This window comes from Cucurbita maxima, unplaced genomic scaffold (genome assembly GCF_002738345.1).
Source record: "Cucurbita maxima cultivar Rimu unplaced genomic scaffold, Cmax_1.0 Cma_Scf00039, whole genome shotgun sequence".
NCBI classification, from domain to species: domain Eukaryota; kingdom Viridiplantae; phylum Streptophyta; class Magnoliopsida; order Cucurbitales; family Cucurbitaceae; genus Cucurbita; species Cucurbita maxima.
Window position 1 is genome coordinate 623,638 of NW_019272055.1, and position 72,089 is coordinate 695,726.

General features: G+C 34.2%; 3 protein-coding genes, 1 long non-coding RNA gene and 3 other non-coding genes across 12 annotated transcripts; 4 read left to right on the forward strand and 3 right to left on the reverse strand.

Annotated features, from left to right (window-relative positions):
* Positions 1 to 3,418: 3,418 nt before the first annotated feature.
* Positions 3,419 to 14,151, forward strand: LOC111469298 (DNA repair protein RAD5A). The gene is made up of 20 exons (XM_023114519.1): positions 3,419 to 4,259; positions 4,449 to 4,582; positions 4,805 to 4,940; positions 5,114 to 5,167; positions 5,249 to 5,389; positions 5,471 to 5,622; positions 5,709 to 5,793; positions 5,899 to 6,156; positions 6,291 to 6,437; positions 6,533 to 6,685; positions 7,177 to 7,244; positions 7,380 to 7,502; positions 7,577 to 7,676; positions 7,760 to 7,872; positions 10,491 to 10,769; positions 10,877 to 11,077; positions 11,651 to 11,744; positions 11,821 to 11,892; positions 12,884 to 12,982; positions 13,732 to 14,151. Exons 1-20 carry the CDS (start codon positions 3,678 to 3,680, stop codon positions 13,852 to 13,854), a joined length of 3,114 nt encoding a protein of 1,037 aa, XP_022970287.1. The 5' UTR covers positions 3,419 to 3,677; the 3' UTR covers positions 13,855 to 14,151.
* Positions 14,152 to 20,442: 6,291 nt separating this feature from the next.
* Positions 20,443 to 24,235, forward strand: LOC111469344. Of its 4 annotated transcripts, none has more exons than XM_023114586.1 (4): positions 20,443 to 20,568; positions 21,108 to 21,294; positions 21,669 to 21,787; positions 23,796 to 24,235. In XM_023114586.1, the coding sequence occupies exons 2-4, from the start codon at positions 21,189 to 21,191 to the stop codon at positions 23,907 to 23,909; spliced, it is 339 nt and encodes a 112-aa protein (XP_022970354.1). In that variant the 5' UTR covers positions 20,443 to 20,568; positions 21,108 to 21,188; the 3' UTR covers positions 23,910 to 24,235. The 4 variants fall into 4 exon arrangements, with proteins under 4 accessions (XP_022970354.1, XP_022970353.1, XP_022970355.1 ...); XM_023114585.1 differs by having other exon boundaries at positions 20,446 to 20,568; positions 21,161 to 21,294; XM_023114587.1 differs by having other exon boundaries at positions 20,475 to 20,568; positions 21,165 to 21,294.
* A 1,938-nt stretch (positions 24,236 to 26,173) lies between these two features.
* Positions 26,174 to 29,276, forward strand: LOC111469321 (splicing factor U2af small subunit B-like). 3 transcript variants are annotated; one of them, XM_023114558.1, is made up of 6 exons: positions 26,174 to 26,606; positions 27,018 to 27,104; positions 27,207 to 27,288; positions 27,444 to 27,570; positions 27,662 to 28,138; positions 28,921 to 29,276. In XM_023114558.1, exons 1-5 carry the CDS (start codon positions 26,370 to 26,372, stop codon positions 28,116 to 28,118), a joined length of 990 nt encoding a protein of 329 aa, XP_022970326.1. In that variant the 5' UTR covers positions 26,174 to 26,369; the 3' UTR covers positions 28,119 to 28,138; positions 28,921 to 29,276. The 3 variants fall into 3 exon arrangements, with proteins under 3 accessions (XP_022970326.1, XP_022970325.1, XP_022970323.1); XM_023114557.1 differs by lacking the exon at positions 28,921 to 29,276 and adding an exon at positions 28,721 to 28,828; XM_023114555.1 differs by lacking the exon at positions 28,921 to 29,276 and having other exon boundaries at positions 27,662 to 28,828.
* Positions 28,178 to 55,572, reverse strand: LOC111469351. The gene is made up of 5 exons (XR_002714855.1): positions 55,547 to 55,572; positions 46,038 to 46,046; positions 42,675 to 42,683; positions 40,592 to 40,597; positions 28,178 to 28,303 (listed from the first exon to the last, which is right to left on the reverse strand). It is a non-coding gene; the product is annotated as an uncharacterized LOC111469351 (long non-coding RNA).
* Positions 49,792 to 49,872, reverse strand: TRNAL-AAG. The gene has a single exon. It is a non-coding gene; the product is annotated as a tRNA-Leu (tRNA).
* Positions 50,601 to 50,681, forward strand: TRNAL-AAG. The gene has a single exon. It is a non-coding gene; the product is annotated as a tRNA-Leu (tRNA).
* On the reverse strand, positions 51,409 to 51,489 carry TRNAL-AAG. The gene has a single exon. It is a non-coding gene; the product is annotated as a tRNA-Leu (tRNA).
* Positions 55,573 to 72,089: the final 16,517 nt, after the last annotated feature.

The window sequence follows — 72,089 nt, forward strand, 5'->3', positions numbered from 1 at the left end:
TCGAAAAGCATTGGAGTTTTGAGCAGCTCTCTTACATGTCACCGACCCCGTCAATTCTTGGAAGCCATTCACTAGGTTCTAGTGCATCGGATCTTTCGAACGACATATTTCATCATAAGGTGAACCAACCTTCTATTCTCATACTTAATAAGCTTTCATAACTATTGCAGTAAACAACCGATTTTCGTGCAACCTAATCAAATATGATTGGACCATATGACATCATTTGTGTAAGGTTAGTTGGCAACCCTTAACATAGGACCATAACATCACTGAATTTGGGGGAGCAACTCTACATGTGTCAACAAACTACTAAGTTTAGCCGTCTGGTCTCAAGATGGAGTTATGGCCGCATGACCTTGTTGAAAAGGTTTTGGGTTGTTTCCACACTCACTTGGGGCTACCTGTGTAGTCCTAAGTCCCCTCTAGACCTTTATCGTTGTTTGTCAAGTATAGAATGCTCGATCTACTAGAAATAGACTCACTTAGGTCACGTGAAAACCACTCTAGCTCTAGCGCCCTAATCTTAACTTAGTACATTCATGCATGCTTAATAGGGAGATAATGCTATCGATCACCGGAGGCATGGAAGAACATTATTGAAACATTCGTGCAAGCTCAACAAGGAGATAACTTTCATTAATCACTTCGAGCACATATCACAACATACATTCGTCCATTCTAGCACACGGAAAAGCATTAAAATTGACGTGCATCATAAATTCTCTTCCTATGGGCATTTTTGTAATTGTGCATAACATTTATTGTACACTTGTCCAAAGATGTCCATTTAGAATTCTATTCATGCATATTCTAATCACCTTAGGTAAGATATGCTAGCATGTCTTAGCGATACCTACAAGCATTACTTGAGAAAAGCCCTTTTGGCTACTTATTTGAGTGACTCGTGCCTTTCTAGCTTGTTTCTGCATATTAAAAGTTTCAAATTTTCAAAAAGTTCTCTAGTAGATTATAATTCAAGTCAAAATAAGTTCAGTATTGAAATTGTAGTAAAAAAATAGATTAATGAGAGTCGAATTGGGTGAAAGTACCTAGCTCACGTGCCTCATGCACCACCACGCGCGTTGAATGACTATCCAACCCTCACGACGCGTGTTCAATCCTTGGTTGCATATGAATTTTTTGTAATTGACCTCATGGTGTTATGTGGCGTCTTTCTATGCCGACGCGCACCTTGTCCTTTTGCTTGACGTGTGTCCTGTTTAGTGTGTGACACGTGTGCTCTCAGTGCTTGATGCATGTCTTTCCTTTGCATCGATGTTTCTTTTCCTTTTTTTTTCTTCGATGGTATCTTTTTCTACCTAACTCTATTCAACTCGACTTTCCAACAAAAGAAAATAAAACTCTAGGAGAGAAATAACTAGGCTTGAATTTGGAAAACTTACCGTTTTTTAGGATAATCAAAATTCTGACCTTTATTATGATTCAACTTCGACTTCCTTCACGGAAGTTGTGTGAAATCCTTCCTAGAGCAACATATTAAAATCTCATAACCTATTTCGAAATAAACCACTCGGATCTGAAGGACAACTGAAAACAAAAGTTTGAAACTTTTCCCTCTCAATTTTCCTCGTTTCTTGACGGATTTAAATGATCCAAATGTCTAGGTTGAATTTTCTTGACCTTCTGAACATCTTTTGTGAAGGAAGTTTGGCCAAAATCGAATTCTAGGTGGTAAAAAATATCTTTAAACTTCCGAAAGTGTTCAAAAGTTTCATTAACCCACTAAACTTTTTAAGAAAAATCCAAAAGCACTCTTCAATTAATATTTTCAAGAGATTCATTAATACCCCATCGAGGTGCACATTTACTTTGAGCATAAGTGCTCGTTACTTGTTTTTTATTTCTTAAAAGATCTCGTACCAATGGAGATAGTGTCACTCACTTATATATCTACCATCTTCTCCATAGTTAGATAACGTGAGACTCTAATAGTTTTCAACAATCCTCCCCTCGAACAAAGTACATCATGGAGCCATGAAACAAAACACATCATTTATTCGACACTTGATATTGAGTTTTATGTCCTAACACTTATAGTTTGTAAACAAAAACATATTCTATTTTCAATAAAGTTATTATTGATATTTATTTAGTAAAGATTGTTTTTGAATAAAGTGAATTTTACGATTATTAATCTAAATCCAATAAACTAAGAACACTCTGACTACAGTATGATTCCTTGAACTATATGTAGAGACATAAAAGTGGATCAAGTTCAAGTATATAGTCAAAATGATCATAGTACAGGGATAAATTTGAATACCATATCTTGGGGACACTATGATACAACCCACTTTTTTATGTGATATAAACAATGTGAACACTAAATTGTACATGCGGAGACATGTGAGTGGGGGCGTCCTATGCAATAAGTATTGCATAAGATCGGACCATGAAGAAAATCACTATCGTTTTATAATGTCGTTTACTGTTGAGACTGATTTTTTCATTCGATGACTTAGGTAATTCGATTTTAATCCTGAGCTAACCATGAACTCCTGTTTATTCGGAATTATCCTTAAATTTGCATGGGTGAGAGTAGCTCGAGTTTGCCGACTCAATAGGCTTCCCATTTCAGAGGTAAGACTGGGTGAATGGCTGGGGACACGTGGTGCCGATGGAATTCACTCTTATCCACTTCTAGGGATAGTAGAGAGGTAGTTCTCTTACATACTAACTCCAGATCTTGAACAAGGGGCCCCACCCTCTCATTGGCCGGAGAGGATTCGGTTTACTAGTTGGACCACAAACCAATTGTTCATTAGAGGATAAGTGGAACATAAGGAACAAGAAGTAGCTTCAGAGGTAAAACAATAAATTGACCAAACTCTAGTTATGAACAACCTGTGAAGGATCGACTTACTAATCATGGTTATATCAAATGGACAAATATATATTTATAGTGAGGGGAGTGCAACTACTAGGCTATAGTGGAGTATCCTAGTAATTAACGAATGTTGATTAACGAGGTTAATGAGATTTAGATATTGTAATCGATATTGGTTGGAATGGATTGAGATTGACATTTGAATTAAGGTTAAATATTAATTTTAAATTGTTTAATTAATCCTTTAATATTACTTTAATTTAAAATTAATGGTTGAATTAAAATGGAGAAAGTCAACCTTGTTGGAGTTAGTGAGATATTAGATGTCAAATATATAGTTTTACCAAAATTGAATGTTTTCCAAATAAACTCCACAAATTTGAATGAAATTTTGGTAATCTCACATTTGCACGAACATGCAAATATGCATATATAAATAGAATGAACAAGTTACATGGATGAAAAATTGAGAAAGACCCTCACAAATTCTCGCTGCATATACTAAATCCCTTCTAAGTCGAGTCACTCACCGGATTTTTTCACACATTGGCCACGGTGCCACAAAAGTTTGGACCATCATATTGGCGGGAAACGGCACGGCCAAAGATCGTCTCACGCGCCTTTTTCACTGCTCGTCTTGCCTCTGTTCATAGTGTTCTCCCCGCCATTTCCATACACCTTCGATTTCCATTTTTTCACATTCTCCTCGCCGTAATTATTAAAGAAATCAGTAGACCTTCATAAGTTCTTCAGTTCTACGCCCATCTTCTTCTCGCCGTGTATTTTCTTGACATCAGGGTTTAGGGTTTCGACCTTCAATTCTCAAATGGGGAACAAGATCAACGACGAACTTGTATCCACAGTACGGTCCATCGTTGGTCCCGACTTCTCCTATATGGATGTTATCAGAGCTCTCCACTTGGCCAAAAACGACGTCACCGCCGCCATTAATATAATCTATGATACCCCTAGTTTTGGAACGAGGTATAAATCGCATGTTCATGAGAATTGTGATGATGTTCATGTTAGTTGCGTCTCGAGTTCTGAGAGCAAGGCTGTTGCCTCTACGCCGAAGCGGGTTTGTGATGAAGGCGCAGATTTCCCGTCGTATGAGGAGGAAAGTTCTACTCGGAGTCCGTGTAATGTTGGGGTCAAGAACGCCGTTATGGAAACCTCCAGTCCGTGTTCGAGTTCGATTGGGAGTGAGTGGTGGCTCGTTGGCTGGGCTGAAGTGGCTGGGCTGTCTACGTCTAAGGGAAGGAAGGTGAAGTCTGGTGACGAAGTGGTGTTCACATTTCCTTCAAGAAATGGGTGTAAAACGCCTTCATCGGCTAAGGTTTCCGGGAAGGGAAAGCTCATGGCCAATTGTTCGGAGATCGTGAGGTTTTCTACAAAAGATTCAGGGGAGGTAATTAACAAAAGATTGTGTTTCTTTAAATATATGGGATTTTCTTCAAGTGGTCTACAATTAGAAGGCTTTTTTTTTAGCTTTTCCTTGGCTTAGACAGATGTGTTGTTGTCATTCAGTGCCTTTTCCTCACTTTGTTAATGATATTATCCTGTTCTTATCGTATAAAAAATTATGGGATTTTGGCAGATTGGTCGAATACCCAATGACTGGGCTCGATGCCTTCTTCCATTAGTGAGTGATAAAAAGGTAAGGATAGAGGGTTGGTGTAAATCTGCTCCAGAAGTGCTGGCCTTAATGGATACAATTCTTTTATCTGTAAGGTAAGCTTACTAACATCATCAGTATAATACGCATGTGTCGATACCAATATGAGCTCTAATTCATATGTTGTCTTGATTTTATTGTTAATTTACTTTGTCTGATTGACCATTAGTATAACAATTGGCATAAAAACACGTTTCTTGTTTCCTATGAGGTAAAACTTCTTGTTTATGATGTGGAGCTTTGATTAGCTTATGAAACTATATGTCCTTGGAATGCAGTGTATACATTAACAGTTCTTTGCTTCGTAAGCACCAGCAAACCTCTCTCAAGGCAGCTAGCAGTGCAGCTGCAGAGTCAGTTATTCATCCTCTCCCAACTTTGTTTCGGCTTCTTGGTTTAACATCTTTCAAGAAGGTGAGATCTCTTGTTCGCTGCAACAATCACTTTTTTAGATTCATATGTTTTTCTGTGATTTTAAGAGCAAAGTTGATGTGGTAGTGGATAGACTTGTTTGTGTAATGTGGATGTGTTAAATTATATAAATCTATACATGACACTTTTAAATAATGTAATGTGAATGAAATCAGGCTGAGTTTACTCCAGAGGACTTGAGTGGAAGAAAACAACTGTTGGATTCAAAGGTCTGAGCAGAATAACTTTGTCATATGACTCATAGCTGATTATATAAGATAGGTTTGTACTCAAGACATTTTAAACGGCAGGTTAGTTATAGTCTGCCATCCTCACTAGTGCGTACCTTGAAGAATTGTTCTCAAAATGATAATGGGACTGAAAATGAAGAGTCTATCTCAGATATCGATCTTGAGAATATTGTTGGCGCTGGGAACACTTCAGAGCTGGAGGTAGCAATACTTTTGTTAGAATATTGTGAATTAGTGGAGTGCAGTTCAGACTAGTAATTTTTTGAAATATGTTGTCCATAGGAAATGGATCCACCTAGTGCTCTGCTATGTGAACTTTGGCCCTACCAAAAGCAGGCTCTTCATTGGATGATCCATCTGGAGAAAGGAAAGTGCATGGATGAGGCTGCAACAACCCTTCATCCATGTTGGGAAGCTTATCGTCTATTAGACGAGTATGCTGGATTTTTTTTTTTTTTAGTTTCATGAGCTGTAGTTCTCGTTAATTGTGTATGTCCTGACTGTGTACTCTCTTTTAAAGGAGGGAGCTTGTCATCTATTTAAATGTTTTTTCTGGTGAAGCAACGACAGAGTTCCCAAGCACTCTTCAAATTGCCAGAGGAGGGGTACGCTCTTAAATACTTAGCCTTTGCTGTAGTTACATTCGTGCTTGTGTTATTGGTTCTATTTTTGTTCTTACTGACACATAGGTTTATAATTACTTATGAAAGATTCTGGCTGATGCCATGGGCCTTGGGAAGACCATCATGACCATATCCCTTCTTCTTGCCCATTCAGAAAGAGGTGGAGTATCCAATAGTCAGCTGACATGTTCCTCAGTTGAAGGAGATGATGGAAGTATGGACCAATCTTTGAATCCTTTGAAGAAGGCTAAAATTACAGGTTTTGAGAAGTTGCAGAAGAGGAACACCTTAACAAGCGGCGGCAATCTGATTATTTGTTCCATGTCCCTTCTAGGACAATGGAAGGTATTTGTTCCTCTCTATCATTCGGCTGACACAAATTGTTTAAACTCCATAACATCAATTTGTTTCATGTATCATGTTTAGTAAGATGGTTAATTGTATTTGAGAATTCCTTTCAATGGTTCTTTGTTTTTTAGGCAGAGATTGAAGCTCATGTGCGACCTGGATCTCTGTCTCTGTATGTTCATTATGGGCAAACTAGATCCAAGGATGCTAGAGGGTTGGCACAAAATGATGTTGTAATCACTACCTATGGGGTTTTAGCCTCGGAATTTTCTGCACAGGTAGTTGCAAACTTTGTTATAAGTTGGTAATTTCTGAACTCACATTTACTGGGTTGTGTTTTTATTTATTTATTTATTTTTATATCTGCTTGTAGAATGCTGAAGAAGGTGGACTTTATTCAGTTAGGTGGTTCAGAGTGGTTCTTGACGAGGCTCACACTATTAAGTCCTCTAAAAGCCAAGTATCCCTTGCTGCTACTGCATTAGCTGCTGACCGTCGCTGGTGTCTTACTGGTACTCCTATCCAGGTAACATTTATGTGAAGTTCTTTGCCGTTTGATCTCTGGAACAGTTCCTTTTGTTCTATTTTACTTTTTTGCTTTTCGTGTGTACTGGGGGGGTGGGGATAATTTTGAAACAAAATGTCTCTCTTTGGAATTTCTGTTTTAAGAGCATACTGTAAGAAACCTATGGAAATTATGAATTATTTTCTATCTTGTCTTTTAGGTCAAAGTTAGAACCATATTTATTAAAGTAATATTAATATTGCATGCTGTAAAAAGTATTTATTTCTAGCAGTGGAATCAACAACTAAAGCTTCTCATAGAGCTTACTTGATAGCTTGCATTTAACTGTCAACTTTGTACTGTTTGTTCTTGTCTAATACCTAGTATATTGGAGTCTTGGGCTCAACTGCCTTCAAGACAGTGCTATGTTTTCATTCTGGGTAACTTCTTGTTGTGAATTATCAATGCTAATGTCACTTATGGTTGCCTTCCATTAAATATAATTGTCACAGAACAACCTGGAGGATATCTTCAGTCTTCTTCGATTTTTGCGGATTGAACCTTGGGGAAATTGGGCATGGTCAGTTACTATTGCATGTTTTGTGCATTTCAAATATTTCCACTTGATTATGCTGTATTGAATTATTTTTTCAGCATGCTTTCATGTAGCATGTCTTTTTTTTTTTGAATCATTCGAATTTCCTTTCTGATCCAGGTGGAATAAAATCATTCAAAAACCATTTGAGGAAGGTGATGAGAGAGTGCTAAAATTGGTCCAATCCATCTTAAAGCCTATCATGCTGAGGAGGACTAAATATAGTAAGGATCGAGAAGGCAGGTTTGTGGCTGACTGATACTTGTCATTTGATTTATGCAAATGTACATTTTGTTCATAAGTTGTGGGTGTTGCAGGCCAATTTTAGTTCTTCCTCCAGCTGATGTTCAGGTGATGTACTGTGAACTTACAGATGCTGAAAAAGATTTCTATGAGGCACTCTTCAAGAGATCCAAGGTAACTTATGGGTGCTTGCGCACAGACTTCATGCTTGTTTTGTTTTAGTTATTGCCGTGCGTAATATGTTATCCAAATTATAGGTGAAATTTGACCAATTTGTTGAGCAAGGACGTGTCCTTCACAATTATGCATCGATATTGGAGTTACTCTTACGTCTTCGCCAATGTTGTGATCATCCCTTTCTTGTGATGAGGTGCTTTCCCTTCCTCTCTCTGTTCTATATCATTTTTCTTTTCCATTCCTGCACTTGTGTTGTGATTGCAATGATGCTGAAGCGTCTGGAAGCTGAGAATTTTGTAGGCCACTTGAACAAACATTTTGTAAGTTGTTTCAATATATACGTACAATCAACTGAATTTCATTAAGATAAGAAATATAAAAACATCCACGGAGTAAAAAGGGATTTCCAGTTGGTCAACAAAACCCAAAGATATTACACAAGTACTTAAATTTGAGAACCCAAAAGTACAAGAAAATAAAAACATCTTTGTCCATGTTAGACTCTTGTATTCCTCTCTACCATATGGTCAACAAAAGAGTCGTTCAAGCGTTAATCCTGAACACCTATGTGTGCTGGCTTAACTTCTGACTCTTGATGACCTCTAAAGCACAAGAGTCGGCTAAACTACATTGTACCCAATCCCGCTTAAATGGATCTGAGTCCTTTTAGGAAGTCTTTTCAAATGGATAGACATGCATGTCATGATTGGTTCAAGTGTAAACTATCTAAAAATTTAATTTTAACCTTAAAATTTCCATGAACTTCAATATTCACAAACAATGCAAACATGGTAAAAGCATAATTAAAAATAAGGTTTAGAAACTCTCATAGTGGAGTCCAAAAGCTACAACACGACCGTACTATCCTGTGGTTAGAATATACTAAAATGTGGAAAACTATCTATCAATGACTTTATTTCCATGACCTCCTTAGCAGACATTGTCAATCGTGCATGGGCCCTTTACCTTTACTTAGAGAAGTGTTAAATATAGGACTTAGTAAGTGACTCCACTGTTGAGGTTGAAAAATGCATTCACATGGATGTGTCATGACTGGTGAGATCTAATTTTTATGATTGTTCCTTGGACTCTATTTTCTTTTTCGGACCTTATACATAGTACTTCTTTATACATGGTTTACGCATGAACCCACTAGGCAGACTCATTAACGTACCCCTTAGACCTGATTATAGGTTGGTGCACTCTCATGCTAGCGAAAACCAAATGAAACAAAAGGAAAGGAACACAAATAATATTATGGTGTACATGTTCGTACATAACATGTCGGAGAAGTAATCCATGATCATATGACATACATGCATGAGACTCCATATTAAAAATCATGATTCAATGAGATAGTGTACATAATACTTCTATGTTTATCATGACATAAATCTCTTATAAGACATACATACATATTCATTGTATGAATTATCATACATAGTGCATCATGGTGTCTCACTAGTTCATTCATATATCATAACATAAGCAATAAACGTTATTAGGGCCACATGGTACGTGTTATTCATATATCAAACAATTTCAGGTGCTCCCAATCGTAAATTTACTTCTAGTTTTAGATTCAACTTGGTGCTTCTAAGTACATTCTAGTGGATTGTCCTAGGTTCAGTTTAACTGGTATTTAGTTTCACCTATGATATTTCTTTCATTTAGAAAATTGAGTTTAGAGTCCATTCGTGGAGCCAACCTAACTTGACTATCCTAAAAGCAGTTCTAAATAGTGTTGCATATTATTAATTGTTCAAAACAGTATCTATATTGATCTTTTCTAGCCTTAATTGTGTTAGAAACGATGGAACAATCCAAAATAGTTTAAACAAGTCAACCAAGCTAATTGAAGCCAAATTGAGCCATTAAAATCGTCGGGAGATTTTTTTTTTTTCTTTTTTTCAATTTGACTACTCATTGACATGGCTTCCCAACGTTGAAGGAGTCTTGGCTGCAAATTTTTTGATGATGGACATGGGGGAAAAAATAGAAGCAATAATCCAACGCTAGGAAAGTCAATATGGAAAGGAAATCACCCTAAAATTGTGAAGTTTTTCCTATGGAAAATAGTGCATAAACCATTAGCGAAAATTTTCAAAGAAATGCCTACATGACTCTATTTCCAAATTGGTACTCATTATGCAAGAAAGACAACAAATCACAAAGCCACTTATACGATGCACATTCGATCGAAATTTTTGGACAATGATTCTCAATATCTTCAGATCATCTCACTTTTCTTAGGGAGGTAATAGATTTATGGGATATAGGCTTAATTTACCACCTGTTCACGAATGCAAAGGTCCTACTATGTATTCACGAATGCAAAAGTCCTACTATGGAAAAATCTCATCATGGCTTTCTATTGGAATCGGTGAAAAGAAAGAGATTAAAGAGTATTCATGGGAAAGACATTGACTTATACAAAACTCTTTGACAATCCTGTTTATCACACTATATCTTGGTGTTAATTGTCTAATATTTTTTTCTTCCTATAGTCATACCTAATTGGAAAGGTCTTTTGTAAACATCATGGATAATACATCCCTTTTGTAAATTTTAAACATCAACAAAATTCTCTAGTTAAAAACACAAAACTATAATAGACTTTTTCACTGCTGTTTAGTGAATAACATAATCACGAGCATCGTTTGAATGCAAATATATGCAGGGTTCAAGTGGTGAAAAATTAAATGGCTCTTTCTGAGAAAGTTGTAAACTGGTTCCTGGCCATGGCATACTTTCTAGTTGCCTATCATTTGAGAGAATGCTAATTGGTGGTTTTGGTTTTGGTTTGTGCAGTCGAGGTGATACCCAAGAATATTCTGATCTAAATAAGCTAGCAAAGCGTTTTCTTAAAGGCACTCCAAACACACAGGTAGGAGAAGGTAGAGATCTGCCTTCTCATGCTTATGTCCAAAAAGTTATGGAAGAGCTTCGCAGCGGTGAACATGGAGAATGTCCAATATGTCTTGAAGTATTTGAAGATGCAGTATTGACACCATGTGCTCACCGTATGTGCCGGGAGTGCCTTTTGACAAGTTGGAGAAGCTCTTGTTCTGGTTTATGTCCAGTTTGTAGGTACGTATTTTATTTTAGTGTATATGCATTTATTTTTATTTTGGTTTTCTTTTGACTTGCATGTCTCCACTTCATACTCAAGTGTTAACCCTATGATTTCTCAACAGGAAAACCATCAATAGACAGGATCTTGTAACCGCTCCAACTGAGAATCGTTTTCAGATTGATATTGAGAAAAATTGGGTGGAATCATCCAAAGTTGTGGCTCTGATGAATGAACTTGAAACTATTCGTTTGTCAGGGTCAAAGAGTATTTTATTCAGCCAGTGGACTGCCTTTCTTGATCTTTTACAAGTTCCTCTCTCACGGTATGTCATCTTAAAGTTTCATTTATGATGAGCTGACACATGGCTGTAATTGTATTGCTTTTGATTGGTACATATTGAAAACACTACCAACAAAGAGTGTTAGATGGTGGAGCATCCTCTTTGTAAAGGATTACAAAATGGAATACCAATTACAATAAAAGGAGGAAATGGCTAAGATTTCTTGTTATTTCTACTTCAGTTTATCTGCTATTAACTCCATGCAAGTGTAAGCTTTCTGATATGTAATGAAAGAACTGTCTAACATAGCTCGTAACAACACATCCATACATTGCCATTGGATGTAAAAAGATGTGAATAATGACAGAATTAATGATTACTGCATAATATTATGATCATTTTCTTTTGTTTTGAAGTAGTTAGGTGTGGTTATGCGGGAGTCTGAACCTTAATTATGCTAATACTCTTGGAATGAGTTGTACTAATCACGGATCAAAGTCATCATCCAGTCATTACTTGTTTATCACATTTCTTTATCACATTCTATGGTTTCTTGTATCATTCTTTAATTTCCTGCCTGTAAGGTTTTTGTAATTACATTTCTTTTCATCATAGGAGTAATATTCCTTTTCTCCGTTTGGATGGGACTTTAAGTCAACAGCAGAGAGAAAAAGTACTAAAAGAGTTTTCAGAGGATAATGGAATTCTGGTATGCGATTTTATTTTCTGCAGTTTAGTGTGGGAAGCTGTTTAATGAATTTTTTCGGGATTGGTTATGACTTTAGGTGTTGTTGATGTCACTTAAGGCTGGTGGAGTTGGAATAAATTTGACAGCTGCTTCAAATGCCTTCGTATTGGTATGTCTAATGGATCAAACCATATAAGCCGATTGCTTCTTGATAGATGTTTTATAATACAAGTGCTTCTTGGTTACAGTTTTATGAGCAAGCCAAAGGTTCTATGGACCTTATGTGCTAGTTGTCATTAACTGATCTAGTTTGCCTGAATGCTTTTGGAAGTTATTAACGTTTCTTCCTGTTTGATTCAAAACAATTGGGGAGCCTGCTTGTTATTTTGATTGAGGATTCTTACAACTCTTCATTTTTGGATTGGATTACCCACCCTCTTCGACTCATTCTTTTGTTGCTTCAATGCACTGTTTCTTATTTTAAAAGGAACACCAAATCTCTTTTCTTGTTCCGAAGCTTTAGGAAAAATCAGCACAAATGTCTGCATAGTTCTCAATTTTTGAAGATGTGTAATATGCGATTAATTATTTAGGGAAAAATATTGATCATCTCTTCGTGCATTGCCCTTCTGTAAGAACTTTTTAAGGAACTTATTAGAGAATATTACTGCTATTGGGTGTTCCCCAAAAGCCATTCATAGTTTTTGTCTATTATCTAGCGGCCAAAAACTCAAATCGGATTTAGTTTTTCTTGAATCCATCCTTTAGCCTTCCTTTTGGAAACATGGAAAGATTGAAAGATATTTGGACTATGACTGTTGGTATTGATTCATATTTATTTTGTAGTTTCAATGGACTTCCACTATTTAAAGCTTTTCTAAAATTAATCTGTTCTTTATTTGCCCCCTCGTGGACGACTAACAGCAACGTGAGAAAGAAATTTGCTATATGTGCATTATTTGCATCCATCATTATTTTCTAATTGTAATGCCATTTTGTTGAGCGTTTTAATACTTGCTGCTTAATGACATTACCTCTCTTTATCTAATCATGAAGTACCTGCTTGGTCAATTCATTCTTTACGAATTCAAAGAGAGCTTTGTAATTTGTTTAACAGTAATGGCAACATAATTGGTCTATGGTTTAAACAATGATTGTAGGACCCATGGTGGAATCCAGCAGTTGAAGAACAAGCAGTTATGCGCATTCATCGCATCGGGCAAACTAAGAGTGTGAAGATAAGACGTTTTATTGTGAAGGTGCAATCTCTTTTCGAACTTCAAGGAAACAATTTATTGAGTGTGATGCCTGCTCATAGACATTTAAACTTGAAAAGGATCTTAGCCCGTTAATATTTGTCAGTTAATATCCCACCTCGGTTGGGGAGGAGAATGAAACACCCTTGCTCATAGACATTTAAACTTGAAAAGGATCTTAGCCCGTTAATATTTGTCAGTTAATATCCCACCTCGGTTGGGGAGGAGAATGAAACACCCTTTATAAGGGTGTGGAAACCTCTCCCTAACATATGCGTTTTAATAACGGTGTAAGGAGTAGAGTAGTGTGTGATCTAAACATTGGTTTTAGTTAGAATTAATTGTAGTATGAGATGAGTGGAGTCTCTTTTAAAAAGTATTAATAGAGAGTTGATATGCTTAGTGGAAGTAGTAGTTGTGGATTGTGAGTAGTCTTCAGAAAGGTATGATTTTAAGGGGAAGGGGAAGTGGAAGGGTGACAAAGTTTTCTGTTTGTCTTTTAAGGGGAAGGGTGACAAAGTTTTGTGTTTGTCTTTTAAGGGGAAGGGTGACAAAGTTTTGTGTTTGTCTTTAAATAGGGGACTGTATCTGTATGCTACTTTTTTGAGGGGAAGCCTGAAAGGAAAAACCCAAAGAGGATAATATCTGCTAACGGTGGGCTTGGGTCGTTACAAATGGTGAACGTGTCAACTAAGTTTGGCAGTTGCATTTAAACGTGACAATGTTGTTTGAAATGCAACTTTGCTTCTCAGGGTACTGTGGAAGAAAGAATGGAGGCAGTGCAAGCAAGAAAACAGCGATTAATTTCCGGTGCCTTAACAGATCAAGAAGTTCGAAGTGCAAGAATTGAAGAATTGAAGATGCTTTTTACTTGAGGCGGTTAATGAATCACAGATTTTCTTTACTTGAGTTTTTAGAGTAAAGGTAGACAGTTTGCTGTAAATTAATTGATTGTGTACAGTATTGGGAGTTTAGAGATGGGAATATTAATGGGTTAGAACACATAAGAATGATGTGTTTGGTGGGTTGTATATTTAGGAATTTTGCAGACGGGAAGGGAAACAAGTGCAATTATGTGCTACAAATTATTTGGTCATATATCAATTTGTACCCAAACTTGGAGGTTGTAGTAATTAAAATTTCAAACTATACTTGTTTCCCTTGGGATATAATCCCCTTTGTGACCCATCAGGATAAATAATAATATAAGGTGAAATTCTATAGACAAATGATACCTCAGGATAATCCCCTTTGTAACACATCTCTTGAATGTTTTTTGATCTATGGTTGGTGAAAAAAGAAAAAGAAAGGTAGAAAATAATGAATATAAAAATACTTAGTAAACGTCTACTTGTAGTTTGTCATCACATCTAATTTCTAGTATGTTATCATCGATTTCTCTAGACTTTAGGAAGTTTGGTCTTAATTGTATAGCTATCTGAACTTCTAGAAATGCCTCAAAGTTTCAAGCGATCTCATCTCCATTAGATCTCCATCACAAACTCACTTTGTGTCTAGAGGTGATTCACCCATTTTTTTTGGTGATGGGGATCTACTAGACGACATATGTTAGCTTGGGGCGAACTAATTTTATTGTTCTTTTGACTTTGTCAGCTTGCATAGCAACAACAGTAAATGACTAGTATCTTGGGTGGAGGCACTACCTCATAAAATCTGTTAGGATAATCTTGGATGGCGTCACTACCTCATAAAATTTTTAGGACAATTAGCTGGTCTGACCATCATCTATGGAAGGTTAATTGACACTTTTCCACGGGGCCATAGAATCACTTTGAGTGTGGTGGTGTGACCTCTTAAGCTTGCAAGCTACTATGTTACATGCATGGTCCCACACCCCCACTCTCGACAGGTTAATAGGCAAAAGCCCTGTTCAAGAGACCCCTAGTCATTTTCACTAGTTAAGACACTTGGTCGCCTCGACATGCTACACTATCCTACCTAATCTTGGTTTGACGATACTCCTTCTATACTCCAATCGTTTGGCAGGGCGTTGCTAGTGTTAAGAGCGCGCTAGAGGTGATTGGAGGTGGAGACTTTGGTAAAACCTTTCATATCATTACTAGGTCTATTAAGCTCACTTCGTCGTCATCCTTGTCGTGAAGGTTTACTAGGTTCTTATGGCATTTAGGCAATTTAAATCTCATCTCACATTTCTAGGACAATTGAGACTAGCTTCGTGTAGCAAATATAATTTACAAGAGCACAATGGTCTTGACTTCTGATTGTCATTCACAATCCTAGGGTGCTCGATGTCACAACTTCACTGAGAGAAAGTAGGTTGTGACCCCTACATGCAAAACAGACAAAGGGCGACCATCAAATGGTGCCCATTGAGCCAACATTGAGAAGTGTCATGATGCGACCGAGGAGGACAGTGCATCATCCAATGCACAAAGAGTGTGCATTCAAGCTAAGTTGAGGCATACACAAGGTTTGAAAGACCGAGACGACATGAGTGTCGAAGACAAGTTTGAAGAGGGCCAGATAAGGCCCCGGGCTATAACCTCAGAAGTTGGAGTTTTAATATGAGTTCTGCCATGCGACTCTAGAGTTAAGTTTATCTGTATCAAAGATAAAAGCTCACTAAATTTGGTTCATTCGGATACTTGACAGATGATGCATAGGGTCATATGTCCACTCACCAAAATGACGTCTAATCAAGACAGATTGAAAATGCCTAAAAATGTACTATAAGGGGAGACATGATGTCAGCTCTCCACCACCCCTAGGCCCTGTGGCTTAAGCGAGTTACCCTATGGCACATATGTCTGCCACAGTGAGGGCGAATATTGCGAGACGAGTGTCTTAGAGGACTTCCTTTGAAATGAATTTTTCAAGAGAATTAGCATTTGGCACGGGTGTGCTGGTATCTCGCCCCAGCCCATGTGTCGGAAGTTGGATCATGTACCCACTATTCGGTACAAAGTCTGTGAATAACATGACATGGGGACGGGAGGGCCAATTCCTCGATTGAATCTAGATGGATGAATGTTCAGGATGTCCTAATATTATGAACAACATGTGGGCCGATTCGTGATTACATGACCGAGTGAGCTGTGATGGTCGATAACATCCCTTGACTTGTGATGGCGTCAAGACATGTGGGTCATGTTAATTAGGAACCAAGATAATGTAGGATGCAACATTGTATTGAGAGACCTTGACCCCCAGTAGAGGCAAGGTCGAGTCGAGTGACTTGGCCTAGTGTAGAGGCAAGTAGATTGTGTCGCAAATAATTGAACATGTATGCGCAGGCAGCATGTGACCGAACAAGCTTGGATTCCACACAAGTGATGTCCGGTGGGTGAAGACAGACCTCGTCTATGGTCCTATGAAGCCACAGAGTCAGGGTGAAAAATGCATATGGAGCTTGAGTTCTCCTCAAGGCTAGTCATGAGCATGTCAAGATCACGACGCTTACGGTTGAAAAAGTAGACTATGAGACTCGACCTACTAAAAATGTATTGACCTAGGTCAATGTAAAACCACTCTAACCCTAGTGTTCTAATCTGAACTTAATTCTTTTAGGCATGTTTTGTTTAGACAATACTCCTATGGGTCATCCAAAACACAAAATTTATTATCTAAACATTCATGCAAGCTCAATGGGGGAGATAACCTCCATCCATCATCAAGAGCACAAATCACAATATTTTATCCTCCTTTCTAACACAACTAAAAAAAAATAGCATATATCTCAAAATCTCATCTTAGGGGCATTTTCATATTTTTTTCATAACATACACTGCATTCTATGGGGCTTGAGTTTACCTCAAGATAGTTGTGAACATGTCAAGATCACGACGCTGCATGGTAGAAAATGTATGATTGTGACACTCGACCTACTGAAAATGTATTGACCTAGTAGCCACTCTAGCCCTAGTGCTCTAATCTTAACTTAGTTCTCTCACACATGCGTTGTTAGAGAGATACTCCTATCGATCACTCAAAGCACGAAATTCATTATCTAAACATTCATGCAAGCTAAATGAGGAGATAATGCCCATCAATCATCGGGAGCACAAATCACAATATTCTATCATTCTTTCTAACACAACAGAAAGAATTAAAAATAGCATGCGGAAGCAATTTGGATCTCAGGTACTCTAAGTACATCAATTATAGTAAATTAGCTAGCATGTTTATAAGCATAAAAACTCAAGGAGTTTGAGTAATAATGTTTTGTAGTTCAAATTCCTTTTTTCTCACGAACCGGTATCGAACCACCATTAGTGTCTTTCCTACTATTCTCCGGCCTTAGAACCGGATTGTGGAATCCGGTGAGTGACTAAACTTGGAAGGGATTTAGTATGTGTAAAGAGAGAGTTTGTGAGTGTTTTTCTCAAGGTTTTTCTAGAAGACTTTTTCATGTATTATAGAGTCATATTTGCTTTTGACACTCAAAATTTCACTCAAATTTATGGGGTTTATTTGACAAGCATGCAAGTTTGGTTAAACCAAACACTCAAAATTCCACCGACTCAAACATGGATTTTTCCATTGAGTGAAGTCAACATTTCGACTTTCTCCACTTTAATTCAACAATTAATTTAAATAATTAATTTAAAATTAAAGTAATAGTAAAGGATTAATTAAACAATTTAATTAATATTTAACATTAATTCAAATGTCAATCTCAATGACATATATTGATTAAAATATTTAAATCTTATTTAAATATCTTTAATTCTCTCTTTTTGATTAATTTGTAAATAAAACAAAAAATGCAATTAAATATATAGTATATATTTAGCGCATATTCCCTAATTTGAATTCGAACATTTCAAACTCAATTGTCACACTATTCTATGGTTTAGTCCGGTATGAGCTAGCAAAGGGACCTAATGGACCTATAGATCATGGGCTCTAACGATCCAAGATTAACCGGCTAAACTCATTAACCTTGTTAACCAACATTCGTTAACTACTAAGACACTCCACTATAGGCTAATAGTTGCAATCCCCTCACTATAGATATATTTCTGTTCATTTGATATAACCATGATTAGTAAGTCAATCCTTCACAGGTTGTTCTTAACTAGAGCTGGATCAATTTACATTTTTACCCCTGAAGTTACTTCTTGTTCCTTATTTCCACTAATCCTCTAATGAACAATTGGTTTGTGGTCCAACTAGTAAACCGAATCCCTCTCAGGCCACTGAGAGGGTGGGGGTCCTTGTTCAAGACCTAGAGTCAGTACTTAAGGGAACAACCTCTCTAGCATCTCTAAAAGTGGGTAGGAGTGAATTCTATCTTGCACTCTATGTCCCCAACTATTCACTCAGTCTTACCCCTGAAATGAAATTATTGAGTCAGCGAACTCGAGCCACCCTCACCCATGCAAATCTAAGGATAATTCTGAATAAATAGAAGTTCATGGTTAGCTCAGAATTAAAATCGAGTTACCTAGGTCATCGAATGAAAAAATCAGTCTCAACAATAAATGACATTATAAAGTGATAATAATTTTCTTCATGGTCGGATCTTATACAATACTCATTGCATAGGACACCCCCAATCACATGTCTCCGCATGTACAATTTAGTGATCACATTGTTTATATCATATACAAAAGTGGGCCGCATCCAAAGTGTCCCCAAGATAAGGTACTCAACCTTATTCTTGTACTATAGATCATTTTGACTATATACTTGAACTTGAAACACTTTTATGTCTCTACATATAGTTCAAGTAATCATACTATAGTTAGAGTGTTCTTAGTTTATTGGATTTAGATTAATAATCGTAAAATTCACTTTATTCAATACCAATATTTACTGAATAAACATCAATAATAACTTTATTGAAAATAGAATATGTTTTTGTTTAACAACTATGAGTTTTAGGACATAAAACCCAACACATGCATCTCAAAATCTCATCCTTGAGGCATTTTCATAATTTTTCATAACATACGGTGCATTCTCATAAAAAATTATCCTTCTAAATCCTAATCATGCATATTCTAACTATCTAAGATAAGATATGTCACACGCTAGCATATCTTAGTGATCCATACAAGTATTACTTGGAGAAAATTCGAATGACTACTTGGATGTCGCGTGCCTTCCTAAGCCCACTTTACTGCTTGCAAGGGGCTCCAAAATTCTTGAAATTTTTGTGGTAGGTCCTAACCAAGTTAAAATACGATAGCAATGAAATCGGAGATAAAAACTAGTCGAACGGGCAAAAATAACCTCGTGCACTAGCCCACTCGCCTCCATGTAGCGTCCACGCGCAAGCAGCTCACACACTCAGGAGAGGAAACTCGTGCTCATGGTGCGACAAGTTGCACACTCAGATTGGCGACTTTAAGTTACATGGTGTGCATTCTAGCCCTGCTCCCGTTTGAATTTCTACAATTACCTGATGTTGACACGTGGTGTGCTCAAATTGGATTCTTTGTCCCCTTGTTCTCGGGTTCTAGACGCATTGGGTGTATTTTTTGCATTTTTTTGGATGTTGTGACACGTGGAAGGCTTCCCCGTCTCCATCCTCTCCTCCTATTTTAATCTCCATTCACGTGAAATTCTTCATTTATTTTTATAGAAATAGGGCGGAGATTCTTTGCAGAAAATTTGCAAAGTTCGAGTTTTTCGAGAAATCGGGAATATAATTTAACTAAAGGGAGTCTCCTACTTCTCCATTCGAGACATGCCTCGGAAGTTAAATAGATATCTTTACTAACTATTGCTTTCCTAATTAAGCATTTTAAATCTGACTTTGTGTTGGATGATGACTTGTTACGTGTTGTGCATATATTCTCAATTTCATTATGAATAATGGTTTGAACGATGTGCAAAGTCAATGACTGTAGTTCATAACGGTGTTAGATTTTCTCACCTCGTTTGGCTAAATTTAAGAAGTCTTATACATATTATTGTTCGAACTTCTAATCATATTTATATTACTTTTAATATGGTCATCAATGAAATTGTAACTCTTTAGAATGATATACGAAAAATATCTTTACATGAGGAGTCCAATTGGAAGCGGAAACATTAACTTTAAAATTTAAATGATTAAATAAAAAAAAGTTACCATGGACCGACCCCATCGTCTCCACCCGATAGGAATTACGAGATCACCCCAAAGACATCTTCGGTACCCAAGGGTCGTGGACCGATCATAAAACCCTATTCAATAAGTGGAATGCATTAGCTGTCCGCTATTTGATTGAGTAACAAGGGTCAGAGAAGGACAATCACTCATTAATTTGTGAGGATCGAATTCTTCCTATATATTTTTTTTATAATTTTTAAAAAAGTTATTCATAAGAAATATTTTTCATATTTTAATATATATTTTATTAAAAAAATGTTAAAACATTTTAACAAATTCAACGAAATAAACAAAATATAATATACTATTCTATTAATATAATTTGGTGGAAGAACATAATCTCCATTTAGCTGACGATTAAATTAAAAAAAAAAAAATACAAAAGCTGACCGTGCTACTGCCCAAATCCGGCCCGCCCCAGACCCGCGGGCACAGCTACTCGATCTCTTTCTCCGTCCTCTTTCTCCGATTCTCCGCCGCCCCAGTCCTCTATCGCTGTTCGCCGGTAAGAGATCTTTTGTCTTTCCCCAGTATTTGTATATTTAACGATCCATTAGCTGTTATGAAATGGTGATAATCTTGAGTTTATAAACATGCCTTTGGGTAGTGTAGTTTGTTTTGTGCCAATTCCAGAGAAGCATTCCGCTCTCCTTCACTCCCTTCAACGCCTCTAATTTCACCAATACATCGAGATTACCCTATGAAACACCACTTTCTCACCTTTACCTCAGAAGAGTTGAGTCATAATCTCTTAATCATGCACCCGTTGGCGCCGCTGAATCTTTTGGAGCAGTCAATCATGCATCTATTTACTGATTTCATTTGAAAGTTCAGTCTAGGTTGTTAGAAACATGCTAAAGAAATAAGTTCTAATTCTGATACTATGTGCTTTCTTTGAATTCATTTAGATTTAAGGGAGCACCAGAAGGATTCAATTTGACTATCTTTAATAGTTTTTGTATTATCAATCCCGTTGCGATAGAAGTATGTTGATGGATCCATTTTTACATTGAATATCTAAGTAAAATTACTTTTCAATTACAGGTTCTGCCAAATTGTATCATCCTTATTGTGCTTAAAATTCCTGCTTTTTTTAGATAGTTCATACTTTTTGAACCGGGAAACATGGAAGGCGTAGAGAAAATAACACCAGAGAAGCAGGATAACTCGATGGGATCGAGGCGGCGGTTGTCGTGCACCACCTGCTTTGATGCTCTGTGGTTCTGCTATTGTATGCATCCTTATAATCAACTCAATTATGTTATTTTCTTAGTTTTCTTTTCCCTAATCACTAGTATATTTGTGTTGTTTCCCATTAATTAATTGGACTGAGGTTTTTAAAGTTCCATATCAATTGGGGAAGAGGATTTAAAGAAGTTTAATGTCTTAATAATATTTTACCCGAATCGTTTTTACGTTCTTTTTTCTTCCAAAAACTATTTTGCTCAGGATTAGGTTGAAATTTGCTCATCATTGTTGTAACTGTCTAATACTCATCTTTGCACCTAATTTTTGCTAATTGTTGACCTCTTTTTTTCATATCGATGAGCTCATCATTGAACCAAATTGTTAACTTGTTAATCTACTGGTTATATTTACTGGCAGCTCCAGTTCATCAGATGCAGCAATACTACAGGCTTGGGTTTTTTGATAACTGTTCTGACAAATGGACATCTCTTCTTGACTGTTTAAATCTCAAGACAAAACGAGCTTCCGAGGTTCAGGTATGTATCGAATACAAAAATACACTCAGGTTCTTATAATGTATATATTTCAAAAATGCTGAAATCTTGCTGTGGATCTTTATTTGGTTTTTTTTTCCATTAGCCCTGATATGTAAATATTCGGTGAGATTTCAATTGGACCATAAGCTGTAAGACACAAATACCACTTCTAGCTTTTAGCTGTCTCCTCAAGTCCTTTTGGCTAGTCTACTAGAATTTTGTAGATAAGAAACTAACTTCCCATTAATGGAATGGATAGAACACAGAAAGGAGGAAGGATTCCAACTAGTAGAATGCTCAAGGAATTTCCAAAAAACATTATCACACTTGTTTCTAGAAAAAAAAGTATGATGAAAAGGTATACAACAAGAGGAGCTAAACTCTACAATACACTCTCAAATTTCTGCCCGTCTCTAGCCTTTTCTCTAAAGCTTGTGGTTAAAGGCATGCAGAACTTTTTTATTAGGGCATGAAAATGTTAGAATGCCTGTGACTTAAATGAACAAAGCCCAAACCAATCGATGAAGTTCTCGGTATTAGAATTTAGTTAAGTTACTAATTTAGGCCCTACAATTGGGTTTCTATTCGATCAATAAACTTTAAAAAGTGTTGAATAAGTGCTTGAACTTTCAGTTTTATGTTTATTTGGTCCATAAACTTTGAAAAGGGTTGAATAAGTCCTTGAACTTTCAGTTTTACGTTTATTTGTTCCATAAACTTGAAAAAGTGTTTGAACTTTTTATTTTGTGTCTCGTAAGTCCCAAAACTTTTTAATTTTATGTCTAATAAGCCTTGATTTATTCCACGTTTTTTAAAATTCACGAAATTATTGGATATAAAGTTGAAAGTTTATGGTTCTATTAGACTTAAACTTTAATCTTATATCTATTAGGTCTAATTTTTTAAAATTTTGAACTTATCGTCAAAGACTTATTAGTCACAAAATTAATAGTTTATGGACTTATTAACACTTTTTAAAATCGGTAATCTCTAAGACACATGCTTGAAAGTTCAAGAATGGTACTTGTCATTTAACCTAGAATTTTTCTATCTCATGCTTCATAGTATTAATATTTTGTACATTATGCACTTCATTTATTTGAAGCCTACAACTTTTTGTAACTGATGCTTAGGCTTTAGAAGTGGGCTATTGCAGCCCAACATGGCTCATATTTGGAAAATTTCTAAGCCTCTTATCTCATCTCAACTCTATGGAATTTAAACATGCCAAATAACAGTGATTTTTATTTTTCTTTGGTCCTGATCACAAAATAAGTGATTTTTACAATATTGAGAGTAATCCTAAGTTTCATCGTTTATTCTACTTCTTGGAAACATTCTGGAATTTTTCACATGTTTTATTTCCAACATCAGTTCTCCTATGAATTCTTTTGCAGCCCTTGTTTTGGCCTTTTCTAATATACTCCCAGTAATAATAAAGATGTTGAGGCGGCTGTTTCTTAGTTTCTGAAGATGGACTCTTGATGAAGAATTTGTTAACTATTCATCTTTTATTCAAACCAATATGAGCTTTTTTTTTAGCATACTTTTGTAATAGCATAAACCCACCGCTAGCAGATATGGTCTGCCTTGACTTGTTTTATATCGGGAACACGTTTATTAGGGAGAGGTTTTCCATACCCTTCTAAGGAATGCTTCGTTCCACTCTCTAACCGATATGAGATCTCACAACATCAAACATTAAAGAAGAAGAAGAAATACTTTTTTTCTCATTTTTTTTTTTCTTTTGGTAATCTTGTCCGATGACTGCAGGTTTGAATACCTTGTTTTTTCTCTATCTGTTTTTACTTTTTGATAATTCAAATGTTTTTTTTTTCTATCTCAAAGAAAAACAAAAACCCTGTTGCTAAATACTTGTTTTGAGTAAGATCAATGCACAATTTGGTAGCTTGTTACCTTGAACCGAGTCTTGTTTTTTAGGGTCTCTCCACAATCAGATATTACTTTTATGGTTACTTTAGAAGTAACAAGATTTAGTTAAATGCAGGAAATCCTTGAAAGCCGAGAGAAAGCCAAATCTCACATCTGGACGTTTCGAACCCCAGCAGAAGCATCGTCGCATTGGAAAGAACTGTTCGGAGATTTAGATGAAATGGAATGAACAATGATTCTATTTCCCCCCCTGAATTTCCTAGGACTAATTCCCTTCTCTTGCACGGTTGGCCTTCCTCATCAGACTAGTTTGGCTAGAAAAATTGTTATTACTAAGAGAAATTATTCGATGCAGCTATCACCACGATGAAGACAGCTATTACACTCGAGAATAAGATATGTCTATTCATAAATTTAGGACAGTTTTGGTCTTTTTATAATACTTGATCTTAAAGTGATTGTATTTGACTCATTTTAGTTGATTGAGAATGTTCCTATCTTTGTATTTGCCACAATTTTCATTTATACTGTTTGCACTTTGACCTTTGATTTTCATCATGGTTTGAAATTTCTCTAACTTATTATATTTATATAGCACCGGTAAAGTTCTACCCTAGAGAATCTTTGAATATAGGAGAGTTTCCATGCCTATCTTATACAACCGTGTTAGAATTTCATACGAGACTTTCTTGTCTACGTCTTCATTATCATCCACCTAATCAAACCAACCTTCTTTTGCTCAGCTAGTTCTGTTTCTAACAGGGCTAAAGTGTATAGTCAGCGTTGGTGTAGTATGACGTCCTAAGTTGTTTTTTGTCAAGCGAGGAAACTTTCTAGATCAGAAGTAAATATGTCGAAATTTGTGTGTTAGAGAAAATTCTTCATTTTAGTCCTTTGATTTTTAAATTAATTTATTTAAATTTAGTCTTATCAAATGTTTGTTTCTAACTTATATTGACTTGAAATCGTGTTTAAAATAAAAATAACATAAAAATAAATGAAAATAACGACTAAAATATTTATTTTTTTAGTATATTAGATATCAAAATGCATTATTTTATTTTTGTAAAGATTTTCCTATATCTTTTAAAAGAGAGATAAGAGAATTGTTGGGGAAGTTTTAGTTTCTAGAAATTTTCTACTCTCACACGTTTTGGTCCTATGTTCCTATGTTCGGTGAAGAAGACTTCATTAGAAGCCTCGAGATTCAATTTGTTGGAGTTGGAATAAGAAAATTAAAGGCCCACCAGAATATTTTCTAAATTATTCAAATACGAGCCAATAATTTCGTTGTGAAATGAAATGCTCATTCATCTCATTCGTTTCATTTAATTGCTCATGGACATGGTACCTGGTTTAGCCTACTCATGATCTATATACACAATTTATCTACCGTACTATTAACTTATATTTATTTAAACATTTTTCTTTAATATTTGATTTAATAAAGGTTTTTCAATTACTTAAACCCGTTTAATAATCCTTTGATCTTTCATGTTTAGTTTTTGGAAAATTTAGCATATAAATCATATTTCTATCAATGTTTTTAGAATCTTCCCAAAATTTGTTTTTATTTTTAGAATTTGGGGAAGTAGTCAAATAATTCTTTAACGATGAAGACTATATAATAAAGAAATCGTGAAAAAACAAACCGAATATCTATATATATAAAAAAAAAATTATCAAATAAGCAGTAGCTTCGCTTAATCTAAACGATACCCTCAACTTGATTGATTTATTGGCAGGTAACTTAGATATTACCATGACTTACGTCCTTTTAGATTTTTTTAGTCCAATTATTACTTGGTGGGAGATCAAACCATTACCTTTAGAATTGTAATTGATGTCTTTTTCTATTAAGTCACTCTTTTTGTTCCTACGAATAGAATATAATTGTTCCATTATTACTAAAAGAATAGACTAAATATTAATCCTTTCGCCAAAATAATCCCCTCACCTCAAAGGGGGAGGTCCATAGCATAGTTTTTTTCAGTGCAATAAAGTTACATAGTGTCTATTTTTCGTTGATAAAAGGGTATTTCCATGGGTTTGCCTTGTTATCGTGTTCATATGGTTGTATTGAATGATCCCGGTCGTTTGCTTTCTGTTTATATAATGTATACAGCTCTAGTTGCTGGTTGGACCGGTTCAATGACCCTATACGAATTAGTTGTTTTTGATCCTCTGATCTTGTTCTTGATCCAATGTAGAGACAAGGTATGTTCTTGATTGACACTTCTTTTTAAGCTTCTGCTCGAATACTTCTCATAAACGTTAAAAGAAAAGATGAATAAATTAAATTTAAGAAAAATAATAATTTTTTTAATTTTATGTTATTGTATTTTTTTCCCTTAAAAAAAAAACGAAGTAAAGATAAAGATTTAATAAATTTGATATTAAGAGTCTAATTGGATTTATTTAATATAATTAATGGTTCCGAATCTTCTAGACCCCGAAGTTTTCCATGAACATTCTAGAGGAAGGGAGAAGGGGACCCCTTCTTCTCGCTAAATTCAGTTTTTTCCTCATCGAAACGCCACATTTTTTCCTCTCTCTCACTCATCCTCAACCCTTGCCAGTTTGATTTTCCAAATTTGTGGGGATCTGCGATTTCTCATTCGGTGTCTGAGAGAGACGGGGAAGAATTCGAACGAACAATCATTGGTGTTACTGAGATCCGTGAGGCGTAATGGCGGAGCATTTGGCTTCCATATTCGGGACGGAGAAGGATAGGGTTAACTGTCCCTTCTACTTCAAGATCGGGGCCTGCCGACATGGTGATAGGTGTTCACGGTTGCATACGAAGCCTAGTATAAGCCCCACGCTTTTGCTTTCTAATATGTATCAGAGACCCGACATGATTACCCCTGGTGTCGACGCGCAGGGGAATCCGATTGACCCTCGCAAGATCCAGGACCATTTTGAGGTAGAGCTTGTTTTTGATTCCCGTGTTTGCTTGCTAGTGCATATGTTGATCTTTTCAATCTTCTAGCATATTTCGCTACTACGCATTTTTATCATGAATTATGAACATTTTTTGGGGGGTGGTTGGGGGGTTGAATTCCGACTTTTATGAGGTTGGATTGTTATTATCTGATTGTTTTATCATAATCTTGCTGTTATCTTAGAGATGGTTTAGTTTGGTTGATTTTCAAACGACCGTGCTATCTTCGATAGAGTAAGATATTGTTTGTTGATTTTTTGTGTCTTAATTTCATTCTTTATGCTCTTGGTGTGGTTTGTAAATTCTGTTATTTTGAATAATCACGTTGGGTTGGTTGTTTCTTGTTGCGCTTAGAAGAATTGTAGTTTAATTGTTGATCTGTGCATATTCCAGGAGTTCTATGAGGACCTATTTCAGGAACTGAACAAGTACGGGGAGATTGAAAGTTTGAATGTTTGTGACAATCTAGCTGACCATATGGTAATACTTTCATCTTAGCCCATTGTTTGAAGGAAACTGATTTTCCAATCAGCCTTTCATTGTAGAATAGCTAATGAGTAGTTATCTGATGCATTTGATTAGGTGGGCAATGTTTATGTTCAATTTCAAGAGGAGGAACAAGCTGCAAATGCTCTTCGGAATCTTAGTGGAAGATTCTATGCTGGTTAGTTGGAGTTTCCTGCCCCTGCTCCCATTTCCATTATTTCTCTCTTTTGTCATTCTTGGTTTTATGTTTTTTCATTGTGTTTATACTATTTGTATTCAGCTTTTGATCTTAAAATTGAATGTGTAACATAATGGAAAACTATTTCTCTCCAGGACGTCCGATCATTGTTGATTTCTCTCCAGTTACAGACTTTAGAGAAGCTACATGTAGGCAATATGAAGAGAACATGTGTAATCGTGGTGGATATTGCAATTTCATGCATTTGAAGAGGATCAGTCGGTATATTTTCTTCACCACCTCCATTTTTTCCCTCTAAGATGCAAGCTATGTGTACTTCATTTGATAGCCATGATCTTTTCCTGTCTTGCAGAGAGCTGAGGCATGAACTGTTTGCAAGTTATCATCGAAGGCGGGGTCACAGTAGGAGTAGAAGCCGCAGCCCCTATAGGCATCGGAGTTATGAAGAACGCCATTATGGTCGGCATGGTCATAGTCGGAGGTATGATGAGAGAGATGCTTATCATGATAGTCGAAATAGGAGGCATAGGAGTACAAGCCCTGGTCATAGAGGAAGCAGAAGCCGTAGCCCACGAGGAAGGAAAAATCGAAGTCCAGTCAGAGAAGAGAGTGAAGAGAGGCGTGCTAAAATTGAGCAGTGGAACAGAGAAAAAGAGCAAGAAAATTATAATAATGCTAATTCTGATGGCAACGAACATAGCCATGAAAAAAGTTACAATGGTGATGTACAGTATGAAAATCAGACCTGTGGCTATAAGCAGCAGCAGCAGCAGCAGCAGCAGCCTCCTGAGCAAGGCTATGGTTACTGATCTGTTTTACCTAAACTTAGGTACTACTACCGAAGTTTCTGCTTGAGGTTTTGCATTCGTTTATTAAAATTTCCTTAGTACTCTTATCCCAATTCGTCAGTGGTCTGCTGGTATCTAGTGATCTGATTTCCATAACCTCTCTGTGATCTTTTCTTTGGCTCTTAGAGTGGATAACAGCAAGTTTTCTTAAAGTGGATTGTTCAGGTACATGTCCAGCTTAGAGAATTTAAAAAAAAAAAAAAAAATTAGAAAAAGAGATGAAAGGGAGAACCACTGACAAGATAGAACACACGAATTGGTGCTAACAAGACCATGATACTTGAGTGTGTTCTTATCCCCTATTTGATGTGATTTTTTTACCCTTTGATGTGTGGTCAGTTGACAATGTGTAGAAGGAAACCATCTAGCTTACCAGAAGGTTCTACAGTTAAGCTATTGGAGTCGATCTAGAAAGGCATTATAACTACAGAAAAAATTTAAAGCCAATTTTTTGTCACACTTTTTCTTGGCAGTGATTTCTTCTTGTTACCATGCATCAATTGCACGTATGCATTCTTCTAATATCTTTTATTTGATAGCAAATATGTATAATGATGTTACAGTCAGGGATTAAGACTGCTGCTCATGAGGACTTGTGAACGATCACGTTATCATATTACGGTTTCTTTTCCCTTTGCGTTACCTTTCTGTTGATATTAAAAAAAAAAAAATGTGAACTGATGATTATCTAAGTTTGGCAGGCTCAGGTTTCCCTGCTTCTAAGGTTGCCAAGCTAAGATGTGACCATGAAATTTCTGTACAGGTTAATATGGTCCACTGTGTAGGATGATTGGCTTTACAGGATCTGCAGGTAGTGGCTTAGGAGAGCATGTGGGAGGAGGCGCAGGGCAAGCATTGATGTTGTGGCGTTGCAGGTTAGGGATGATGCTGAAATATCATTTTGTATTTGTTCCATATATTCCTGTTAGAAGGGGAAAAAACATGGGGTGTGCGTGCCTTTTGTTGCTATATTTGAAAGATCGTTGTGTGTCGAAGTCCCATATTATGACGAAAAGAACGTTATGGTGAACCACGGTGACGGTGAAACGATGTTTGTGTCGAAATGGATAGCCTTAAGATATTTCATGTTTCTATAGACACCATTTTGGTTGCCTGCTACCTCTCAACAGCTCACTGTATAATTTTTTAGTAGTGGCATCGCTAAATTATGGGAACTCCTATTAAGAAGTCAAATTTGAAGGTTTATATATATATATCCACGCACAAATGTTGTTAAATGAGTGGCGTGGAGAGTTCTTATGCATAAATAGATTGTGGGTAACTAGAATCTATAGTTCAAAAGGTAAAAATAGAAAAAAAAGAAAAAGAAAAGGATTAGTTTTGGGTTGGGTTTTTGACGTAAGGTCATTCTTTTATTAGAATTAAGTCATTTCAATACCTTAATAAATAATCATAGTTATTATAAATAGATTATATTTTTCAGAAAAATAATAATAAAATAACAAAAAGTGGTAATTTACAAAAATGTTTTGAAGTTTCTCGAATTATGAAAATGCCACTTTTTTCAACTAAGTTTCATGAAGCAATTGGAGATTGATAAGGTCTAAAACGTTCCCACCAATAAAAACATGTTTACTTTGGAAGGTTATAACTCGAGATACGATCTATGACAAGATATAAAATCAATCTCTAGCTCTTCCTTGTTACACCATCTTTAAGTTTTATGAAGAAATTGAGGGGATAAATGCTTTAAACAGAGCTAAGAGGCACGTTTTCAGGTAGTGATGCAAACGCCCACGGGCATCTTCTTCTGGAAGGAAGAAGATGATGACGTGACCGGTTAAACTATCAACCCAAAATTTGATCTTCCCCAATTTTTCTCAAATTTTTATGGATTTTGAAACTAGACTCAAAGATAATCTAATAAAGAATATTTGAAGCAATTTGGATACCGGAAGCTTTAGAACCGCGAACCCGAACCTCAACATTGAGGTAAGTAGCCACCTTGAACTTTTCTTAATAAATATTTTGAGGAATGATTTTAGTATGCACCTTAAACCAAGTATTAAGGAAATATTATGGAAAAACACCGGAAACTTAGTAAAGTTAAAATGACCTACTAAATATACTTTGCTACCTTGAGGTTTTAATTTTGAGTATATTATGACATGGTAAGATTATATATAAAGTTTAGTGGTCATTAGACAAAGTTAAGAAGTAACGGTGTAAAATGACCCCAATGACTCTAAGGTAACTTATCTTTCTATAAAACTTTGTGATAGGCCTTATCTTATGATGATTGAGGAGTTGGTAAAGTTGAGAATTTATTGAAATGCATTTAGAGTTGTGAATGTTTGATTAATCCACCACACCTAAATGGTGTGAAAGTTATCTTATTTATAATCAAATAAATTACAAGGATATGAAAATAGTAATAAATGGAAATAACAATAAATGGAAAGATACTGTGATAATAAGGCAAATATTAGATATTTGCCTTATAATAAAATATTAAATATAATATATATAGTAAACTATAATTTATTACTAAATATCCTTAATAAGAGTCAAAACCAAGAATTAGAGAGTAAAAGAACCAAAATGCTCATAGGACTTTTAAGTTACCTCAAGACTAAACATCCTCCAAAATGACTTACTACTTTTGCCTATTCTCAAGGACATAAAGTTTAATAAAGATTTAAGTTGATCAGACAAGTTTGAAATCTAAACACTTAAAATGACTCAGGCATGTTACTGTAAGTTACGTGAGGCTCAAGATACGACTTATGCTTCAAGTACTTTATAAATTTATAGAATGTTTTAAGATTGAGAACTAAGAAAATAGCACACAAGCACGACATATATTAAGATAAAAGAATGCTAGGAATCACTCAAGGATAAGGGACCAAGGTCCTCAGACCTAGAAACTCAAGAAACTCTTAGACCTCCCACGGTACATTATGTTCATGACTCAAACTACATCACTTGGAACATAAGAAGATTGGATGTAGGTTTTCAGACTACGCTGCTTGGAAGGTAAGAAACCTTGAGCATAGTTATTCGGACTATGCCGTTTGGAACGTATGAAACCTTGGGTATAGGTTTTCAGACCGTATCGCAGGGAACATATGAAACCCTGGATGCGGGTTCAGACTACATCGCTTGGAACGTAAGAATCCTTAGATGTAGGTTTAAGACTACGCTGCTTAGAACGTATGAAACCTTAAGTGTAGTTATTCAGACTATGCCACTTGGAACGTATGAAGCTTTGAGCATAGATATTCAGGTCATTTCTCAAGAAAGGCATGAAATCTTGGATGCGGGTTCATACTACGCTGCTTGGAACGTAAGAAGCCTTGGATGTAAGTTTTCAAACTACGCTGCTTAGAACGTAAGAAGCCTTGAGTGTAGGTATTCAGAGTATGCCACTTGAAATGCATGAAGCTTTGAGCATGAGTTTTTAGGCTGTATTGTAGGGAATGCATGAAACCCAGGATACAAGGAGTTGGTTGAGGTTGGGAGCGAACTCTAGATCAGGTGCCATAGACAAGCCTCAATCGTCGTCCTCAACTCCTTTTGTTGTTAAATATTTTGTGTCCGTTCCTTATTTTGTATTTTAACTACTTATGTATGAACTCTATTTTGATATAATATAACTATATGGTATATTATATTTTAAATTCTCTTTGTTTTATTTCGCGAAAATTTTGTTGTCTTTTTACCCCATTGATTTAGCCCAGTCGCATTGCAAAAATTTACCTTATGCTTTAATCAACTTAGTTTGGGTTTAACCTAGGTAACAATCAGCAAACGAGAGCATAAAACTATTAGATTAAGCTTATTATTGAATGTCGATGGGTTGAATGAATTACTTGATGGATGAATCACATGTACAATAATGTTTTAAATTAAGAACTATGAAATGAATGATTATGTGATGAATGAATGTTGATATATGATTAGTCATGATATTGACTGTTTTATGTAAGGCATGGGTTACATGAAATAGAGAATAACATGTGTTGAACACATTTCTTTGTGGGAAACACTCACACACTTTATTAAGAACAATCGAGAAGAGATTTACAAGATACTCGGTAGAAACTACTCCTTTTCCTTTGTATTGTTTGTAATTTCTTGGGATGATGAACTAAGTAGGATGGAGGTGTATTTATACTAAGCTAGTTAATCTATTCCTAAAATTTCTCAACCTTTCTCCTAAAATTCCTAAATCATTTTCCTAAATTTATTTCTAAAATCCTAAATCATAAATATAATTATTCATACCATGGTTGGGCTTAATTCTATTGGGCTAGTGATGACATTTTAACACTCCCCCTCAACACTAGCCCTCATTCGTTGCACCATGTTGAGTTGACAGCGAAAACTCTCATGTTTGCCAGTATTCAATCCTTTTGTAAACAAGTATGCCATTTGATCATCTGTCTTGATATGCTGCATCTCGATTTCTTCTTTCAAGACTCTCTTTAATGAAATGGTAGTGTACCTCCACATGCTTTGTTCTAGCATGAAACATCGAATTTTCTGCTAGACGAATCGCAGATTGATTGTTGCAATGAAGTGGTATTGGATAGTCAATTTTCTGGTGCCAATCTTTCATCAAGAGTTTCAGCAATATACTTTCCTGAGTTGCTCTAGTAGCTGCTTTGTACTCTGTTTCTCTAATAGACATGATACTGTTGGTTGTCTTTTTCTATACCAAAAGATTGTTTTCGAATTGAGCTTGAATACATACCCAATACTTGACCTTCGAGTATTGTGATATTGTTTGACATATCTCAAGGTCCATTGAGCCGCATCCAAAGGAAGCTTCTTCAGACTTCGCATGTATTGACTAATGACTCCAACTTCATTCTCAAATACATTTGGTTGGTTCATGTAGATCTCCCGGTCCAACTCTCCATGCAAGAAGACATTATTCATATCCATCTGCCATAGTTTTCAATCTTTATTTACCGCAAGTACTGGAGGAACTTGTATGATAATAATCTTTGCCACTGGACTAAACGTTTCATCATAGTCTAGTCTATATTCTTGAGAGAACCCTCGAGCTATAGGTTGAGTCTTGTATCTTTCGATTGTTCCATTCGAGAGACACGTTATTTCGTAAGCACACTTGCAAGAGATGAGTTTGGTATTGCTTGGTCTTGAAACTGATTCCCAAGTTTGATTTTGTTCTAGGGCTATAATTTCTTCCTCCATCGTTTTCTGTCAAGTTGAGTTTTGTGATGCTTCTTCATATGTCTTCGGCTCATTAACTTCGTCTTCTACTGCAGTTTCGTTGGCATACTCTAGACTTGGCTTTTGGATTTTTTCTAACTGTCTTACTTGTTGAGGTGTCCTTTGTTTCTCACTAGGTTCGTTTGGTTGAGTCACTTCTTGCTCACCAACACTAGTGTCACTTGAGTCTTCAGGCACATCAGCACTGAAGCAATTGTGTACAGTTTGCTCCCCCGTCTTCTGTGGAAGAATCGCTTCAGTTTGCTCTCCTGTTAGAAGAATTTCTTCGATTTGCTCAAGGCCTGGTAATACTTCCTTCTCTAAGGGCCACCCCTCTTCCATTGCACCACTTTGATCGTCAATCATGTGGTTTGAGTATCCTGAATCAATGATCCAATCATTCTCATAATCGATATGGTCTCCCATCATTACCATGAGTGCTAGCTCATCTTCTTCTATAGCATACAATACCTATGCTTCCCATTCCTTCTCCAACTCCATGTTGGAGGATGCCACATTGCTTTCGACAGATTTTTCTTGGACCAACAATCTTTAGACATGTGGCTCTTCTTCCCGCAATTGTAGCAGATGTCTTCAAATCTCTTCCCCTTAGAGTTATTGTAATCGTTCTTCTGAGCTCTTTTTGGTTGTGCAGTTCTTTGGTGACTTCTTCTTTTGTCACCATTGTATCAACGTTTGGTAGACGACCTATTATTGCTCCGACTTTCATTTGTGTAGAGTGTTTCTTCTTCGCCCTTCAATGTGATGCCTCCTATTTGTTTAGCCATGGCTTCTTGGCTGGCTAACAAATTTTTGAACTCTACAAGTGAGGGTTGAGTGGGTCATCCTTGTACAGCAATAATAAAGCTTCTATATTCTGGTCGCAATCCATGGATTATAATCCTCTTCATTCGAGATTCTACAATGGCGGACTTCGGGTCTAGTTCAGTAATCTCTCGACAGATCGACTTGACCTTGTGGAAATACTGAATAATTGTCATATCACGTTGTGAAATTGACAACAACTTGTTCTCCAGAAGTTGTATTCTCACATCGTTCTTCTTTGAGAACAACATTACGAACGTGTCCCATGCTTCTTTCGGTGTCTTGTTATCCCAAATATGCTCTAACATCCCTTCTTCGATTGTGGTCTTCAAGGCAAACATTGCTTTGCCTGCTTTGATTCTTCATTTGCGCAAGACGCCGTTAGAATCATCCTCTGGCGGTGTAGTTTCGCACCCGTCAACGATCTCCCAAAGATCATGTCCTTGTAAATAGGACATCATGCATGTTGCCCACGTGTTGTAGTTGTTGATGTTGAGTTTCTTGATTCCTCCAACGATTTGGAAATCACCCATCGTGTTGGCTATACCTCAGTAATACCAAACAAGCTCTTTCGACACAAGACTTGCAGAGTCACAGACTACTCACGACACAAAAGAAACTCACTCACTACTAATCTCACGAAATCGTTTCTGATGTGGAAGATTAGACTGAGCTGCAACCACAGAGCATACTAAGAATTCCAAGAGATAGACAACTTACACTAACCTCGCTCTGATACTAGATTGTTGAACACAACTCTCTGTGAGAAACACTCGCACACTTTATTAAGAACAATCGAGAAGAGATTACACTCGCACACTTTATTAAGAACAATCGAGAAGAGATTTACAAGACACTCGGTAGAAACTACTCCTTTGTATTGCTTGTAATTTCTTGGGATTTCTTGGGATTTCTTGGGATGATGAACTAAGTAGGATGGAGGGGTATATATAGAGGATAGTCAATCTATTCCTAAAATTTCTCAACCTTTCTCCTAAAATACCTAAATCATTTTCCTAAATTTATTCCTAAAATTCCTAAATCATTTTCCTAAATTTATTTCTAAAATTCTAAATCATAAATATAATTACTCATAAAATGGTTGGGCTTAACCCTATTGGGCTAGTGATGACATTTTAACAACATGCATGTATGATCATATATATATATGGTTGAAAGTATCATGAGATATTAGCATCATACTATGTGTCACAGTCGTACTCCTTTAATCGTACAATGTTATGATCTTCACACATTCATGGTAAGCTTTACGAGGGAACCTAAGTGCCATTCACATTTTTAGCCTAACTTTATACTTCATCGACCTTAGATGAGATTTGTCTTCACCTACCAAATATTGCTTGTGCGAAATCTAAGCTTGTTCGGCCACAATCGTCGTTCTTGCGTCATGTTCAATCATTGCGATACAATGTTGCATCTCATTGTCATCTCGGTTCTCAACAACACGATCCATTCATCGTGATGTCATCCCATGCCTCGGGACACGTCGGTCAACTTGGCTTGCTTAGACACATCTATTGGGAACTGATCCATGTGTCGACATCTCATCGAGCTATCCCAAACATCCATACACTTGGGTTCTCTCAAGCATCTGACTCTTCTATGTCCATGCTAAACAATTTATGGCATACGTTCAGGATAGCTAGTGGATAATCCAACCTTTGGTACATGGGTTGGGGCGCAATACCGACACACTTGCTGTTTGGTATTGTCCTTGAAAAATCTATTTCAAAGGAAGTCGCTTGAGACATTCGTTTCGAAACGCTTGCCATCATTGTGACACACGCAGGTGCCACAAGGTAGCTCGCTTAGGACATAAGGCCTAAGGGTGGTGGAGAGCTGACACCATGCCTCCCCCGGTTAATATGGAATCAACCCAAGGAAAAGTTTGGAACGGATTACCTTGATGATCAAGATCAATAGTAAAGAAAACTCATTTCTAAACTCACTCCATAAGAGGTTTGATCAATACCACTTGAATGACGGTAGCATAGCATGCAATTTCTGAATACCAAAATTTGTAAAATAAAAACTTAGCCCTCAACAAACCTAAAATAGAAATTCTATTATTTTATTTCCAAAATTTGATGTCTCCCATCAAAGAAAGGAAGACTTTATGTAGCCTTTAAAACCTTAACCCATGTGACACATAACCTCCATATTAAATTGGCTAGTTAATGAGAAATACCCATAACCTTCCTATTAAAATAGTTAGTTAATGACTAATATGGTAACTTACGTGGATTACCATATAATCTTAAATCCTATATTAAAAACTAGCTTAAATATGACAAACAGATATTTAAATTATAATTAAATAATGCAATAAATGAAATGTGCTTATTAACCATACTTACTAGTTTCATAAATTCAACTGAGTTCATTAAATGCATTTAATGCATCTTTTTCGTGAAACTCAACTTTGCACAACATACAAGGGAAGTCTTCAATGTCTTCTAGAATTATCTTTGACAAGTTCACCATAGCTTGAATATAAGTGTACAAAGTTTGTTGTAGCTTCTTGGCTCTCGTCCTTATAATTGGACCTTGAGGTATGAAAATTTCTTGGTCGTGGTTCATATCACCTGTAGTACATTTTGAGGCATTCCCTATCCGTCTTGAGTAGACATCATTTTGAAGAGTGAACATATGGCTTCGTACATAGTTCGTCGAGTATCTGTTTGACACCAAATCTGGTGAGCTTTCATCTTCCATATTGACAGACTTAATTCCGAGCTGCACACCGAAACTCATATCGAAACTCCGACTTCTGTGGTTATAGCCTGGGGCCCTACCCAACTCTCTTTGAGCTTATCTTTGACACTTGCGTCGCCTCGTTCTCTCGAACCTTGCGTATGCCTTGAATTAGCTTCATTGGACACTCTTGGTGTTTCGGATGATGTATCTCGGTCACATCATGGTACTTCTCAATCTTGGCTCTAATATAGCCGGATGGACACCACTTAAGGGTCGCCCCTTGTCTCTCATGTGTGTGGGGTCACAATCTACTTTCTCCCAATGAAGTTGTGACACTATGCATGAATATGTTTGTTGTTGTACCATACCACCACCGAATGATAGGTTTTCATTGTGAAACTTCATGTGTGTGGTGTGATAATTTGGTCATGAAGTACTCCTCCAATCATGCTTCGTAAGGATGTGTAAATTAATACTATTTTAGTTGTGTCCCTTTCCTTTTTTATGGTTTCAACTATGTGAGAGTACATGCTCATATTCAGGCCTAGAGAGTAGGATTACATTGCACACCTTATAGGCTTATATGCATGTGTGTGGCCCGTGTATAGAGAAAAACGGTAAATTCATATATTCTCAGTAGAGTACTAAGTCCCATTAGTCTGTATTGCATGTGCTTGCATTTGACATTACTTACTAGGCTTTTAAAATACTAATCTTTTCCTTAATATCTTTCAAGTAAAAACAAGAGGTCTCTAATAGGTAACGCTTTATGCTGTGGATTTCATGTAACAACGTAGTTTGATGTTAACAATCTACGATTGTTTTAGTGTTAATTTGCTTAGATCCCAATTAAACATTTAAACATTATTCCGAAAATTTTAAGGTTTAATTATTTACGTTTAAATATGTTTAGAAAACTTTCATGCATGCATGTACTAACAGTGTGATCTTTTGTCAAAAGTAGGGTCGTTATGCATAGGCCAAACTAGTGAAACGAATGCAAATAGCATCAACCATGAAGAGGGATCTAGAAGAAGGAGAATTAACGGTTAGATGAACACGACTCTCTATAATGGTATGATATTGTCCACTGTTCAGTATTCATGGCTTTACTTTGGGCTTCCCCAAAAGGCCTCGTACCAATGGAGATAGTATTCATTGATTATAAATCCACAATCCTTCCTTAAATTAACAGATGTGAGACTTTCATCTGACCATACACTTACTCAGAACCAAGAGAAACCATTATATCTTAAACGTGATCGGAAGCACAATGATCAGATCTAGCTAGTACAAATACATGTTTTTGGTGCAACTATAGCGACCACCTCATTGTTGAGTATCCAAATAAGAAGCAGGATGCCAACGAACCACTAGGGTTTGCCCAGAGGGGATCGAAGAGGTCAACAATAGGTTCAAACTATGGCCCACGCCACTACCATCAAGAAGATGGACAAGCCAAACACAATGTTGACTGGTGTCTACCCATACTTGGTTTGACACGGTTGGAAATGAGGAAGGAAGCGGAGGAAATGGATGAAATGAGGAAAGTGGGTTGTGTACATGCATGCATACATCCATGCATGCATGCGTGTATATATATATATATAAATAGTCACGACTAGACTTTTTACCGTTCTCAAAGCATGAATCATGACTAAAAAAAGTGAAAAACATGATTTCGTGAGATAAAAAAAACTAAGTAGAGTTTATATGTTCATGGTACAAAACGTGGGAAAAATGAAAAAAACATTTAAAACAACCAAACAATTTTGGAGGTAGTGGTAGCTGATTTATGGCTGCTACTTCAAATCTACTCTTATCTTCGAGTAATTCCTAGTTATCTAAAAACATGAAGCATATGGAGTGAGTACCAGACTCCTCCGCAAATAGTCTAATTGTAGACTCTTAATCGTGCCCATAGTGAATGCTAAGATGTATTACTCTCTAACGAGTCCTTAAACTACTCTTCAGGAAAAACTTACAAGGTCACTCAATTTTTTCGAGTCACGATTAATAAAATAGAAATTGAGAATGTAAAATAGGACAAAATATTTCTAAAGAAAATTTACTTACAAATCTATTAAAATAGTTTCTCGACATTTAGAACATTAAAATAGTTTAAATATAGTGTGGCTCGGCACCTGTTTCGAATAGAATTCTATTCCTGACTAGCTCCTTCTTGTCTCTTGAAAACATAGAAGAATAGGAATGAGTTAACTCGAAGTTCTTGTCCCTGGAATCAAAGTAATTACCAACCCTTATACAAAATTCAGATCTACAGAGAATCAAAATGTTAGAATTAGATTACCTCTTACGATTGAACATCTAGTAGAAAGATTTGGAACCTTGTTCTAAATTGAGTCACTCCACAATCGAACCTGATCTTGATTGAATGGTTCGGATGCAATTCTACCCAAGAATCGATTGAAACTTATAAATGACAAAAGGGAAACGTCTCAATTTCATTCAACCACGAATCTGATTTTTACATGACAATTTGTGGGTATTTATAGTTTCTCGACAAAAGACGTTTGTGGCCGAGATTTAATCCCGATCCCCTTTAATGCCTACAAAAGACGGAGTCAATTTGACCCTTCGACTATTACATAATTTATAAAATTAAAAATAATAAAATTTTTCAACAATTGATATGGTTGAGTGGCCAATGACACAAACTTGAAATTTATTGGGCTTTAGTGCGTAGGTTTGAACCATGTTCTTGACATTTTTAAATCTCTTGGTGTTGAATCGTGTAATAGGTTCATTTGGAACCGTGATTCTTAGAAACCGAAATCGGATCCATTAAACTTTTGAATTCTAATCTTTGAACTTTTCATCTTCACAGATCGTGGTGAATTTCGTCTCCTGAACACAAACAATAGAAGAGAGAATATATATTTTGGAAGTATATTGGCTAAAAATATTTTTTGGAAGGAGTATATATATATATCGTTATCACGGTCTTGTTTTGTTAGAAAACCTAAGTTTGGACCAAAACCTTAATCTAGCGCCTTAGACTAACTCGGTCATCTTAACTTCAAAATAAAATTATTTTCATGATAAAAGTTGAGATTTAAATCTACACTCTTTTGGACTAGAACCTTAATCTGGCGCTTTACGTTAACTCGGTCATCTCAACGTTAATACTTAAAATTGTAAAATAACAGATTTTTTAACAAACTATACCGATCAAAATATATGTTCTAGACCAATTTGGTCATCTTTAATATATAAAATTTAGAAACTATTATACATATATGACATAGAAAACTATTGTCCTTTTGCAAAAATCTCTCTTAATAACTTGCAGTTAATTTGAGTAGGATTGTTATGCTCTACTAAAAGAAAATGAAAATTGGACAATAATAATGCAATCAATAATTTAGTCGAAAAAATAATTAATGTGAGATAATTTAGAATGAGTTACTCATAATCATAGTCTTCTTAGATGCTCACGATTAGGCTCAATAACTTTATTCAAGGCATCATCAACAACATTATTTGTTGAAGTTATTGTCTCAACTTCGGCTTGTTCAATGCGCTCCTACAAATACAGTACTTTTAAGCTTGTATGAGGGAGTTATCTCTTTTTCATGGCTTTATACTTTTCACTTTTAAACTACTCAATCTAAAGACATGCAACATTTATATCAAAATATATAATAATCTTAAAAATATCATAGTACATTTTTCTGATTTATAAATATTCATTACCATAGAGTTTATACTTGTTTATTCATCGATAAAGTCCATCTAGTCATCTACAGATTGCAAATTATCCGACATAAGTTGTAGAAGTGCATCTTTTGTTGGGACATTGCAAATTTGTTTTACCATACGAGTTTTTCACCCCTTTATGGTTTATCCATTTGTTGAAAAATAAACCTTTTCGGTCAATTGTTGTTCACATTGTATCTTGATGATATTTAGAAATCACTACAAGAGGAGGAAGATTCAGATTACCTTATTAATCAAATATCTCAATGCAAGAACATTGTTTGAGATTCAAATCACTCCACAAGCAAGATCGATCGCGTCTAGCTTGAATGATTCTTGTTGATCAAATATCTCAAGGCAAGAACACTTGCTTGAGATTCGAATCATTCCACAAGCAAGATGGATCATGTCGAGCTTGAATGATTCTACATGCATCCTAAACTACATAGAATTGCAAAGAAACTTAGCCATCAGCTAAAGAAGAGCACAAATGCTTCTTTTACTATATTTTCCAAGTCTACTTACAAATAGAACATACATGACTTTATATAGCCACAAAATGAAACTATTAAAGCATTCCAAGAGTTGCAACATTCATACTTAATGACCATAATTAACCATTATGTAATTGCAACCTAAAGTAAATTAAAAGTCTTAAAATACATTAATGAAATATAATTACTCTAAATGGTAATCCACCCAAAATTTATAACATGAATCGAAATATCTTTTGATGATTTCAACAATATTTTCTTCACATCTTCATTGAAGTATATTGTATGATTGATGTCTCTGGATTCATATCACTTGACTAAAGTTCCAAATGGTTAAAAGCAAAATTACGCATTTGATTAAAACTATGAAATGAATTAAAATAATTTCATACTTAAATAAACTTCCATAATACTAATTTCAGCATTGTAGGTCATTTCTTCTCATTCTCTAAAGTCACGGGTACAACCTCTTTGATGAGTGGACAAAGAAACGAAATCGATTATGCAGATTCCTTCCCTATGTTGTCCATATTCATTAGAAATAAGTTTATTCTAGACGGTCTATCACTAACTATTGTCTTTATCTTTGTAGGACATCTTTTTCCCTTTGATAGAGTTGCTGGTTCAAGTGCGTTTTTACTAATTACATGAACTTCTATTCCCATTATATTTTCATAAGAAGCTTCTATTTGACTACGAATTACTAATCTTGTGCACGAGTCTATCGTAGAAATTGAAATATGACTACGTTTAACTGTATTCTCATTAACATTCGATGTAAAGGGTTCACAAAGAGTAATAATTGGAGATTTTTTAATTATTTATGTGTTAGAGATCTTTTCTTCTTTATGACTTTTAGTCCCAAGATATCTTCTTTGTGATCTAGGTTTGAGGATGTAGCTTATCTCTCCTCATTCCAACTTGATATAAATATTGATAGATAATAGTTAAAAAAAAAAAAAAAAAATCTAATGCATTTACACACCAATCAGAAAGCACGGTCACAAAATAAATATTATATTATAGAGTATAATGTGTTCACAAAAAAATATTTATATAATGTCGTGAATTGTTCCTCAAATAAAAATGCCTTCAATGTCTTGTCTTGCATACGTGATCTCAGTATTTTTATAAATGTTTTCCAATGTACTAAGAATTTGTTCATTGACAACCATTGTATCAACATATTGTCCATGGTACATATCAAAGTCATAAAAGCCTATTTGTGGTACTTTTAATAGACATACTAATTGGAGGCATCATTTTCTCTAACCTAAAACATATGTTTGACTCGTGAGGCTAAGATGAAAGGTTCATTATAAAAACACTTTGATTTTGATGTAGGTTAACAGAGCGAATCCTTCCTCAACTCTTACTCCATTATAGACATTTTGCCTAATCACATGTAAAGTTTGGAAGTTGGTAGGCATAGTAATATAGCAAGATTATTTCTTGTAACACCCCCATAATAAGCAACTAGGTTCATAATTTATTGATCTTTGCACTTTTTATGTGAAATTTAGATGAATCTATTTCAATTCGGTAAGAAGAAACATACTATTTGTTACTACTTGTTAGTTAATTAACAAAATACATCATTTGTTCGACACTTTAGTCACTTTTTTACTACACTTTCGAAGCTCACAATCTTTGTTCGATATTTGAGAATTGTGAATGTTTGATTAATCTACCACACTTAAATGATGTGAAAGTTATCTTATTTATAATCAAATAAATTACAAGGATATGGAAATAGTAATAAATGGAAATAACAATAAATGGAAAGATACCTATGATAATAAGACAAATATTAGATATTTGCCTTATAATAAAATATCAAATATAATATATATGGTAAACTATAATTTATTACTAAATATCCTTAACACCCCACCGCAAGCTAAGCGTCAGATTTAAACGAACGTTAAGCTTGAATCTGAAAAATTCAAAGAGGTTGAGAAACACTTTTCATGAAGATGCTAACAACCCGGTTGTTGGCCATCAAAAATTGCAGAGGGATCGCCGCTCAGCGGCGATGCTGCCTTGGCTTCGGCGAAAATATGTCTAACCCATGAAGAGGGATTGTCGCTTAGCGACGATGCTGCTTTGGCTCTGGTGAGAATATTTCTAACCCCAAGAAGTAGAAGGGGAAACCTAGAGCAAGGGACAAAGACAATGTTGAAGCCGGAAGAGTCGCCACATTGGGCGAAGGAGCCAATTTTGGCGAGAAGGGCAGTCGGAAGAGTCGTCTCATCGGGCGAAGAAGCCAATTTTGGCAGGAAGGGCGGCTGAAACTTGGTTGGCGAATAGGCCAGTGCGGCACCCAGATTCCGAAGGTAAATCTCTGCAAAAAGGTTGATAGGTTTAGGTTAGGGTTTATGTGAAGGATGAAGGTTGATTGGAAAGAAAATGAGAGATACTATATTGGCCAAGGGGAAAACCGATTGTGTTGGAAAAGGTGAGGTTGTATGTACAGAGTATGACGAAAGGTGATTTGGAGGTCAATAGGGTGGAGCCGAAGAGTAATCAATCGGCTCCGACTACGGCAGCCATGAAGACTGCCCCTGCGGCGTCAAAACCAGCAGGGGTGGTGGAGAAGAAGATTAGAGGATTCAAAAGCCATTGAAAAAAAAAAATCACGGTTGTTAAACCGAAAGGGCTCTGATATCATGTGAATGTTTGATTAATCCACCACACCTAAATGGTGTGAAAGTTATCTTATTTATAATCAAATAAATTATAAGGATATGGAAATAGTAATAAATGAAAATAACAATAAATGGAAAGATACTATGATAATAAGGCAAATATTAGATATTTGCCTTATAATAAAATATCAAATATAATGTATATGGTAAACTATAATTTATTACTAAATATCCTTAACAAGAATTTTATTGGCATAGCTCTGATATCAAGTTAGGAATCACGGACTCTCCACAATGATATGATATTGTCCACTTTGAGCATAAACTCTAGCTTTGCTTTGGGCTTCTCAAAAAAGCCTCATACCAAATGTATTCCTAATTATACCAACGATTATTTCCTAAATTAGCCAATGTGGGACTCAGTCCTAACCAGACTAACACTACATACATTCGTTTATGGAATAGTACGTTTATATTACCTTAAATTTTAACCATGATGGAAATTATTCTACTATGAACCTTCCAAAGTAGACTAGAATATTCTAGTAGTCTTTTATATTAGATCATGAGTTCCTTCCTATGCATCCTGACTAGATGAATTACTAAAAAAAATTATGGTTTTAATAGGTACACAAATTAACTCACTCTGTTCCACCACTATTGTGTTGAATAAGCTACATTGATATGCATTTTTAAGCACATTATGGAGTAATGTAAGTGAAGTTCAAGCTTGTAACACCCCAAGCTCCATAGGTACAAACTTGCACTTCTTTATGAAAAGCATTCTCCTAACTTTTACGAATTTCTAGTTTTATTGAAGGTCTTAGAGCATGATTTTCAACTAGTTTAGAAGGAAAAGATGCTCGGACACATCAAGGAGCTTAGGAAACTTAAAAAAAATGGTGATTTAATGAAAAATTTAGGTCAAAGTCAACTAGGTGCAAAAGAGTAATTTTTCCCCGCACACAACTCTTAAGAGGGTTTAGACCGACCCGCAAGGAAAAGAAAAGAGAGAGAGAGAGAAAAAGAGGAGTTAAGGTTTTTAAGAAGAAGAAGAGGAAGATAGGTTCTACGCTCAAATCTGAACATCGAAGCACTTTCAATCTAAGGTCTCCCTCTAGATCTACTCAGAGGATCAAGAGGAGCGGGCTGAGTGTTTGGATCGTTTGTTTCCGACAAGAAACGGGCAAGAACTCGAGGTAAGTCCACGACCTCTTTTGTTTCGGGATTTCGTCGTAGATTTGTGAGTTTTTGATGATTTAGGTCTTAATAACCAATTACAATAACTTAGGTGAGGATTCTTGCAAATTTTCGAAGGAAATGTGACAAAAATTGTGTCGAAAATCGAAATCGAGAATTGTCCAACTTCGGTAAGAAACTAATTTTTCTTTGATTTTCGAACTCATTTATTAAGGCCTATAAATATAAAAAAATGTAATAAAAATATATCTAGATTGGACTGAGATATTGAATTTTCGTGAAGGAATCGAGTTAATTCAAGTTATGCAATTTGATCGAAATGTGGATATTTATTGAATTCAGGCAATCGACGATGGACACGCGACGACTAGAAAGGGGGGAGACGCGTCGGGCAACTTTAAAAACATCTTATTTTCATTTTACAAATTCTTAAATGCATTTTCTTAAACGGGAAATTTATGTTTTGTGTCGGTTGAAAAGCAACAAAGATTTTTTAGAATTCTTTTTATTTTCTACCCATCATTTTTTATTGGCTTTGTAAAAAGTAAATGATTTTAAGTACCAATTTTATCGAAAGTTACCTAAAATGTTTTGACCATTCAATGTTTAAAGTAACTTCCGAATAAAAAATTAGTACATGTACTAGAATTCTTAATTATTTTAGAAGTTCTACATCAAAGACCGAGCCCAATTATTTTAGTATATATTTATAGTAATATCTCTTAAGAGTTAGAACTAAGACAATTTAATTTTCCTGTTCTAAGGAGTGAATCCTCATAATTGAATTCTCTACGGCGTCAACGCTGGTTGATAACTCGCCAGAGCTAATCGTATTTTTAAATCATTTTTATACTTCTTTAGAGGAAAAAAATAAATTGAAATTTTCGGGTAGGTGCACCTCTCGCCCAGTGGGAAGTCATGAGTCCCGTCTCCCTTTGTATTCAACTACTACCCATCCATAGGAAGGGGATTATAATAACACACTCTGGCGAGTTATCAACCAACGTTTGATGACTAGATTTTTTTTAACAAATTAAAGATTTGGTTCGATATAAGTAAATCTAAATTTTAACTTATTTATTCTAGGTTTCTTGCAACCTAGTATACATTGTTATATCACAATTTATATTTTTCGAATAATGGAAGGCCCTTTATCCCTATAAATAAGTTTTTTCTAAAGTAAGTAAAATATTTTTATTTTTGTTAGGCAGGGTTTCTTTAAACTAATTTTCTTTTTTATAATTTCAAGATCATTATATTTTCCTTATTTTTAGACTATCAATTGGTCCTTAAATATCTGTATTTTGTTATTTATAGTTTTATAACAACATTGGAATATATGATGATGAAATGACTTATCTTATGTTATATGATGATGTGTGATGCTATATGAGGAAATGATGATGTTAAATGATGATATGATGATGTCGACGCATGATAACAAGATAATGTGAGATATATGATGATGAAATGACTTCACATTATGATGTTTTATATTAAGATGATGTGGATGTATTAAATGTCAAGATGCACAATGTAGACGAGTTTTCAAAGACACAACCCTAGTTAATATTAATGATGATAAATGTATGAAAGTCAATGCTTACGTGTTATTTAGAGTAATGTGTGAACAATGTATAGAGTTGTGTCATAAAGATGATTTAAAAATGAAAATTACGTGGAGGCTTGATGCATTTTGTGTATTTATGATAGAATGTTACGTATCGAAGTGAGTAAAAGTTGATTACGTATCGAATGTTACGTAAATAAAAACACACCGATTATACCGAGAGAAAAAGAAAAGGGAAGATAAACACATAAAAAAGAATATAATGAAAAAACAGAGAGTAAAAGTTGATACTAGTAAATATAATAACAACATATATTCTCATTTATAAAGTAATTCTTAAATATATTATGAAATTATATTATCTAATAAATGGTAAGTTGGTAAGCATGGTATTGTTAGACATATTTATATCCTTAAAAATATTAAATTTAAATCGGAAGATTAAGAATTTATTAAATACTTAACAAAGTTTAGGAATTCTAATTATCGAAGAAATTCGGTGAAAATAGGGAGAAACGCCTTGACATAAGTGAGAATGAATTCGAGGGATGAAAGCAAAGCTAATTTGGAGTTAGATAGAACTTCGGCTAAGGCTATTCAAGTAAGTGGCCTTATTATCGATATGGTTATATTTGATGTTGACATGTGCTCCGTCGTTCTGCACGTATCATATATATTGATATGTGTGAATGTTTATGGATCAATATGCGTATGATATGATATGTATATGTTATAATATGTTAATTGTATGATAATACCTACGGTACGATGTGTTCAATGATATGTTTGAGATAGGATACGAGAAGGATGCACTAAACATAATGTAACGATAAAAGTAAGATATGTTCATGAAACGTTAAGGTTATGTTACGTATCGAAGTGCTATGGATATAAGAGATTGATAAAGACGATATGACCATAATCGATTGATAAAAGAATACGATTAGGTGATGGGTAGAAAGGGAGATGATTATGATAGATTGATAGAATAATAGCATTAAAATACGTTTTTGTAACGATATGACTAAGGTTCCTGTAACAATATGACTGTGATATGTATAAGAACACTAAGGCTATGATAAGTTAGGGAGTGATATGACCACGAAGTGTTTACGATATGATATGATTATGATACAAAATGTGAATAACGGATATATATATATATATATATATATATATATATATATATATATATATATATATATATATATATGTTGTGATATGATATGAAAATGATATGAAATATGTTATAGTACTATATATAATATAAATTGACATGCTTATAATATGATATATTGTGATGTGATAGGTTATGTTTAGATTGTTTTATGTGACGGTTGAGATAATTGTTGTATGAATCGCACTTCATGAAATGTTATGTTAAAAACATAGAAAGTTATGCTATGTCTCCTAAATTGTATGTATAAAACATATTTATTATGAATGACATGATATCACGAGATATGACATGAAATATAACCCCGTTAGAATTATGCAGGATATGAGAACTGAAAAAATGAGAAATGATATGATATGAATGAAAAACGGTAGCGGGATTATATTTAATAATATTGAAAATTGAAAAATATTGGGATCTCATGCATTACGTGGGTTCATGCATTGGGGGATACCACTATACTATCACGAGAGTAGGGACGCGTACACCACTAAGCAGGAGAACTATCATTATATTTTATATAATGCTGTCGTGATGGTTACTAATTCTAACGGGTGTCCGACATAAAGAGCTACTATAGCATGCTCGCCCGACAAGGAAAGGAGCCAAGCAGTGTACGAACTTACTGGTGAGTCCATACTCGCACGTATGGGCTATGTGTAGAGTATATGGTACACATCCAAGTTGCCCATTAGGATAATAGGTCCCGTCATTGCATTTAACCACAATAACCGGGTCACTTACTGTGTATTTCTTTAAATACTCAAGCCACGTGCTATTTCTATTTCAAGTTAAGGCAAGACATTCCTGTACGGCTGATGACGACATTGCAACTCGAGACCATGACACATGCATAGAGTAGTCACATTTATTTTCTTATACTTAGGCTAGGATAGGATGTTTTGAATTTAAACATTTATTTATTTCATTTAGTCTTCTGTTGTGTCGTTTTAAAGGTGTTTTCAAAACACAAAAGGCCAAGACTATATTTTAAGAGAACACTTTTTACGAAAGTTTAAATGAAGTATTTCCACCTTCAATATTAGCATGACAATCTTATGTTACCTAAAAAAATTTAGGTGGTTAGAATTCTTCTGAAAATTCTCTCCCTTCAAGACCAAATCTCATAAAAAAAAAATTGATGGCAACTCTTTTTACACGGTCGAGCCAACCTGAATTGTAACTCGTGCTTCCAACAAACTAGAAAATCGAGCTATGACATTATTAGCCTTTGTGGTCTTCTTCGAAAATACTTGGGTGTCAAGAAACCAATTGACATAGCTTTGACACAACCCATATGCATGCGGGGTGATTTGGAATTTTAAGTTTTTCCCCTACTCGTTATTAGGGTCTGGTTGGAGAAACAAGCTTGAACTCTTAGTACTTGGAAGTCTGTGGGCTAACCTAAGGTGTACCATAAAGCTTGTAACACATAATAATACTTACTTGTAGCATAATAACGCTTATGGCCATAAAGCGAGCATAAGTCATGTTGATGTTTAAAGTTATCCAATGACTACCAAATTTCATGTGTAACCTTAATATGTCATTTCTCATAAGTAATGGAGTCCATTTAGTGGGTTAATCTAAACTTACTTAATTTCCAAGAAAATCTTGGTTAACTTATGCTATTGGATTATTTCGAACCAATTCATACAAGTATAGAGAAAGACTAAAGGAAGGTCTGATGGGGGCACCCATGGGATACGTCTGAAACTGGTCTCCCCTATTCTCACCCGGTAACTTTTGGCATTTGATTTCTTCATAAAAGTGGCAGATGAGATTGCAAAAAGAAGTTAGGAATCAATTTTTACCTTGTCGTGGACTATATCACGAGTTATAGGCTCTCAAAGTAGGCTGGAAATCATTTTTGGCGAGTCATTTTTCCACCTTGTTGGGCAATTACATACAAACCTCTTAACATTTGATTGGTTCATCAAAGTTGTGAGCAATCTTGTTTAGAAATCTTAATCGATCTATATTCTTTATAAAATTTAGGGATAAAATTATTAAACATTTGTTAAAAGATAATATAATTATTAAATCAGATAAGGATCATCAAGAAATTTCTCAAAATAAATGTTGAGAGTGGGATTTGAACCCACGCCCTTTCGGACCAGAACCTTAATCTGGCGCCTTAGACCAACTCGGCCATCTCAACTTTGAAGCTTGGAAAAATAATACTCCATTTGTATAAAAAATAATATAATTGCTAAATCCTTTCGAACCAAAACCCTAAACTGGCACCTTAGACCAACTCGGCCATCTCAACTTTGATACTTGAAGGAAAAAGAAAATTAATCCATCAATATTTTTTCTAATTGATTGATGTTTCGATGATAACAAACCTCCTCTAACTTAATAACCATTTTCAGTATTTTGAACGGTTGGAAATAACTATTTCAACGACTTTTTAATTACTGAAATCAAAGCTAAAACGAAGATAATACTATCAAGACAACATATCGATGTGATGATCTGACAGCTAAATCAAAATATGACACATAAGAAAAACCCCACCATTTATTATTCTCTCAAAATGATATGTGTCATATTTTGATTTAGCTGTCAGATCATCACATCGATATGTTGTCTTGATAGTATTATCTTCGTTTTAGCTTTGATTTCAGTAATTAAAAAGTCGTTGAAATAGTTATTTCCAACCGTTCAAAATACTGAAAATGGTTATTAAGTTAGAGGAGGTTTGTTATCATCGAAACATCAATCAATTAGAAAAAATATTGATGGATTAATTTTCTTTTTCCTTCAAGTATCAAAGTTGAGATGGCCGAGTTGGTCTAAGGTGCCAGTTTAGGGTTTTGGTTCGAAAGGATTTAGCAATTATATTATTTTTTATACAAATGGAGTATTATTTTTCCAAGCTTCAAAGTTGAGATGGCCGAGTTGGTCTAAGGTGCTAGATTAAGGTTCTGGTCCGAAAGGGCGTGGGTTCAAATCCCACTCTCAACATTTATTTTGAGAAATTTCTTGAGAGTCCTCTATGTTTAATATTTTAATCCCTAAAGCTTTATAAAGAATACAGATAGATTAATTTTTTTTTTTCAAACATCAAAGTTGAGATGGCTGAGTTAGTCTAAGGCGCTAGATTAAGGTTCTGGTTCGAAAGGGAGAGTGAGTTCAAATCCCATTGTTGAGATGGCCAACTATTAATGCCAATGATATTGGAAAAAAGAAGTTAGGAAATCAATTTTTACTTTGTCGTGGACTTTAGCACGAGTTATAGGCTCTCAAAGTATGTGGGAAATCATTTTTGGTCCATCAATGTTAAAATCATATAAGGATCATCGAGAAGGTTCAAGTCCTTTCGAACCAGAACCTTAATCTAGCGCCTTAGACCAACTCACCATCTCAACTTTGATGCTTGAAAAAAAATTAACCCATATGTATCAAAATATTAAACGTTAAAAAATTATATAATTGCTAAATCCATCTAAGAGCCTCGAGAAATTTCAGTTGGACTTGAACCTAGGCACCTTAGATCAACTCAACCATCTCAACTTTGATACTTTAAAAAATATTAATCTATGTGTATTGTTTATAAAGGTTTAGGGACCAAAATATTAAACGTTAAAAAATTGAGAGTGCGACTTGAACCCACACTCTTCCAAACCAGAACCTTAATCTTGCACCTTAAACCAACTCAGCCGAGAACCCTCAAGAAATTTCTCAAAATAATTGTTGAGAGTGGGATTTGAACCCACGCCCTTTCGGACCAGAACCTTAATCTGGCGCCTTAGACCAACTCGGCCATCTCAACTTTGATGCTTGGAAAAAAATTAATTCATCCATAGTCTTTATAAAGGTTTAGGGATCAAAATATTTAATTGCTAAATCCATATAAGGATTTTCAAGAAATTTCTCAAAATAATCGTTGAGAGAGGGATTTGAATCTAGGCCCTTTCAAATTAAAACCTTAATCTGGCACCTTAGATCAACCACATCCATTTCAACTTCGATTTTTAAAATTGATAAATGTATCCATCCATATTTTATATAAAGGTTCAGGGATTAAAATATTAAACCTTATTAGGATCCCACAATAAATTTTGAAGGATCCACAAGAAATTTTTCAAAATTATTATTGAGATTTGAACTCGTGTACTTTCAAACCAAAAGGTTAATCTAGCCTCTTAGACTAACTCCAACATTAATAGTCAAATTCTAGACATTAATGTTTACCTATTTCTTAAAAAGGTATAGGAATGAAAATAGATTAGGGATGGGCTAAAACCTTAAAAGAAACACAATACCTTAGACCAATTTGGTCATCTCAACTCTAATATATGAAATGTACATGGAACTGTCACAAAGCCATCCAATAGTTGAGATTGTCGGAGGGGTCGAGAATCAAATATGGAAAAGACCTCGAAATTTAGATGAAGATTTGTGGAGCTTCTGTACAAGTCAAAGTTGGTGATCTTAGAGCTGTTACAGAAGACAATGAGAGCTTCCTTTTCATGTCCTGAATTTGAAGAGAGCCTACAAGTGTTATGGCCTTATACCGTGAATTCACGATGCATGTTAAATTTGAAGGTTATAGGAGCATGTTTAGAGTATAAACCAATGATACGGGTAAAATAGCAAAAAATTCCCTTACTATACCTTCTATGATGTTTTATGGTTTATATTAACTTCGACTAACCAAAAGTTTTTTATGGCATCTAGTTATGATGTTATGAAGCATAGAAATGATATGTATTTTTTGTGATAGGGCTATTATGAACAGAGTAGAACATCACATGACAGACCCTCTAAAGTCAGAACCATCAACTTAAAAACCTATGCATTATTTCGGAATTCATGTAGAAGTTAAAAGAACATTATGAATATTTCATCGATGTGATTGATAATTATTTAATGTATAAGTATCTTTATCAAATGCAACTAAAGTTTAAATATTTTTCTTGAAAAAGTAAGATTAAAATTGAAATTAATGTAGGTAAATCTATAAAAACACTATTATCATATCATAATAGACATGACAACAACCTTGTGTACTAAGCTTAATTTATAGGCAGTGATATTGTATTCCAACTCTACAAGTCAATATAATTTTGTGAAAATTGTGATGTAAGAGAAGAAATTAAGTCCTTGTAGAAATGGTCGCATAAAAAATTGAGTTATACGCCATTACCAGACCCTTCTTAGGAGATAGAGACTGCATATGAACTAGATTGCCTTTAAAACTATCTATAAAAGAGAGATTTTGGAAGAGTAGTAAAGTTAGTTTATAACACTTTAATAATTGGGATTGCCAAATATCATAATCGCACTCTTGTGGCAGCAGGACAGTGATTGTGTGACACTTGTTCTAACCTAGTGAACAAATCAGTCATGTGAAAATTGAACTTTGTGGACAATCTTAACGTATGATCGAGCCTCGAGTCACATTTGAGATTAAATATTTCATAAAATGTGAGGGAAGAAATGAGTTGAAAACAACTTGAAAGAAAGTAATGTTATATACTAAAAGCAAATAAGCAACAACCACAACTTTGATAGCGTATAAGTTGGTAGGAAGAATTGACAACTAGTCACATCCCCTGTAGTTCTTAGGTATTTTAGTCGTGACAGAAACACGCCTTCGAAAAATATGACCGTGACATCCTTACCCACTCAATTGGTTGACGTCTTTGTCAACCAACTCTTTGTGAACTTAGCGATGTAGGATAAGGTTGACTTCAAGTCTCTCGATGCATTTCCAGTTGATCTCAAATTAAAGAGCCACTTCTAATCTACCATGAACTATTGAAAATCAATTCTTGGTTCGTCAACTCTTCACATCTTATCAGCTAGAATCTCTCCTACTTTCTTCGTAGCGGGAGATCATACTGCCTTCTTGTGCTTAGTGTCTTCCTGGTTAGGATAGTAACGCTTCAAGTTACTGACATGGACAACAGGATTAGTTTGCATCCATAAGAGAAATTGAATCATGTATGATGTCTTCCCGACCTTCTTATGACTTCAGCTGGTCCATAGTATTTTTGCACCACTCGTTGGTTTTTATTGCTTTGAAATTGAAGCTGATCTAATCTTAGCGTGATTAGAACTCTTTCTATTTTGACATGGTTGTGGCCTACATTTTCTACCAGATCTTCTATTAATTTGTCTCAATGTTTTCTTGAATAAACATCAGTTTCTTCTAAAGTTTGTCTATACCCTTCAGTGAAAGTGTTGGTTTGGGATCTCTCTAGCATTCAGGGGATCACTGATACAAGCCTTTGCTGCTTTGCTGGTCTAATAAATACATGCAGCTATGGCTATTACTACCCCTGTAGTGCCATGCGTGAAAATGAGTGTAGAACTCCCTTGCAACATGTGAAGCGCATGAATGCTATTTTATTCGTTTGACCTTTGTTTGACTATTTTTCATCCCGATTTTGATACTAACTCTATTTTTATGAACGACCTACAAGCATGCTACATTCGGATAAATAACCACATGAACTAAGGCAAGTAATACTTGTAGGGATTATTAGGATGTGCTAGCATGCAAGTGCTTCTTACCTTAGGTGATTAGAATATGTATGTTAGGACTACAGAAGAGTAATTTCTTTTTTATGAGAATGCATTGTATGTATGATACGGAAAATTATCGATATATTGCTAGGGTAAGATTTTGGAATGCATGTTGTTTTTTAAATTTTTCCTAGAGATAGAAAGAAAATATGCATGACTAAAATATGATATGATACGAGTAATATGGATGAGTATACTATGTAAGATTTAAGATAAATGTTGTTTTAAATGCTTTCCATTGTGCTAGAAAGGAGGATGCTCTACAGTGACGTGTTCTAGCTTCTGGTTGAGCTTGTTTGTTTGCAAATGTTTTAGTTTCTACTTTTAGTGCTTAGGCGATTGATAAGATATCTCTCTAATAAACTTGCACGAATATTTTGATTATATATATCATGTACTAGGTGTTTAAGAGGATAATTTTCCTAGTAAAGCATGTACAAGAGAACCAAGTTAAGACTAGGGCATAAAACCTAGAGCGATTTCGAGCCAACTCAGGTTAGCACATTTTCAGTAGACTGAGCACTCTAGGCTCATAAGCAGCAATCAGAGATTTAGACCTGTGTGCACCCAGAATATAGACTAGCTGATGAGCTAGTCCTAAACGTCTTAGAAACAATAGTTGAGAATCAAATTACATAGACATCCTAAGAACTTAGAAAATCTCCATGACACCAAAGAAAAAATTTGAAGAACTTATGAGATCGCTTGTGACATGAATGAATCATTGTGAGTCATTATCATGTGTAGAATAAACCCACTTTAAGTAGGGACAGGAGACTACGTAAATAGTTAACTTAAAGGGTCACTATTTGTGTGTCGAATCTAACGTCAAAATTGGCTTCAGAACGGCCAAAGATGGTAGGAAAGAGTCCGAACAGCAAAAGCGGGATCCAAATAGTAAACCCAAGCCAAATGCACCTAATATGAGTCGCAGTTGCACCTAAAGATGTATGAAGGGGCGTAGGTCAGCAATTTCAATATTTATTTTTTTAACCCAAATCAACACAATTAAAAATGGATGGAATTTGAAGAAAACGAATCTACTTGCCAAAATAGTTTCTTCCAATAGACAATCTTTCCTTTACAAAAATGGACGGATCTAAAATTACACGTCCCTTCTCTTGTGAAAAAAAAAAACAAATCTTTTAAAAAACTTAGCTCTTCAAATCATTGTTTGATTTATTTCAAGAGTTTTCCACGAATCATTGATCTTTTGTTCAACTCATAGCAATGAACATCTATTGTGTGAAAATTCGATTCGCTAAACATAAGAAGTTTAGCCAAAACTTTCTAACTTTATTTTTTGAAAGTGTTTAGAAATCATATTCTTCGATTAGAGAATGAATAGCTCAGCTAATCAAACCCAACCTCAAAGATTGAAGATCTCATGAAAAAGGTTCAACAGATAATAGCACAGTTGAAGCTCGACGCTTACGTCACTTTTGAATAGTTCAACACAACGCTGTCATATTCCGAGCGTTCCATACCATCAAATTGCATAGAATAGAAAACAAAATACAAGAATATCCATAATCACCCATCCGATTTCATATCCTCAATAATTCGTGAACTTTGTCGAAGATTGGAGGCTTGTTGGGTGATACCACAAAAAAGACAATTAAGGGGGAGATGAAGCCAATGAAGATTCTATTCATGAATTCATATACCTTAGAGGATGGTTGGGAGAGAAGATCCACATTATTTAATTAAAAAGATGATTATGGATTTTTAAGTAATGAATACATCTTTATTGGTACGAGGTCTTTTGGAGAAACTAAAAGTAAAACCATGAAAGTTTATGTTCAAAGTGAACAATATCATACTAATGTGATTTTCGTGATTCCTAACATGATATCAGAGTCATACCCTTAACTTAGTCATATCAATAGAATTCTCAAATGTCGAACAAAGAAGTTGTGAGCCTCAAAGGTGTAGTCATAAGTGACTCGTGTCGAACAAAGGGTGTACTTTGTTCGAGGGCTCTAGAGAAGGAGTTGAGTCTCAATTAAGAGAAGGATGTTCGAGGGCTCCATAGGTCTTAGGAGATGCTCTATGTTGTATTTTGTTTGAGGACAGAATTGTTGGGGGAAGAGTTCCAAGTTGGCTAATTAAGGGAATGATCAAAGGTTTATAAGTAATGAATACTATCTCCTTTGGTATGAGACCGTTTGGGAAAACTAAAAGCAAAGTCATGAGAGTTTATGCTCAAAGTGGACAATGTCATTCCATTGAATATAAACGACGCGAGTATAAATAGGAAATGGTTTAATACTCTATTACGTCATGTAAATAGATTTTGTCATTTTTTTCAAAGTCGAAAGGTGAACTCTAACATAAAAGAAGATCCCTTAGCTTACTTAGTCGTTAAAATTGCTCAGTTTCATCCTATTTTGACAACTAAGAGATAGAGGATTCATACTCTGATGGCTATAACTTGACTCATTTGATTTAGGTTTGATACGTTTAGATTCTTTACTACCATTTTTTACTCTTCAAGATACGTCTTTTGACACTTTTAAAGACGTTTAAAGTTATTATGACTACTGTCTTGTCAATTTAAATTACTTATAGATAATTTTTTAGATTATTTTATGCAAATGAGGTGAGTCAATTACCATAATAGAATTCTAAATTATAATCACACGACTCCTTAGATGAAATTTGAGTTCAATGATAACTTTTTAAGCTAGCATCAAGGATGGGTAATGACCTTGTCTTAAACCAACCAAGTAAGCAGTTCTATTGTTGGATGCCCACATACTTGGTTTAATGACTTGTATGTTGTATGAATAACACGTACATTATGACCTTTATACGTGTCATATTTTGTGATGTTATGATATTTGATGTGTGATATGTTATGTGACGATTTATGATATGATATGAGTTATGCTATAATATGAAGGTTATATGATGCATGAACCTCCATATGTCACAACATGTATACTATGTTAACATGTTTGAAGGGAATGAACTCTTCATCCACGTAGCGGAAACATTGTCAACTGTTTTGATTTTTATTAAGAATTAAAACAAAGCAATAAATACAAGAGTAAAAACTCTACCTTTGTAGAAACCCTAGCTTGTAAGACTCCTCGGAGTATTCCAACCATGTAGAAGTTTTTCAACATTCCACAAGATCTTTCTTACTATGACTCGAACACAAGGTCAAGACTTGTGGGAGCCTTTTCAAAGAAAATCCCAAAGGAATTGGAGAAAGAGAGCTTCGAGAATTGTCTGGAGATGTACTTTCATTCTCCATGTGGGAGAGATCATATGTCTTTGGCTCAACCCGAGAGTCCTATTTATAGGAACTCTTGGAGAATATTTGTCAAATAATATATTTCCGTATTTGATATATTAGGATATAATACCTTAAATAAATCATATTTAGATATGATAAGATATCCTAATATATATTTAACTAATTTAAATCTTATTCAAATTTTAAATATATTTTTATTTAAGGTATCAAAATACATTAATTTAATATTTTATTGTATCAAATATAATAAATATATTTTTTATTTAATATATATAATATATTAAATATTAATTTAAATCTTTAAATTAATATATATTTTCTATTTATATTTAATATATTAAATATTAATCTGACCTTTCAAATTAAATATATTTTCTCTATTTATTTAATATATTTAATATATTTGATTTAAATATATTTACTCTATTTATTTAATATATCTAATATATTAAATATTAATCTGACATTTCAAATTAAATTTATTTTCTGCTTTGGGTTTATTATATCTAATATACTATTTTGAACCTTCAAATTTTTTTCAAGTAAATTGAACCTTTTAGCGTTATTATGAGCTAACAAGGGACCTTATGGATCTATCGATTATAAACTTCAATGATACAAAATTAATTAATCAAACTCTTTAATAAAACAATTTTCATTCATTAACTAAAGTCACAACACTATCGACTTAGAGTTGCACTCTTATGCACTGTAGAATAAGTTATGTCCATTGATATAACCATTACAAGCAAGTCGATTCTTTCAAAAGCCGTTTTACCCCTGTAATTACATCTTTCACCTTAATTGATTCTCTAATGAACAATTTGTTTATGATCCAATCATAAAACAAGTCTCTCTCAGACTAATGAGAGGGTGGGTTCCCATTGTTCAAATCCCGGAATCAGTACTTGAAGAACAACTCATCTACTTTCTTTATATGGAAGGGAGTGAATTTCATCTTATGATATTATGTTCCCAACTCCCTATTTGGTCAAGTCCCCAAAATGGTAGGCATATTGAATCGGCTAAAAGAGTCATTCTTACCCATGTAAATTAAAGGACAAGCCCTCACAGACACGAGTTCATAACTCACTCAGGATTAAGATCGAGTCGCATATGATCATCATGTGAAATATTAATCTTCTCAATTAACGGATTTATAAAGAGAGATTAAATATTTATTGGTCCACCTACCCCACTTACATGTTTCCACATAAATGATTTGGATCAAATCATTTGTAACGATTACAAAGTGGGTCGTATCAATAGTGTTACCAGGATAAGGCACCCAACCTTATCCATATACTATAGACTCTTTAGGTTAATAACCTTTGATTTTTATATCAGGGATAATAATTGAATTACAAATAAAATAATAAAAATTATTGTTAAAAACTAAATAATTAATTAGGAGGGTTTGGGGCATAAATTCGAACAATCTCCCACTTGCACTAAAGCGGGTGAGACATGTGTCCTAGGGCATATTCTATACCCAACATGTTCTCCCACTTGCCTAGAACCATTTTATATAAATCAAAATAATTATCATTAAAAGTCATCTTGGTCACTACGGCGATGCTTTCTCTCAATATCATTCTTTATAGATTGATCTTTTATAGTTTCCTTAATATTAGTCTTTGTGTAACTATCATTACAATGAAAAGTGACCGACTAAATCATATCTGAAACACCTTTCAAATGTTTAAGAAATTATTATAGTCATACAAGTCATTTTGTTGCTTTACAAGCAAAAAATATTATGCTTGTATACCATACTTCACAATCTAAGGTAAAATTGATCTCAACATAAATTTCTCTAAATTTATGTAACTAGTGTATCACTTAAAGATCAAATCTTTAACTCCATACCCAAAATGAAAAATTCTCATTATCCATCGATACTCTGAGAAAACTTTAATTTTTTACTTAATGGTCATATCATTAGTTTAACTAATATAATCCAACTAACTGTATATTTAACGTTAATTCTCCTATACGCATTAATTGTCTCCCACTCAGGAAAGATAATTAATCATACTCTCAACATTTGAGGTTACTTACGATACTATGACTTAATATTTCAATGATCATTATCATTCTTGAAGTCTTGCATCAAATATTTGACAACAATTTTGTCAATATAATACACATGAGACAATATTATCGTTTGTCCTTAAATGTTTATTTTTAAGAGATAGAGATAGGTTAAATTCATTTCAAAAATGAATTTTTACTCTTTTAGCAAACCTTTGGCTTTTGATTTTTAATAATAAATCCATATAATAATATGGGTAGATGCATCCTCTTAGATTTCTTTTCACAAAAGAATTTTAAATATTCATTTAACATATTTTATATAAAAATAAATCAGAGAATAATAATAGACTCTAAAAGACAAAGACGGTAAAGGTTCTTCATTCATTTACTAAAGGGTCAGGTTCAGGTTCAGTAGTTCAGTTCGTAAACTCTTGAGTCTTGAAAAGCAGCTAATTCATTGATTCTTTCACTGTAATCATTCATCTTGTCTTGCTTTCGTCTTTCCTTCCTGTTTACCGAGTTCAATGAAGGAAAAAATAGGGAGAGGAGTCAATCAAAGAGCTATTGAATATGCTTTACCTTGTTCAAGAATAGTGAAGGAGGTAATCTCAGCCTATTTACCTTGTGAAAGAAAATGAGAGTAAGAAAATCATCATTTGTCTTGAGAATGCCAAACATCGATGCAAAGGTTAGATTGAACCACTTCTATCGACCCAACTAGTCCTCTAACAAGCAAGTAAGCCAACTAGTAGGTTAGCTCTCTACATTAGAGCTTTGGTCGGTGGCGGATACCTTCTTATCTATACATAATTTTCTTTTTGTAGATCCATTTATATCCTATGAGTTTAACAAGAACATCTACAAATCCCTAGATTTTATGACTTGAACTTATTTATCATTAGTCACATCCCTCATAACTGTTGGGTAATAAGTCTTCAAATTGGACATCTAGCATGACAATTTGAATTTTAGTACTCACTCTATTAAAGGTGCATGTGTTTCATTTGAAACTTTAGAAAATCACGTGTGTCATACAAATATGTTTTTCTATTTAAAATTAAATAAAAGACTACTTTGTTTCTCGCCTACACTTGGGCATAGTTTTGAACATATTCAACCTATTTGAATTTGTCTTAGCATATATGCTTAATTCCCGTTATAGAAGTGTTGAAAACTAAGTTTACTATTCTTCCATAATCTCAAAAATTGTCTTCGTAATAGCTTATAATTCATTATGCCATCCCTATTGCATATTCTAACCGGAGTTTGGTAATAGCTTATAATTCTTTATTTTTAATACGTGATTATATCTAATATACTCTTGTTTTCTCCTTTTACATCACAATTTATCACAATTTTACAAAATTGTATTAGGTTGAGTTGGAAATCAATTCCACTTTCTATCGAGTAATTTTGGTACACAATGTTCTCATACTATTCATTATGATTTGATCATAATGTTTTGATAGATTTATCAAAATGGATTTCAACTTTAGTCTCTTATATATTGAATAATCATCGATCAAATTGATAAAATATTAACAATATTATTTGGATTTTCCATTTTTTCTTGATTCTCTAATCATGAATATCTCAATATTTCGTAGTATAGTAAGTGTTTAAACAATTTTGAAAAAATAAACTTTATTAATTCAAAGTAATTCATACGGTATGAACTACTCAATAATAAAGTTTGAGAAATTGAATTTGTGTCAGGGTTACTAAAAACACCATTTAGTAACAATTTTTACTTTAACACTCTACTATATCTATTGAGATTGATTTCGTAGTGTCAACCAGTAGAATCTATTCTACCTCATCAAGTATTTTTCAAGAATTACATATAAATGTAATGACAAACAAATCTTGATAGTAAGTCTTATATCAACTATCCACGTGGTGTCACTTAGTCTCCACCAACAATCTAGTAAATCAAATTTACTGTCATTTAGATTTTTGTTTTTGGAGTAGTTTTGAAAATTTCTCTCACTATGACTAGATTACAAACTATTTCCTATCATGGGTTTTTCTTGAATTTTTGTAATACTTAATTTCAAAATCATTTAGATAACTATTAGCTTTTTTTGACTTAAACATCATGCATGCTTTTGTCATTTTCTTATCTTTTAGTCATAACATCCAACATGTCAATCAGAGGACATGAACAAAACTTTCTCATCACCTTTGATTCACCAATTATATGCTTTTCGAATAATTCAATTTGCATTGACAATATGTCTTGAGAATATTTCTCAATAAAGATAACAAAAAAAAAAAAAAAAAAATTATATATTACCATCATATAGTGCTAATATTATTTTTCCAAATATTAAAATTTTCTCAATCTGACTTTATCAGTACTGAAAATTAAACAATCGACATAATTTGAACATAATATTTGAAATATATAAAATATTATTTAATTACAAAAAATCTATCCATCCATCCAATTTCACCAAAGAAAACCAACAATTTTATAAAATGAACCGTATAAATCATTTATGATACTTTAGTGATTTAGAACAAGTGCCGTCTTAGGGTAGGTCAAGTGTTCTTTCACTAAACTGAGACAATCTCAACTAAATATTATACGGGAATAACTCTTATTTCTATAATATTTAGTTACCATTAGTTCAATCAAGAACATCATTAACAACCTTAATGATTTCTTTGTAAATGTAACCCATCATTTTAGATCCCATAGTTTTATCCCAACAAGTGCGGCAGTAGTTAGGTCAAGTATTGGAAATAAAATTACTATCTTATCTTTCTCAAGAGTTCACCCTAATATTGACCCATGCAAACACTCTCATGTTATGAACCAATGATGGAGACCATAGGATATGTTACACATTTCCTTCTCCCATTTACTATAAATACTTTCTCAAGATTCACCTTGATATTGACTCATACAAACACGTTCTGTAGGGGATAGTCCAAAAGCTGCCACAAGGCCCCGCATGAATATCACGGTGTGAATCAATAATAGAGAACGTAGGATATCTTGACATGTGCCCTTAATATCTTTATATTGAACATCCTTCTCCCACTAATTATTTAGAAATAGGCTTTTCCATTACTCAAAGTTAATCTCATTTGTCTTAGTTTCCAATCTACCCTTTCATAACTCTTATGTTTGTTGGATTGTTTTAATGTGATTGTCAAGTTTTAAAACTATTAAAAAACTAATCACATCATTATGAGTATGATTAATGAAATTAAAATAAAATTTGACTAATTCAACTCCCATGTTAGTTCACAAGGAGAGGTGTTCTATTTTTGTCAGTTTAAATACCTCAGCCTATTTAGAACGAGCCCTTAGACAGAGTTCCCTTATAGTCAATTTTTATAAACTATTAAAAAACTCCCTTATAGTCAATTTTTATAAACTATTAAAAAACTAATCATATGAGTCTCTTAATAAAATTAAATAAAATTTGACTAATTCAACTCCCATGTTGGTCCCCACGTAGAGGTGTTCCATTTTTGTCAGCTAACTCAGCCTAGCTAGAACCAGCCTTGAACAGAGTTCCTTATAGTCAATTTTTATTTATCATTCATTAGTCTTTAATTAACTATTAATTACTAGACTAGTGAACCTACCTAATTAAACAGTTTTTATTCCTATTAAAAATTAATTCAATTATTTAATACTCCTAAAATTATAGCATTTTTAGGTAAATATTATACATTTACTAGCATAACAAGACAATAGTATAGAAAATACATGCTAATTAGGAAATATCTTTATTCTTATTCAGGAAACGTAAGTTCCCTTATAGTCAATTTTTATTTATCATTCATTAATCTTTAATTAACTATTAATTACTAGACTAATGAACATACCTAAATTAAACTGTTTTTTATTAAAAACTAATTCAATTATTGTATACTCTTAAAATTCTAGCCGGTAAATATTATGCATTCAATTTAAGAAATATATATCCTAATTTAATCGTAACAATTATAGACAATGGTATATGGAAAATACATGATAATTAGGAAATATCTTTATTCTTATTCTTAAGAAACAACCTAACCAAATTTTCCAAATATAACATTTATATTAAAAAAAGAATTGAAATGCCTTTAAATTTTAACCTAAATGAAATATCTTTATTCTTATTTTTAGGAAACAACCTAATAAACTGTTTTTTATTAAAAACTAATTCAATTATTGTATACTCTTAAAATTCTAGCCGGTAAATATTATGCATTCAATTTAAGAAATATATATCCTAATTTAATCGTAACAATTATAGACAATGGTATATGGAAAATACATGATAATTAGGAAATATCTTTATTCTTATTCTTAAGAAACAACCTAACCAAATTTTCCAAATATAACATTTATATTAAAAAAAGAATTGAAATGCCTTTAAATTTTAACCTAAATGAAATATCTTTATTCTTATTTTTAGGAAACAACCTAATAAACTGTTTTTTATTAAAAACTAATTCAATTATTGTATACTCTTAAAATTCTAGCCGGTAAATATTATGCATTCAATTTAAGAAATATATATCCTAATTTAATCGTAACAATTATAGACAATGGTATATGGAAAATACATGATAATTAGGAAATATCTTTATTCTTATTCTTAAGAAACAACCTAACCAAATTTTCCAAATATAACATTTATATTAAAAAAAGAATTGAAATGCCTTTAAATTTTAACCTAAATGAAATATCTTTATTCTTATTTTTAGGAAACAACCTAATAAACTGTTTTTTATTAAAAACTAATTCAATTATTGTATACTCTTAAAATTCTAGCCGGTAAATATTATGCATTCAATTTAAGAAATATATATCCTAATTTAATCGTAACAATTATAGACAATGGTATATGGAAAATACATGATAATTAGGAAATATCTTTATTCTTATTCTTAAGAAACAACCTAACCAAATTTTCCAAATATAACATTTATATTAAAAAAAGAATTGAAATGCCTTTAAATTTTAACCTAAATGAAATATCTTTATTCTTATTTTTAGGAAACAACCTAACAAAATTTTCCAAAAATCAATTTTGTATTCTTTATAAAAGTTTAGGGATCAAAATAGAACCCACACCCTTTCGAACCAAAACCTTAATCAAACGTCATACCAACTCAACCTTAAAAAATCAAGCGTTATAGGCCAACTCAAAAAAAAAAAAAAAAAATCATTTTTGTATTCTTTATAAAGGTTTAGGGATCAAAATATTAAACATGGGATAATGTAATTGCTAAATCCATATAGAATAGGATATGAACTCATGCCCCTTTCAAACCAAAACCTTAATCTAGCACCTTAGACCAACTCGACCATCCCAACTTTAATGCTTAAAAAAAATTAAACAATCCATAATCTTTATAAAGGTTTAGGGATTGTTTGAGATTGAAATTTGAACCCTCCCCTTTTGGGCAATTGTTGAGGGTAGAATTTGAACTCATGCTCTTTCGGACGAACCTTAATCTAGCATCTTAGACTAACTCTAATATTAATAGTCAAATTCTAGACATTAATGTTCACATATTCCTTAAAAAGGTATAGAAATGAAAATAGAATAGGGATCAACTAAAGCATTATAAGAGAAAAAATACCTTTAGACCAACTTGGTCATCTTTAACTCTAATATATAAAATGTACATATATTTAATGTAACAACCAAAGAATCTACCTAGGCCTGTATGGAACTGCCACAAAGCCATCCAATGGTTGAGATTGCCTAAGGGGACGAGAATCAAATATGGAAATCCTCGAAATTTAGATGAAGATTTGTGGAGCTTCTATACAAGTCAAAGTTGGTGATCTTAGAGCTATTAAAGAGGACGATGAGAGCTTCCTTTTCATGCGCTGAATTTGAAGAGAGCCAAATAACGAAAAATGCCCTTACTATACCTTCTATATTTTTTTATGACTTATATTAACTTCGACTAACCTGAAGTTTTATATGGCATCTAGTCATGATGTTATGAGGCATAGAAATAATATGTATTTTTTTGTGATAGGAGTAGAACATCACAAGCTTAGGTTATTCCCTTAGCTTTTTATGATAGACCCTCTAAAATTCATGAGAGATATAGGAGTATAGCCAATTCAAGTAAGTTGAATTTGAGAAAAAACACATCCATGACCCTGAGCCTAATACAACGCCCAAACAACTAGGTGTCACTAAATATAAGAGACTCAAATATACTATATATCTTAAGTCATCTTAAACCTCCACCTATGCAATACACCATGATCACATGTATATTCTTTTTATAGGATGTTAGACTAATATTATTTCACGAGAGATGTAGGAGATGCTCCGTCTATTGGCTAAAACTAAAATTTGAATTGTGATTTGAGTCCTGAACATAGATTTTTCTAAAATTCATGATATTTAACGGTCATATAACCTAGCTAGTCCTTTTAGAGGAGTGTTTTTAGGTGTAGAACTAGAAAGTATAGTGTATGGAAAAAAAGTACACAACCTGATGAGACCCACCTCCGACCTATACGATACACCAAGATCACATGTTTTTCTCACTTCAATGGGTGGAATGCCATGTCCATATTCTTTTTGTAGGATGTTAGACTCATACTATATCATGGGGTATGCATGAGAATGTTGAGGGGTGAAACCATAATTTAAATTCTTATTTGAGTCCCGAACATAGGTTTTTCTCAATTTCATAATTCTTCTTTTCTAGGAACATAGGTTTTATGTATTACAAAAGATTGAGATATTCATGATTATAGAACACTAAAAAAAAACCACAAATTATTTTTTCTTAAAAGATGATACTTGTCTTTCTTTGGAATTAATTTAATTAATATCAACTTGAATAAAATGAAAAAACTAATAAGAAGTAATTCTCACGAAGTTCGGACCCAAATGGTCTTGTGAATATAGAAGTCAAAGAACATTATGAATATTTCATGGATCTGATCGATAACTATTTAATGTATAAGTATCTTTATCAAATGCAACTAAAGTTTAAATATTTTTCTTGAAAAGTTCAAAAAAAAAAAAAAGTGAGATTAAAGTTGAAATTCACGTTTGTATTCTAACTCTATGAATAGTATAATTTTGTGAAAATTGTGATGTAAGAGAAGAAAATAAGTCCGGGTAGAAATTGCCACATAAAAAATGAGTTATACGTCATTACTAAACTCTTCTGAGGAGATAGAGACTCCATATGAACTTGATTTCCTTTAAAACTATCTATAAGACAGGGATTATGGAAGAGTAGTAAAGTTAGTTTATAACACTTTAATAATTGGGATTGCCCAATGTCATAAAAGCACTCTTGTGGCAACAGGACAACAATTGTGTGACACTTGTTCTAACCTAGTGAACAAGTTAGCCATGTGAAAATTGAACTTTGTGAACAATTTTAATGTATGATCGAGCCTCGAGTCACATTTGAGATAAAATATTTCATAAAAAGTGAGTTGAAAACAACTCGAAAGAAAGTAATGTTTTATGCTAAAAGCAAATAAGCAACAACCACAACTTTGATGGCATACAACCTAGTAGGAAGAATTGACAACTACTCACATCCCCTATAGTTCTTAGGTATTTAGTCGTGACAGAAACACGCCTTCGACAAACATGACTGTGACATCCTTACCCACTCAATTGGTTGACGTTCAACCAACTTTTTGTGAACTTAGAGATGTAGGATAAGGTTGACTTCAAGTCTCTCGATGTGTTTCCAGTGGATCTCAAATTAAAGAGCCTCTTCTAATCTACCATGAACTATTGAAAATCACTTCTTTGTTTGTCAACTCTTCACGTCTTATCAGCTAGAATCTCTCCTACTTCCTTCGTAGTAGGAGATCATGCTGTCTTCTTGTGTCTAGTGTCTTCCTGGTTAGGGTAGTAACGTTTCAAGTTACTAACATAGACAACAAGGATAGTCTGCATCCATTAGAGAAATTGAGTCATGTATGATGTATTCTCGACCTTCTTAATGACTTCAGCTGGTCCATAGTACTTTTGCACCTGGTTTTTATTGCTTTGAAATTGAAGTTGATCTCATCTTAGCATGATTAGAACTCTTTCTATTTTGGCATTGTTGTGGCCTACATTTTCTACCCGATCTTCTCTTAATTTGTCTCGATTTTTTCTTGAGTAAACACGAGTTACTCCGAAAGTTTTTTTACACCCTTAAGTGAAAGTGTTTGGTTTGGGATCTCTCTAGCATTCAGGTGATCACCTTTGGAGGTCTAATAAACTTAACTTTCAACCAGTTGTTTAGCTATTTGTGCAGTTCATAACCCATCCATCCAGACTGTACCCATGTATCTGACCCATAACCACAACACCCATCTATCAACATGCAGATATACTACCCCTGCAGTGCCATGCGTTAAAATGAATGTAGAACTCCCTCATGTGAAGTGCGTGAATGCTATTATATTTGTTGGACTATTTTTCCTCCCGATTTTGATACTAATCCTATTTTTATGCTAATTAGGAGCTACAAGCATAAAAGCAAGCTCAAAAAGGTATGCTACATCCTGATAAGTAGCCGTAAGTTACTTCGAAAGTTTGTCTGCACCCTTTAGTGAAAGTGTTGGTTTGGGATCTCTCTCTAGCATTCAAGTGATCGCTGACATGAACTTGGTCTAATAAACTCAACTTTCAACAAGTTGTTTAGCTATTTGTGCAGTTCAAAACCAGTCCATCCAGCTTGTACCCCTATATCTGACCCATAACCGCAACCCCCATCTATCAACGTGGAGCTATACTACCCCGGTAGTGCCATGCGTGAAAATGAGTGTAGAACTCCCTCATATGAAATGCGTGAATGCTATTATATTCGTTGGATTATTTTTCATCCCGAAGCTGATACTAACCCTATTTTTATGTTAATTAGGTCCTACAAATGAATTTTTGTGTTAATTAGGAGCTATAAGCATAAAAGCAAGCTCGAAAAGGCATGTTACATCCTGATAAGTAGCCGCATGGACGTCAAGTAATACTTATAGGGATTGTTAGGATGTACTAGCATGCAAGTACTTCTTACCTTAGGTGGTCAGAATATGCATGTTAGGACTACATAAGAGTAACTTTGGATGAGAATGCATTGTATGTATGATACGGAAAATTATCGATATATCCCTAGGATATGATTTTGAGATGCAGGTTGTTTTTTATATTTTTTTTTTTTTGTAGAGATAGAAAGAGTTTTCCACGAACCATTGATCTTTTGTTCAAGTCATAGCGATCAACCTTATAAAAATTTGATTTGCTAAACATAAGAAGTCGAGAAGTTTTGCCAAAACTTTCTTTGTGGCCTTCAAAGGTAAGCTTGCTTAGCTTGAATTTTTTATATTTATCTCAATTTTCTTTTTAAAGTGTTTAGAAATCATCATTAGATCAAACCTCAAAGATTGAAGATCTCATGCAAGAGGTTCAACAAATAATAACAAAATTGAGTTTCGACAAGTCACTTTTAAAGAGTTCAAATATAAGTACCCTATATTTTCATCAATCTAACACCATGTTCATCACTATCGTATTCCGGTTCCAAACCATCAAACCACATAGGATAGAAAACAAAATACAAGAATATTCATAATCACCCATCTGATTTTGTATCCTCAATAATTCGTGAACTTTGTCGAAGATTGGATGCTTGTTGGGTGATACCACAAAAAAGACAATTAAGGGGGAGATGAAGCCAATGAAGATTCTATTCATGAATTCATATACCTTATGTTTGAGGATGGTTGGAAGAGAAGATCCACATTATTTAATTAAAAAGATGATTATGGATTTTTAAGTAATGAATACATCTTTATTGGTACGAGGTCTTTTGGAGAAACTAAAAGTAAAGCCATGAGTTTATGTTCAAAGTGAACAATATCATACCATTGTGATTTTTGTGATTTCTAACATGATATCAGAGTTATACCTTTAATTTAGTCATATCAATAGAATCCTCAAATGTCGAACAAAGAAGTTGTGAGCCTCAAATGTGTTGTCAAAAGTGACTCAAGTGTCGAACAAAGGGTATACTTTGTTCACCCTTTGTTCGAGGGATCCAGAGAAGGAGTCTGAGTCTCGATTAAGAGAAGGATGTTTGAGGGCTCCATAGGTCTTAGGGGAGGCTTTATGGTGTACTTTGTTTGAGGATAGAATTGTTGGGGGAGGAGTTCCACATCGGCTAATTAAGGAATGATCGTAAGTTTATAAGTAATGAATACATCTCCATTGGTATGAGACTGTTTGGGGAAATTAAAAGCAAAGTCATGAGAGTTTATGTTCAAAGCGGACAATGTCATACCATTGAAGAAAAACGGTATGAGTATAAACAGGGAATGGTTTAATACTATATTCCGTAATGTAAATAGATTATGAAATGATTGCAACGACTCAGTGCCTAATTTTGTCATCACTCACATGTATTTTATAGGTCTTTGGATGTTTCATTATTCACCCCTTTTTTTTCTTGCTATAACTTATATATCTTAATTTGGGTGAGGTAATTTTAGAGATTGGAGGATGAAAGAAGGAGAATAAGAGGGCGTTAATGCTTTAACGACACGCGAACACTAAATCTTTTATTTGTAGATTAGCTTAAGAGAATTTTTGGTTCCCCTGGAAAACAAAGTCGGCCTCTTCGTGTCGCATACCCATTGCGCGGGCTTGGCAACCCTACTAGGACTGTGTCAGTATAATTTTTCTTGTGTTGTTTTTAGATGTGTTCTTGTGTATTTTATCTCTCTTTCTATTGTGTACATGCACGTACACAGACCTCCTACCTGAACTTTACCATTAGGATTAGAATCGAGGATGAGTGTTGGCGACCTTTGAGGAGTTGAATGTGATGACGGAGAATTAAGGAAAAAAATTTGTTCTACATCGATTAGTTTTCAAAGTCGAAAGGTGAACTCTAATATAAAAGAAGGTCCTTTAGCTTACTTAGTCATTAAAATGGCTCAGTTTCCTCCTATTTTGACAACTTAGGGCTAGAGAATTCATATTCTCATGGCTATAACTTGACTCATTTGATTTAGGTCTGATACGTTCAGATCATTTACTAAAGACGTTTAAAGTTAGTATGGCTACTGTCTTACCAATATAAATTACTTATAGATAAGTTTTTAGATTATTTTATGCAAATTAGTTGAGTCAATTACCGTAATAGAATTCTAAATTATAATCGGAGGACTCCTTTGGTGAAATTTGAGTTCAATGATCAACTTTTTAAGCTAGCATCAAGGATGGGTAATGACCTTGTCCTAAACCAACCAAAGTAAGCAGTTCTATTGTTGGACGCCCACAGACTTGGTTTAATGACTTGTATGCTGTATGAATAACAAGTACATTATGACCTTTGTACGTGTCATATTTTGTGATGTTATGATATTTGATGTGTGATATGTTATGTGATGATTTATGATATGATATGAGTTATGCTATAATATGAACTATGTATGGTATGATATGAAGGTTATATGATGCATGAACCTCCATATGTCACATCATGTATACTATGTTAGGATGTTAATATTATGCCTATGAGATATTGAAAAGTCATGTATGTTAACCATAAAAGATATACCTGCATGTGTAATAGAAACGTTATGTCATGAAAAGGAATGAAGATATGATTTGCATCATAAATATGTATCATGATTTGAAACTATGAGATCTCAAACATATTTTATTTCACATGCATCGGGATACTTCTCTAATGATTAGTACAACGCATACACTATAATATTATGTACTCCAAGATATTGTGTGTGCTCCTTTGCTTCTATGGCTTTCAGTAGTGTGAGTACACACTAGCCCATAGGCAGGCCTAGGCGTACATAAACGAGCCCTCTAATGTAAACATGTGCACGTACATAGGTCGTGTATAAAGTAGTACTACATCCAACTCTGTCCGGACTAGAAAGTAGAAACTAAAGCCATGATATTTTATTAAAGGATAAGTCTGACTATAATTGCATGTGATAGCATTTCTCAACTCCAACCGTTAGTTACTTACCAAGTATTTCTTTAAATACTTAAAGTGACGTGCTATATCTTTTCAAGTAAAGATAAGATACCCGACGGCATCAATGTGGAGGCCATAGAAATAATGTTAGAGCAGCCACATTTACATTTAATGGTGTAACCCTTAAGTTAGATTAGGACATTTTCATTACTTTAAAATTCTTATTATTTCAATTGTGTTGTCACATCATTATTATATTTTAATGAACTTCACGAATGTTTAATTCCATGAGAACGTTTTAGTTAATTATTTTTTAAGTATTTTTCACATATATTAAACATATCATGCATGTGAATTCACGCTTAAATCTACCTTTGTGAATGTTTGATTAATCCACCACACCTAAATGGTGTGAAAGTTATCTTATTTATAATCAAATGAATTACAAGGATATGAAAATAGTAATAAATGGAAAAAATGGTGTGAAAGTTATCTTATTTATAATCAAATGAATTACAAGGATATGAAAATAGTAATAAATGGAAATAACAATAAAGAGAAAGATACGATAATAAGGCAAATATCTAATATTT

Bases quoted from the DNA above. Each gene is read 5' to 3' on its own strand.
- LOC111469298 (XM_023114519.1), top strand. From the start codon at position 3,678: ATGGGGAACAAGATCAACGACGAACTTGTATCCACAGTACGGTCCATC. The intron at 5,623-5,708 runs GTATGCTGGATT...TCTCTTTTAAAG, and splicing joins GCTTATCGTCTATTAGACGA to GAGGGAGCTTGTCATCTATT. The intron at 10,770-10,876 runs GTACGTATTTTA...ATTTCTCAACAG, and splicing joins GGTTTATGTCCAGTTTGTAG to GAAAACCATCAATAGACAGG.
- LOC111469344 (XM_023114586.1), top strand. From the start codon at position 21,189: ATGGAAGGCGTAGAGAAAATAACACCAGAGAAGCAGGATAACTCGATG. The intron at 21,295-21,668 runs GTATGCATCCTT...ATTTACTGGCAG, and splicing joins TGCTCTGTGGTTCTGCTATT to CTCCAGTTCATCAGATGCAG. The intron at 21,788-23,795 runs GTATGTATCGAA...AGTTAAATGCAG, and splicing joins AACGAGCTTCCGAGGTTCAG to GAAATCCTTGAAAGCCGAGA.
- LOC111469321 (XM_023114558.1), top strand. From the start codon at position 26,370: ATGGCGGAGCATTTGGCTTCCATATTCGGGACGGAGAAGGATAGGGTT. The intron at 26,607-27,017 runs GTAGAGCTTGTT...TGCATATTCCAG, and splicing joins AGATCCAGGACCATTTTGAG to GAGTTCTATGAGGACCTATT. The intron at 27,105-27,206 runs GTAATACTTTCA...GCATTTGATTAG, and splicing joins ACAATCTAGCTGACCATATG to GTGGGCAATGTTTATGTTCA.